This window comes from Ceratosolen solmsi, unplaced genomic scaffold (assembly GCF_000503995.2).
Source record: "Ceratosolen solmsi marchali unplaced genomic scaffold, CerSol_1.0 scaffold15, whole genome shotgun sequence".
NCBI lineage: Eukaryota > Metazoa > Arthropoda > Insecta > Hymenoptera > Agaonidae > Ceratosolen > Ceratosolen solmsi.
In genome coordinates this window covers 617885-679628 of record NW_011948434.1, presented here as the reverse complement: position 1 = coordinate 679628, position 61744 = coordinate 617885, and the positions used below count along the sequence as shown (strand labels likewise).

The window sequence follows — 61744 nt, the reverse complement described above, 5'->3', positions numbered from 1 at the left end:
TACTTATAATTCCGTTAATAAATAAAATTTTAATAAAAAATTTATAAAAGTTGATTTAGGTTAATTGTTATTAATTTTAACGTGTTTGTATTATTTAATCTATTATTATTTGAAATATAAAATATTTTTTTAAATCGGAGTTAAAAACGTTTCGATATAGAAATATCAGTTTAAATTATTTCAGAGTCAAATTTTCACTTTCGTTCTAAATAATTATTGTTTAACAATATAGTTTATTTACACCGAAAGAACCAACGTAAATAAAAATAAGTATAGTTTTAATTAATCATCTAAGTAATGAAAATATTTATATATATATATATTTAATGCACAAATATTATATGCAATGATCTATAGATCTATATATTAAATCCAATGATCTAAATCATACATTCAGACTTTTCTGAATTTACATTTAGACGTAGTTTTATAATAATGAAACATTTTATTAAATCGCTTATTTGATTAAAAATAATTAATTAATTGTTAAAGAAAAGTATTGAAAAACATATTTTAAATATTTTAACTAAATTGTCACAAATAAATAACTGAATAAATTATGATTATAAAATAAATTAAAATGTAAACTTTTTACAAATACTCATATTTATTCGTAATTTTTTAAATTATTGTTTTGCTAACACTTAACAATACTAGTAAGTGGAATCGGAAGGTCATTTGTTTGATATTTGGTTACGATATAAAAATTTTAATAACACGGATGATGCTGTGACAAATACAGAACACAACGTTTCTCAAATAAGCAACGAGAGAAGCATATATTTTCATACGTAACTGTAATCTATAAATTGACTACTGACATACATTTCATTATAATTTATTGTAATTATTAATAGAAAAAGAAGTAAGAAAATTAAATACTGTATATTAAAATTCAAATAATGGTATCTGAGAGTAAAGTAATCAATGATTATTTTTCAAAGTTTATAATGCAATTCTATAGTCAAAATCTATAAATTTGATGAATAATAAAACAAATTAATAAAAATTAAATTAAAAAACCATTGTTTATTGTGATTAACTTTATTAAAGCAGTATTTTAGTAATTAAATTAATTATTGACTTAAACTGTAAAAGTAAAGTAAATAGATTTCATAAAATGAAATAAGTTTTGTACACTTCAATTGAATAATAATTTACAAAATTTACTAAAAGCAAAATTTAATAAAATTTTTGGTTTCTCTGGGCTAAAATTAAATTATAAATAAGAATATGAACTGCAGGTATTAAGATAATAAAACCAAATGAATGAATCAAATCATATAATTGGAACTACAAATAATTCTTGCTATAATTGTAGTGGTAGCTATATATACCTTTTTATACTGGATCTAAGTCATAAAATATAAAAAAAATATTCAGGCAGTTCTTAATAATTTTTATAACATTTTTTATTAATTGTGGTATAAAATTAATAAATATTGCATTGAAAAAGAAATGACCACACAAAAAAACAAAATGAAAGTGTTATATTATACATAAATGATGTGTTAATAGGAGTTTCTAAAATATATATATCTTTTTTTATGACAAATAAGATAAGAATATTGATAAATATTTGGAATAATGTATTATAATTATTTTATAATATAATATTTAAATAATAAAGTTAATATTCACAAAGAAAATATTTTAAAGGAATGCCATCTCTTTAAAAAAAACTATATTACATAAAATATAAAAAGAATTTGAAACGAAATCAAGTACCCAACATCTATTTTAAAAGAATATCGTTAAGTTAATGAGTAACAATAAGAAAATATTATTATATTACAGAATTTATAATTATTATATAAGTAAAGTAAAGCAAAATATTAATTAATATAAATTATTAATCAATACAAACATAGCATGCAAAGTTTATTATATAATATTTTTTAACAACCTTTTATACCTTTTTATTTTTATGACAACTAATATAACGTAAAGTAATTAGGATTATTCGCTAGTATATTTTAACTAAAGCTTAATTAATTTTATAACACTACTGGATAAACCCTCAAAATGACATGAATGAATTTCTGCTAAATTTTAAATAACTGATCACCTATTTAAATAAATAATCGTTTTCACAAAATTGTTTATACTATTTAAAAAAATAATTTTTTATAAACAATTAAACTAAACCAATTTCTTCTTAACAGTTATATATTCAGCCTTTCATTAGAATATGTTTAAATGCTGTATGTTATAAATATATATTTTTACATCAATATTATTATTAATTCATTCATATCTAACATTTCATATAAATACGTTTTTTGTCATTTAAAAAATATTATTATTATTATTTTATTAGAACAAAGATAGAAGAAAGAAAATTCTCATGAAGTGTTTAGTATCTCATATAAATTTTTAAAATGAAATTTAGATTTGAAATCTTTTATCTCTAGTGGTTTATAATACAGTACGATGACCCAATATATACTGCAATGAATATATGCATATAACATTTTTTCAAATATAGAATGCCTACTTTTCTACAACTGATAAAATAAGTTGAAGTTTTTCAAATGTACAGGTACAGGTAGTTCGTTCTGAGATATAATCTAATGAAAACGTTTTTATTGTAAATTTTCAATAAGCACAAAGAAAAAGACTGTTAATTCAATAAAATTAATCAATCATCTCATGAAATCTAATACAATTACTAATCAGTAATTCACTTTAAATAAAAAATGGTGGTCTATATAATTCTCTATTCACAATCAACATTTTATGTTCATGTGTATAGGTATTATGTAAACACTGCTTAAATTATATATTATTATTAACAAATTTATATTATTAAGTAGTATAAAAAGTATAATTTTTTAATATTAGTATAATTAAATTCTATATTTAAAACGCCTACATTAAAAAAATTATATATGTATACATATTTTATTAATATAAATATATATTTAAATAAAATCATTATATGAGTATATCCTATTAAATTATATTCAAAATATGTTCAAGAGTAAAAAGTGTATTGAAAAATAAGATAAAAATAATGATAAATTTAAAAAACATAAGAATCTCCTAAAATATTTTCCCTTTCAAGAATAAAAAATGCTTTATTTATATTCTTTTTACAGATATAAAAATACATTTGTAGTTATATATATTTATTATTATTTTATATATAGTTATAGTTATTATATTTATCCGAATAACTTTAAATAATACTACTAAATTTATATTCAATAAACCTATAATATAATGTTTCGATGTCAAAAACGAATGAAAAATTCTCACCTATGTTAAACTTCAATTATGTATATATATAATTTATAATTTATATATAATTTATATATATAATATAATATATATGTAATATATATATATATATATATAATTTTTAATTAATAATTGATAAATAATTTTCCTAATTAGGCAATCTTATATAAAAATATGTAGTACAATATATTAAATTAACAATATATTAAACTCACATTCAGTAGATTATTATTTCTTATACATGTTTCACAATGATTTTATTGTCTACATTTAAATTTTACAGTATACTACAATTTGTAGTTTTTTCATTTATTACTATAAATATGAGATTTCAATATTTTATGATTTTTTTTATTATTTGATTTCAATATGTAACATATAGCTCTTAAAAATAAATATTATTATACAATCAATTTAATATCTATTTCAAATCTAACTTTCCTAATTATTGATAAATATATACATTATTATACATATATTTTCAATTTAGTTAAGTAAAAAGTTAAATATAAAAATAAAAAGATTAAAAGTATCAATAAATTGTGATTGTAAATCATGTATGAATATAAAAAATATTCAAATCTAAATAATTTAATATTACTATTTTTTATAACGAATAAGTATATTAATTAGTTGGCTGTATTAATATTTACTCAAAATTTGATTAAATAGAATATATATAATTCAACCTTTAATTAATTTTTAATCTATAAGTATAATATGTTATAGAGACTAATAATTAGAAGTAGTTAGAGTATTAATTATGATAATACATAATACATACAATATCATATACATAAAATATATTGTATTTTTATTAAATATCAATTTGTTAATTTAAATTATTAATTAAAAACTACTTTAATAAACTCAATTTATAATTTTTAAATATTTAGTCAATAATTCAGATTTATAATAAAAGCATGCAATATTTAGACAAATGAATGTCTAATAAAATTATAAAGAAAAATATAAATTATTTAAATATTGTTAAAAAATCTTATATTCTTTAACAATTTAAAATATTTAAACATTAATGAATAATACATTCATGTTAACTAAATTTGTTAAGAAACATACAGAATATTATGAATGCTTATAATTATTTAAAAATTTATTATTTTTTTTAAGTACTTGATATCATCAGATTTTTTCTACCTTTTTGAGATCTTATATAAATATATAAATATATAAATATATAAATATATAAAAATATATAAATTCTAATGAAATACAAAAGCATAAAATGTTATTTATTTACCTAATATATTAAAATTTTAACGTTGTTTAAAGCATTTAATAAATATAAACATTATAATTTATAAGAATTAACATATACTTACATATTGTGTTTCTAATTATTAAAATAATAATTAAAATAGTAGGTAGTATAACTATTATAGAGAAGTACAATTTAAGATAATTTAATTTAACTATAATGTTGCAAGAATATTAAATATGACCATTTTCAAAGTATTTGTTGGAAAAATACCATTAATTATATATCGAATATTTATGTAAATATTAACAAATTAATTAAAAAAATTAAATTAATTCCTTTTTTACAACATATGAGGTTAAAACAAAATAAGTCTGATCCTAAAACAAAAGTCTGTTATTTAATAGTCATCTGTAAAATTAAATTTTTTAATAAAGTGTATATGAATTATATAATTTTTAAATACTTGTAATTTATTAAATTATTGACCATTTGTTTTAACAACTTTCGAATAGAAAAATTATTGTTTAATTCACACTATTAAAAAAAACACTTTAATATTTATTTGAATAACATTTTTTATTGCTATAACAACTGTGCAGCATATGTAAAAAAAGATGTTGAACTTTAATCATTACAGCCACTAATTGGAAACAACTAAAACATTTTTTTTACTCTTAAATATATAAAATAAAACCTATTGATATTTATTATTTTATACCTATTATTTTATATTAACTCTTTTATTTTTAAAGTGTTTACAAACACATTTGAATGCTTTATTGATAATAAAATCTTAATTATTTACTAATAAAATAGTTTGAGCTATAAATCAATTTTTAATTTCAACAATAATATACAGTACGTATAGGCGTTGATAAATGCTGTTTATATGTCCTATATTTGAATTCAATACTTGGGAAAGCGTGTACGTAAAATTCGGTTTAAGGAAAAATTGAACAATTAATATTAACGAATAATATTATGCTATTGTCAGAATCAGCTTAAAATGTGGAATGTTTCATATTTGTTCATCAACATTTATATATTAAAATCTATTATATATTTATTCATTAAATAAAAAAAATCATTTGAGTAAAACGAATATAGATATTTAAAATATTACATCATCATCTTTTTACATTGTAAACAATTTATTATGACATATATTTCCCAAATGCTCTATTTTAAAAATGAATTAAATATTAATTTTCTTATCTCTTTTACTAATAACAATCAATCATGAACACTGAATTTGATCAATCAATCCATTAATAGTATAAAAACTTATCAATATCAGATTATACAATACGTTATATTTAATTTATGTTTTAGTATTTTTTCACAATTATATTAGATTAATAAATTTACTCTAATTCATGGCACAACTAGCATGATATAATTCCAAAAAATTATTATGCAATTTCTTTATTACACATTGTCCTTTGTATTTTTTCATAGCATTAGTAGAGTACTATATTTAAAAAGTATTATCGATTATGTAGTTGATTTAAACATTTGATAATCTATATAAAACCTTTAAAATGTAAATTTTTAACAAATTTATCAGTAATACGCTATTAATAATTGGGACCATTAAATTTCATTCTATCAATATTAAGTACTGTGCAAAAATGTACAACTTTTTATTTTCATGAAAATTTTTACGAAAAATTATTTTCAACAAAAGTTTCAACAATTTTTTAAAAAATATAAATTTGTAGTTTATAATTATACTTCTGTTTTCAAGTTATCACTTGCATTAATAATAAAATTATATAAACTTATGATAATAATTAAGATAAATAAAATCAAACAGTTTATTATAGATAAACTGAAACAATGGTTTTCTTACCTTAAACAATATATAAAATGAAAAACTACTTGTATGATATTGTATTAAATAGTACGTACTTTAGATATTGGAAAAATAAACTGTAAAAATTTTGTTTATAAATAACAAATAACGATGATTAACTTAATCATAATATTATAGTTACTAAAATTTATAAGAAAAATATAAGTAAAGACAAAATATAAATACTACTTATAAATATTATTTAAATTAGTTTTGAATTTTAAAAGAAAATAATGTACTAAACAAAATCTCTGTTGCATACAACTTAAAGTGCTTGAATTTAATATTTTGTACTTAAATCTGTTTATATTATATTAAAAACAATTAACGAAGTAATTTTAAAGATTCCAGGATAAAAATGTCTTACAGCCAATATTATTACAATGCATCAATAATCAAGCATTTTTTATTTTTTAATAAAATAAACTTTATTATTCAAAGAAAGAAAGCAAAAAAACGATGGGAGAATGAAGATGATGATGAGAAAGACGAAATTGGGTTTCATTAACTGATCTCTAATTGAGATCCAGAGATTGTTCCTTTTTGTTAATATTATCCGTTTAGTCAAACACGAATGAATCGTCGAAGTGTGTCGCGAGCGGTGCGAACCCAGCCCTTAGTAATAGGCTCAGATATGTCCAGCACTGGTCCACAGTTACTGCTATGTCATGCGATTTCAACATTATTGGCATGTCCCTGCCAATGCGCATCGTCGCTCTCGTGTGTCAGATAGCGGCAACCCACACGATTTTCAAGTTCGCGCAGATCACGCCATGTCTGGTAATCCTTTTATAATTGAAATAAAAAAAATTTCTCATTAATTCTTAATTGTTATCAATCAGCTTCTCATGCAAGTTCAAAAGGTGAGTATTATTTATCGTACAAAATTTTATACGATTTTGCTTTATTGTCTTTATTTTCTATCATTATATTTACGTTATTCAATTTATATTGCTATTTACATCTAAATTATTATAAACAAAATATTTTACTAATAATAATTTTGTATTACATGTATTTATAACAAAATTTTATTCAATTATATTATATCTATTTACATGAATATTGAAAACTATTCAAAATTTAAAAATACTTATTTATCTTTATAAATCAAAGACTAAATAAAAATAATTTTTTATAGTTTTTGCAATACTATTCAAATTAAATAATAAATTAGTTTCATTTATTCTTTTTATTCAAATACATATAATTTGAATTATAAATATATACACAATTATGAATTAATAAAAAATAAAAAATAAATTAAAAATGATTAATAATTAATCGTTTTAACGTTTTGTAATATATAGTTTTATATATTTATTGTTTTTTATTATTTTATTAACTTACTTGCAACCAAATGTGCATTAAACTTTTGTCAACTGAAAATCGCTTTCGCTGCTTAACTTGAAGTAAATTATTAATTAAATCTATAGCTGAAAATAAAAATTAATATAAAATTAATATAAAATATAAAATTAAAATAAAAATAAATATAATTTTTATAATTTATAGTCAAAATGTATATAACTAATTAACAGATATTAAATTGAATATATTTTTTAAAATTAAAACTAATATTTTTCTGTATTAAATATTAAATATGAAATTGCGAAAAAAAATTAATTTACCATTAGTTGAAATTTCTTTCCATGGATTTGGAGGATACATAAAGGCAGCATTTTTAATCTGTTCATTAATATCTTCGTCTTCATTGAATGGAAAAGTTCCACTTAAAGAAACATACACTATAACTCCAACACTCCACATGTCTAAGGAACGATTGTAACCTTTATTTCTTAAGACCTCTGGTGCTAAATATGCTGGTGTACCAACAACACTTCTACGAAAACTCTTTTCTCCAATAATTCTTGCAAAACCAAAATCACATAATTTTACTTGAGTGAACTCGCTATTGCTACTTAATAAAACATTTTCAGGTTTTAAATCACAATGCACTATATTCTTACTATGTAAATGTTTCAAGGCGATAAGAATTTGTGTTATCAAAAATTTTGTAACTCTCTCACTTAATCGACCTTTCTTAGAACTAAGTATCATTTCCAACATATCACCTTTTAATTTCTCCATTACGACAAAAATTCTCTCTGGAGTTTCAAACATTCTTTCCAAATTTACAACACCCATATGTGAAAGATTTTGCAAAATAGCCACTTCATTTTTTAGTTGAGCCTCTTGTTTTGTGGGAAATCGCAATTTATCTATGACTTTTATAGCAACCTTTCTTGAAGTTTTACGATGAACTCCACCATATACAATACCAAATTGTCCAGACCCTAAAACTTCATCTGGAAAAATCTGATAGAGCTGTGACATATCCATAACATTTTCTTCTAATTCTTTAGCTTCAGATTCATGATCTAATAAAATAATAATAATAATTAGATGCACTAAATATGAAGAAAACGAAAGAATAAACAAAGAATAATGATTACACATACTAGAAGAACCACTAGTAACAGGCATCAATGCCTGCCGAATATTTATTTCCCAAGATCTAGCTAAATGAACATCAATACCCTTGTCTAATAGTGGAAATTGTCCTCTTTCATTGCTATACGATAAATTTTCTCCAACATAATAGTCTACATTCCCTGTTTTTAATTCAAAACAATGCATTGTTTCTAAAATATAAATGAATATAAAGTGAATAAAAAGTAAAATAAGCTAATAAGATATAAATTAAAATAAGTATGATAGACTTACGAGCGTAGGGTGTTTTGGCACTTTCAATTGTTAAAATTTCAGATAATGGAATTTCTTTATAATATTTTGATCCAATATCATTTTGAAATAATGTAATTGCTTTTGTATCAAGTCTCCAATAATGCCTTTTACTCTGAACAATATATAGAAATTAATAGTTAATTATAGTTTAATAAATATTTTATATTGAAATAAAAACTTACAGTAGAATCTCGATTTGTAAAGTGTACCATCCAACCTTCTTTTAAAATTTTAGAACCTCGTTTTTTTGTATGTTTTACACTCTGAACAATTCTCATCAATGGAATATTATTGCTAGGAGTTGAACTGCAGAATATGCATTATTATTAAGAGTTTAGTTACCTAATATAATATGCTACATTTAATATTATTTAATTCACCTTGCTGGTCTAAATCTATCGAAGTTTTCAGAAAATTTATCTCCATTTGGTGTATGAACCTAAAAATCCAATAAATATACATATTTGCAGTTTCTACAATTCTACATTAATTCGAGAAGTAATTAATAAATATAAATAACTTACAATATAATCACCATTAATTTTATTATCATCTAGTATAATCGATATATGAGTACGTGGTGCAAGAGATTCTGTGTCACTATCATTATCTCCCTCTTCATTGCGACCATCACATCTACCCTCTGGCTCACTTCCAACTCCACTATCAGGGTATTCATTACCTAATAATATTAATAATAAGAAAGTTTAAATCAGAAATGCTTTGTAAACAACTAAACCATGATTTCACATACAGTCAAATTATAAAAATAAGAAACTCATAAATTTAATAATTTATTTTTATAATATATTTAAAAAACATTAAATATAAGTATTCTATTAGAATATATATTGTGTTTTGTAATAAATATAAATTATATTAAAGTTTATCGATTGTATTAAAATATAGCAACATTATTTTTACTTATTAAATAGATTTTGAATCATAAGACACATAATTTTCATAAAAATAACTTATTTTTAGGGATCAATTATCAGATTTTACAATTATATACAATAAAATATTTACCTGCAAAATCTATAGAATTTTCTCCTGTACAGTCTTTGGGAATATTTTCTATACATTTTTTATGAGAATTATATTGACAATCTTTACATTGTAGACCTTGTTTAAATAATCCTCGTAATAATTTTTTACAAAATCCACAGACTGTTGGGCGTGTATACGTATGCACTACAAAGGTATGTGGAATTTTTACACGTGTTGCCAATTCTCGTTCTACCCAAGCTGACCGTCCACTTAAAGAGGGTAAACGAGATTGTTTTGGAGTTATAATACTTGGTATACCCTAAAAATAATATCAATATTGAAAAATAATATTAAAATTAAATTATAGACAAAAAAATAATGTGCACATTATTAATAATATATTATTTTAGTTTTTTAAATATAATCTGTTATTAACAAAATGTTAAATAATACAATAATTAATTAGTATTATTCAATACCGATTTCTAGTATAATTATTGATTTCATTTTAAAATATATTATTATACTATAAAATTATAAAACTTTTAATACAGTAATGTCATTATTAGTTGCACATATATATGTACCAGAGTACTGTTATTTTGACTGGAACTTGGGGTTATTGTAACACTGTGATTATCGTCACTAACACTAGTTAAACTACTAGTAGAGCCTTGACTTGGTGATCTTGGAATATTTAAAAACGTGGAACTCTGTCGCCTTTGATTTATATCTTGTGAACAATTGTTTGCAGTTTTTATCACACATCTTTTATGAAAATTCATACCACATCCTATATTAAAATAGAAAAATATTGAAATAAAGTTTGAAGAAAACATATTTTTCTAGTTTTGCAACAAACAATTTACAATGGTTGCATATCATAAAATTTACAAAATCAAATAACCTTACACAATACCTAATAATAAACTCACCTTCACATTTGAGTCCTTGACGAACAAGGCCAAACAGCATTTCACCACAAAAATCGCAAAATGTAGGTGCTTTAAAGGAGTGTACCGATAAAGCATGAGGTCGAATTGGAATTTCTTCAATTAACATCTGACCTAAGGTATGAAAAACATTAGTATCAAATAAATTGATAAAATTTATATTATCAATGTACTAAATACAAATAATTTGCCTGATATTATAATTTCAACTAATGTTTCATCAACAACTTCAGTTGTATTTGTAATTAGTTGTAATACATTAACAGAATTATAGTCATGTTTAAAAAGCAGCAGTCTTTCAAAAAGTTGACTTAAGCCATGATCTGGGCATTTGCTATTTATAAAATCACAGGCAAATTCCTTTAGAGACTTTAATGTCAGACTACCAGATTCTACTGTAACAGTATCTCGAGTTAATCCAAATTGAAAAAGAAAGGTGATTTCTAATCCTTCCATCTTTATCTATATACTGAGAAAAAAAAATAGATGATTTATTTACTAAATATAAATTGTAATTTAGACAATTTAATATAATATAAAATATATTCAAACATTATTTTTATATTTAACATGATGAAATTTTAACATGATCTAATAAAATTATTTATCTTAACGTACTTAGGTTTTTTTTTAATTTAAGAAATGTTTCAAGAAATAAATGTAATGAAAATTTAAAAATATTTTTTATACAACTCTAAAATAAATTTATCAATTTAAATGTTACATATATAAAAATTAACATTTTTTATTTAAAAGATTAGTATTATAATAAAAAAAGCAGTTTTATTTATACATAAATTGTATTTTAGAAGGGTTAAATATTTTTATTGATTTCAGTAGTATATTATTGAAATATATATCAAGGATAAATAATTGATTAAAATTTATTTCTATATATATTTAAAATTTTTTACAAATAGCATAATCAAACATAAATATTTTGAAATTATTACTAAATTTAAAAAATAAATTAAAACAGAAACTGTAAAGTACCAACAGTCTTCAATATAATTAATATATTAATAAATGAATTTTATATAAATAAGACTGTGTACTTTGTATCTATTCAATATTAAATGTGATATAAATGTTACCGTTTATCCTGTAATAAAGAGCATCTAAATGAAAAGAACATAAACAATATAAACACTCATGAAATATAAACACAAATTAGGTGAGAATAAAAGTTTAATGGCTAAAATGTTTTTTTTTTAATCAGTTTATGAATACACTACACTAATTCATAGATAACTTAAAGAATGAGGATTGTATGGATAGAAAAATTAATTTTGGAAAAATGTGAACATAACGTATTAAAAACACATAAGAGATAGAAAATAAAGGTAAAAGGAGATATCAATGAAATCCGGTGATCGCAGAACGTCAGCTTTCAAAACTAGCTCACTGTGACACACATTCGTTGTCGATGACATTTACAGTTATCTTTCAAGCAGGAAAACAAGCTCCTCCCTCTCTCGCACTCTTACTCTGTCTCTTTCTTTATGTAGCCATATATCTGTCTTTCTTCATGTCTCTCTTTTTTTCACTTACAATTGACGATGGAGTAAATCAAGTGCTGCTTAAACTTTACCTTTTTTCTCTCTTGCTCAGATTAAACGTGGCTTTTTTGCAACATGTGTTACCGGCTCTTTCTATCCTATTTTTCTTTTTGTATATATTGATTTACGTATAAAGAACTTGGAAGCAATAGCGCTAGAGCGAGAGAATTCATGTATCGACATAATAATGTATCATAATCCTTTTTTATCACTTATTACTGTACTAAGAGAGGTAGTATAATAATCTTCCCTTCGTTCTCTCTACTTATTCTGGTCGTCATTCAAATGTAGTTGCTATTTTGAAACGGTACATAGAAGGTAAATATTGTTTAAAGTCTAAATTAAAATGACTCGCGCACGTGGATGTTGCAGTGCGTAATGCTGTATAGCTTTTCTGTTTCGCATACATAACGCACAAACAACATATTAATATTGTTATAACATAATATTAATCAGTTGTCATTAATAAATTTGTATATAATTATTTCTAGTTTGGTTAATGAAAATGAAACAATACATAACCTACATCGAATTATATTAACCTCCTTTTATTTCTGTCACCGTATTATTCAATTTCATTTTTTTAACTTCATTTGATAACTTTTTAAATTATATTAATGGTATATTTATATTATAAGATCAACAAGGGTATTATTTATATTATCACATAAACGGTATTGTAAATATGAATAGTCCGAATATATATTTTGTGTGCACATGTGTGCGCGCGCACCTTGCAGGTGTGTCAATTCATATATTATTTCTATTTATCTCATAAATTTTAACAAGATTTTTCTTAGATTTTTCATTGATTAAACTGCGTATTTATTGTGCATATATTTGTATAAAAAATTGTATGAAAAATATCAAGTAAAATACTTTGAATCCATTTGTTAAAATAATTACAGTATTTAATATTATTTTATATTATGTATTCAAATATATATTCAGAATAAAGAATATTTTTAATTTTTAAATTACAAATTCTAAGAAAAATTGACGATTATTAAATATATAGAATATCTAATCATAAATTGAATAATAATTCTCTATTAAATTTTCTGATTTTGACTGTGTTGTTTAAGATAAAAACTTTTAAAGAAAATATAATTGAAGATAGTGACAGTAAACTCTTAATTTCATATTAAGTGCAAATATTTCAACAATTTAAAGTAGTAAAAAATCATATAATTTATAATTTTAACAAAAGATTAAAATACCTAATACTTTTTATTTTTCTAAAAATACCACATTTTTCTCTTTTCATTAGAAAACAAATAATTTAAATAATTTTGAATTTAACAAAAACAATTATGCTTTTGTTATATTAAATATTTATATTTGAGTAATTTTTAAGGTTAATATACAATAATTGAAACCTTTATATTAAATTGAAACTTTTATATTAAATTCATATGACTAGGCTACATAAATCCCTGTCATAAATTTTAGCTTTTATCTTTAAATTAGTAACAATTTTATAAAATTGCCTTTAATATTTTAAATTAATCTAAAATATATTAAATATATTAAAATTGAAAAAGAATAAATTCATTTAATTTCTGAATATTTTTTTATTTTCTGTTAAGTTTCATTTGAAATTTAGAAAAAGCATAATTAATTATTAATGTGGTTAATAACATTATTTTCTAACTCAATTTTTTTATAACTTTAAAATATATATTCGTCTCAATTCAGTTATGAATAATTTAATTTTATCTATTTATTGATTGGCAATGCATACAAATGTTTGACAGTTAATCACAACTGTATATAAAACAATTGCAGTGTGGAAAATAGTCCATTAAATAATATAATATAAAAATGTAGAAAATAGAAAAATTACGAAAACTAGAGAAATGAGTAACACATATAGGTTATCACACTTTGTACAACCATGTTGATCAGGTACCATTCAGGTAGGTCAATCATGTATGCGTCTCCTTCTGCCTTCATCTCTAATTGGCAAGGGCACAGACCCAACAAACACCACTTCACAGGAGTTCACTGTAATAATTACCATTACTAAGGAATATTTACAATTTTTTCATTTATAAATCTAAATTTTACTTTGATGAAAGTATATATTTTTATATTTATCCTTGCCTTGTAGATTAACTATCGATGTACAGTAGTGTAACTAATTTAATATCAAAGTTTTATTTTCTTAATTGAATATTTTATAATAGACAGCATATATAATAGATAGATTTATAATAGATGTGCTGTATACATTTTAATACTTAAAACCAATTTTATTTTTATCTATAATATATTTAAGTTTTATCAAACATTTCAGAACTATTTTTTAAAAGGAATTACTAATAAATCTTCAAATTATTTGATAATTTTAGGGAAATAATTCTTCAACAGAATTATAGAGAAATATTGATTAAGTAAGTGTCATAATAAAAGTATGTAAGTATAAACGTAATAAACATAAAAGTAGAAGAATTAAACAAATATATACAATGAAATATTGATAATTTTAGCGTACAAATGCTATTTCAGGACTGTTTACATCTTAAAAATTTTTTAATTATTTGTGCAAACCTGAATTTTTTTTTAATCACAGCAATTTTTGCATTTCACCTATACACTTATTAATATTTTAACTCTGATAAAAGTTTTAAAATTCTATGTTGCCATTGTGTTCTGCAAAACATACGTAATATAGACTTTTATTATCATAATAAAACGAGCTATCTCAATAAACATCATAAGAAACTCAAGTTTTTTTTTATTGAATTGATATTAAGTCTGATTTAATATTATCATGTAAAGTGGATTAATGCTATCTTATGGTAATTAAACTTCCAACTTGTGGAATTATATATAGAATAATTTCTTTAGGATTATGATCTCATTTTATGATCTCATTTAATATACTTTGTAATTTTGTGTACATTTATGCGTGCATAAGTACAAAACTAATTAAACACTTCAAACTAAAATCTGCTTATACAGTCAATAAACTTTTAAAATAAATAAATCAATATATATTTATTTATAATATATATTTATTTAAATGTAATAGTTCATAAAAATTATAATTAATGAATTCAAGTTACTATATAATATTATCAAACTAATGATTAATTTTTAAAGTTAATGATATGAATAGTAATTTTTTGATAGTTGTGTTTAGTACATAAGTTACTTTGAATCTTGCTTCTTCGAAAATAATATTTTCTTGAAAGAAAAAATTATATTTCTTTCAAATATTTCAATAACAAAAATCAACATTATTTAGCTAAAGAAAAGTCCATGAATATACATAGTTTATGAAAAAAATTATAATGGTGATTACGTAATATAGAGTTCATTCAATTTTTTATCACATAAAATAGGACAGCTAAGTAAAGACTAAAAGAACTCTAGTGTAAAATATTGAGAAAACATAGGAAGCCTAGAAGCTAAAACAATATTTGTTCATTTCAGCATAATTAAGAAAAATACAATTATTGTTTATATATTGTCGTGAAGCTACTTTCAGAATTTTTTCTGAGTAAATAAGTTAAATAAATCAAATAAAAATAAAATCATGCAGTTGATGTAATACTTAATAGTATTCTTTAATTAGTATATCAAATATCCTTAATTAATAATTGTTATAAGTATATATTTAATCAATTTTCAAAATAATATTTGTACATAAAGTTCCAATAAAAATATTAATTTATCTAAATTTATCAAGTTTTTGCAGAACTTTATAAACATGAAAAAAATGAAAATTTTAAAAAAGTTTGCAATAAAATATACTGCCATATAACAATATTTAATAAATACAATTTTAAAAAATTATAAAATATTACGAATACTAAATTTGATATAAACATTTAAAAATTAGTATATTTTATTGTTTTCGAAGTCATTCCATAATCGGTCATTAAATATATATATCATCTATCTTTAATAAAAACTAATTATTTTATTAAAATATTATTTTATTCGTCTTTTTATTAGTGTTTAACATTTTCTTTTTGTATAGATTTTAAATGTCTGTATACTTAAGAATATAACGAATATCGAATTTTCTTAGCTTATAATTTTATTTGCTTCTACAAATCCTAGCATATGAAATGCTTGTATAATAATGAACTCATATTTAGATATAAAATTTTTATAAAAAGGAAGTTTTCTAAATGTTAACTTATAGAATAAACGCTCGATAGTAAACATTATAATAAATTTATTGTAAAAGTTCTTTTTAGGCTAAAGACTTGTTTGGTTTTTTACCTAATAGTTAAAAGAGTGAAATCTGAATTGATGGACCTATGTATTAAGTCAGATTTAAAAAATCTGAATAGCTGTCTTGATAAAAATTATAGAAATATATATAGATTATTAAACAAATATATTTTAGATAAAATATCTCGTAAAACGTGAATAATTGTTATTGAACAAATTAAGACATCTTAAAATAAAAGTTGAAATTATATAATAAACATATAGTTAATGTGTTCATATTAACAATATAATTTCGCCTTTAGAAAATATTAATTTCAACTATTCACTTGTCATTTATTTATTGATAAATTAATATAAAATACTTGCAAAAAATCTAATTTATAGACCATTTAATTAATACACTGAACTATCTAATTTATAGATACTTTATGAATGATTATTTAATTTTAATGTCAAAACGTATATTTTCTTTATTGTTATTTAAAATAATTTTAAACAATAATTAAAAAAATATTATTCATTATTCTAAAAAATTACATTTTGATTTTCTAATATATTATTTATTATTAATCCAATCATTCTGATATATTTTTTCAATTCATAACAATGCACATAAACATTTTAATTAGGTAAGTTGTGAAAAAGATTAGGAAAATAATTTTATTTATTAAATTTTTTATTTTTTGAATAAAATGGATATACTATTCTCATAAAGAAAGTAAAAGAAAAATCAATATAAATTACAGTTTTCACTATAATAGTTGATTATTCCATTAAAATTATATGTTGTCAGATTTAAGAATATTATCAATAAAAGTTGCAAGTTTGACATCTTTCATAGATAATCCATTTACATCATGAGTCGATAATGTTATGTTAACTCTATTATATACATTGCACCATTCGGGGTGATGATCCATTTTCTCAGCCTGCATTGCAATTCGCATCATAAAACCAAATGCCTGACAATAATGAATAATAATTCATATTAAACTGTATATAACATATTAAAATATATTGTTAACAAAATTTAGTTTTTTACATTACCTGATTGAAATTTTTAAAAGTAAATTCTTTATGAATGGCGTCTCTATCCTTTTGAACAATCCAACCATTAGTAAGTAGTGGATTTAAATTTTTTTGCCTTTCAACTTCTGTTAATTTGGTCTACAATATAATAGAATTCATCATTAAATTAAATTTAATACATTTTCATATATTTAATTATTACTCATATTATATCATTAATTATATTATAAATATTTAAAATATCATTTCTTATTTTGAAATAATTTTTGCAAGTACTTCAAATAAAACAATTAAATGTACCATTATTTATAAAATTTTAGTTTTTAATATTTATATATAAGACTATAATATTATGTAATGACAAAGGATAAGAATATATACATGAAAGTTCAAGACTTTTTACAAGTTTAATCATATAATTAATTATTTTCTAATTAATTAAAAATCAAAATTCAAATATCTATCAATGAACTTGGAAAATAAATTAAACTAACACAAAATTTAATAAATCTAATTAAGACACTTTTTTTTTAAAAGAATATATAAACTTATATTAACAAAAACTGAATAAAAATCATAACATTTTAATTCAAATTAAAAATAAATAAAGAATATATCCCAAACTATTTAAACAAATTAAAATTTATATTATTATAAATATATCTCAACAAACAAATTAAACTTTTAAATATGTAATACTTTTTAAACCATAATTTATTATAGTATTAAAACAAACATCACAAATTAATTTAAAATATTTATTTTTAATTTGAATTCAAATATTATGATTTTTATTCAGTTTTTGTTAATATGAGTTTACATATTCTTTTTAAAAAAAAAGTGTCTTTTGATTAGAATTATTAAATTTTATGTTAGTTTAATTTATTTTTCAAGTTAATTGATAGATATTTGAATTTTGATTTTTAATTAATTAGAAAATAATTAATTATATGATTAAACTTGTAAAAAATATATAAAAAAATATGGTAATGACTAGGAAAAAATATAATCAATAGTATTTTTATTCTCAAATTAGAAGTGTGAATTATCATTCGCTTTTTACCTGTTTTCGAACGAGGAACTGAAATAAAGTAATTGCGACCACTTGTTCAAAAATTGGAAAGTAAATATTACTATATACTTAATGTAAATTCAGAAATGAATATATTAATTAAAATATTTTAATCGTATTTTAAACATACTCAACCTCTAACATCATTTTAATAAATACAAAGAACTAACCATTTTTATTACAGTAATTGTTCGTTGAAATTCAGCTGTCTGATAAAAAAATAAGGAAAATCGACCGAATACTTCGATTCCTAATTTTTTAAATATGGCTGTCATGATCCTAACCTATATTGACTGTATTTTTTGCCCTTTTTTGAAATATGAATTGATTACTGATTAAAAATTATTTTTAAAAACTCAGACAGCCTTATATTCAAAAGTATGAATTAATTATTATACGTAAGGTATTAATGAAACGTTTATTTGCTTCTAATTGGTGAAAATAAGAAGATATCACACTATCCATAGTGAAATAACATAACTGAAAATACAATTTCTATTTTAGGATTTTAAAAATTTATTTGAAATACATATCATTTATAATTTAAAAAGAGTTTAATTTATTTTTTTTTGCTTTTAATTGAGTGCGAAGGTAGTGGTAATTTATAAATTACACATTTTTTATCATCTTTATGTTGCACTGCATGAGTCCATTTTGCAAGTTCAAATAATTTTTTAATACCTATTCGAATTTTGAACATACTAGAAAAGAGTTCCAAATCTAACTTAAAATTCCAAATTATAAGACCTAATATTATACAATGAATAATCCCTTTATCTTTCATTCTACCTGGGCGTTGTCTAAAAAAATAATTGAAAAGAATTTTAAAAAATTATTTGTAATACTTATTATATAATGATTAAAAAAACTCTTAACATTTTTAAAAATTTACCTTCCATTATTGCTCGCAATACTATAGGTATCAATTATATAATTATTAACTTCAGGTGAATAAGGACATACAACTATGTCGGATTTTTTACCAAATTTAATAGGATTATTTAACCACAAAATTACTCCTTCAATATATAACAATAATGCCATTTTCATAGTATATTGCTGATCATCTTTACAATATTTTACAGTTTTTGAAAAAAATTCTGCTTTGCTAAAGAAAAGAAAGATCTTTTTTAATTTTTGTTAAAATTATATTAAAAAAAAAAAAAGATTAAATATTTACTCTTCTATTTCATTTAAAGCTTCATTAATTTTACTGTACAATGTCTTTAAAATATTATCTGGCACAATATCATTAATATTATAAATTTCACATAATTGATTTGCATTTTTATTAATTGGTGGTAAAATTAAATTATCTTCCAAGTCATCCTTTATAGTAAATTCAAGCTCATCTCTCTGTATCTCAATGTCTGAAATGAAATAATGAATATTATTAAAATTATCCATTTAAGTAATATTAATTAATTTAATAAAGGTTAAAAAATATTTTTAATTTTAATTGCTATTAATTTTTGTTAATATAGTATATTCAAAATATAAATTAAATTTGTTCTTATAATTAAACTTACGTGACACTGTCTTTTCTAATTGATCTTTTACATTTTCAACATTTATTTTCATTTTTTCGTATTGCTCTGTTCTACGCTTTACTTTTTTAGAACCAAACTGCTTATTCAAAGCAACTACTTGATTTGTTTCATTATCAGTGGTAGTGTTAATGTATTTATTAAGTACAGGAGCAACATTCCATCTTTCAGCTTGTATTAATTTAATTTTGCCAGTTTTTTTATTACGAATGGCTAACATAGTATATGTTAAATCATTAGTAAAATCTGGCCTAAAACCTCTATAAATGGTTTGACCATTAGATAATGCTAAAATAATTTTATTTGTTTTATCGTTAAATAAGCCAATTTTGATTTTCTTTGATTCTTCTTCTTTAAGCTTACCATTTTGAAAGTTTACTATAAAAATTTAATGTTTGTTATTTTTTAAAAAGATTAATTTTTAAATACATATACATACCTAATATCGGCTGAATCTTTTGAGGATTAATTATCACCTCTTCTACAATTGCTTCTATCGATTTTTTCATTATAATTATTATTTAATTACAACCTACCTCTGTCAATATTATCTTTTGTTAAACAGACCTATTATTTTGAACGAATGATTATATTCATTTAGGTTATGTTATTCAATAGTATAAACCTTGGGTTAATTTTTGACCCAATTAAAAAAATTTATATTATTTTGAAGTTAGCTGAGAGTATAGTTCTTTCTATAAGTTAATAATGTTCTTAGTACTTAATTGAGTACATTAAGTAAATCATGAACTGTATTGAAATTTAAACTTGTACCAATATTTATTTAATTCATTTGGATATATACAATATTTCGATTAAATTAAAATTATAAAATTAATTATATATTTAGTATTTTTTAAAACAAAATGCCGCTATTTTAAATATAAAATAATTATAAATAAAAATTAATTTTTATGAACAATGCAAAAAATATAATTTATAGCTGGTTTTTTAAATTTTATTTTCGCGTAATATTTTCACTGTTTAATATTATCTAATTATTATATAATCACAACAAAATTAATTTTATCCTGAAATATTTGATAACTACAAAATTAACTATCTATATTTTAAAAATTAAATTCAACATTGTATCAATTAGAATTTTAATAAATCACTGATTGTAAAAATCGAAATGAGTTCATGAAGTATATGTTAATTAAATACTAATATAATCTTGATTTGCAAATAAATGATAGAATATGACTTTTTATAATTTATTATATTTTTTTAGGTACAATTTTATTATTATTTTTCTTATATATATATATATATATATATATATATATATATATATATATATATATATAAGATGTTATATATTTTTCTTCCTTGTTGAAATACAGATTTTTCTTGTAAATAATCCGCTTATAAATCAGCATTTTATATCAATTATAAATACTTCCTTATAGATGAAATTTCTTAATTATTTGGGAAGTATTGTAAGAATCACACCTTTACACCTTAAGATAGTCAGGATTTAGAGTTCATCTCAACTAGTGTCCCATGGTCATATTCATCCAGGTTGCCATCTATTACAAAAAGTTTTATGAGTAAATGGTATAAAAAATAAAAATTATTATTCTCTTACATGCTAATGTTATTTAATAATAAGGATATATTAAGAATTTTAAAGAGAAAAATAGATCTTAAAGTCTAAGACCAAAAAAGAAAAAGCATATATTAAGTGACTGATTAATAAAATTGTAATGTATACATCGCACAAGACAATTTTCATGAACAATTTCATAAATTCTATGAGAAAAACATGAATAATTACGCGATCGAAAACTGACCTGAATGATCAAATTACGCGAAATTTATTTACTTTTGTAATGAAATTTGTATGTATTTTATTAGTACCTTTTTATAATTAATTATTACAAAAATAAATTTTTTATGTAGTGGTAAAAATTGGTGTATTTACAATGATATAGCTTAAAATGTTAATGTTCATTAAATAAAATTGTAGTCGCGCACAATTATGAAATGTCGAGGACAGATTAAGAATTTTCTAAACTGTATGATCAAGTCCCCCAAGGCTTGATCAGTATACATGAATATGTAAAAACTGCATACATGCTATAAAACGTTTTATTTTATAAAGATAAACTGACATTCCCTTAATTTCATTGCAATCCTTAATATTTATAATTTACACATTTCAAAATTCATCTCGAATTATAAATTGAAATAAATTATATAAAAATTTTTCTAAAATGTGCAAATATCAACAAAAAAAAAAATTAAGTAAAAATAAATCTTGAAAATTTAAAATTGGAAGAAAATAAATTAAAATTTATAAGCATTTTTGTGTTCTAATCAAAAATTGAAATAAATTAAATTTATAAATGTTACCAGTAAGTTTCACTTCTGTAATGAAAATTAAAACAATTGTATATGTATTTTTTAATTGTATATTAAAACAATTGAAACATGATAACGAGTATTTTATATTTTTATCTAGTTATAAATGACTCCGAATAAAGATTGTGCAAATAAAACATTTCTGATAAGAACACTAAATTCAAATTGTACGACAAAAGCAATGATTAAAATGCTTTTTTACTATTCTTCGACAATAAATTACTGTCTAAAATAGATACGTCCAACAGGAAAATATCCACTCATGATACGATCATATTAACAGATAGAATTATAAAGGACGCACGCGTTCTTTTTGTTTGTAATAAACATACCTTCATAATCGCAAAGCCGCTGGGGGCGCAAAACGCATTCTCATCGCCGGCTTCACCTCTATTTCTTTCTTTTTTCTCTCTCTCTCTCTCTCTCTCTCAATCTCTCTTTCGTTAAAAAACGCCGCACGCATTGGCGGACATAGTTTTTTCAACGACTGTACTTTCTCTTTCTTCTCTATTATAAAAGTGGAGCTCGAATATGACGCCAAGATGATTAATTTGCGCTAGGTAGACGCTGATTTTCTCTCTCGCTTCGCATTTTCGCATTTTCAGGAGAGACGGAGCGCAGAATCTTCAAAAAGTCGTTACACGAAAGCGCAATTATGCATAACAGCGACGTTCGATATTCGGTCTCCAATGCGATGCTCTCTTGTCAATCACCTTCATTTTTATATTTTGAAAACGTTTGTCTTGGATTAATCCGAGAGAAAATTTCATGTTTAGATGAAAATACAAATATAACAAAACTTTTTAAAAATAATCATATAATTATGTTTAACCATTATTACGCAGCATAAAATAAATGAAATAATTTACCATTAATAATTCTACACTTTCCCAAAGCTTTTTATACAACCCAAGTTTTTTTATTACTATTATTTCGATATAGTTTGCTAGTGTTGAATAATAAAATAAGGAATTTAATAATAGGGATATAACTTGCAATGGGTTAAAAAAATTTCCAATTAATGTTCTTTTTTTTCTTTTTAATTTGTTTGATAAAAACTTTCTTTTATGTTACAAGGTGTAAATTTATTATGATAAGGATAAGGAATGATTAGTTACATTTATTGAAACAGAAAAAATACACGATTGTTTAATGAAAGCAGCTTTAAGCATTTCCTCTCGTTTTATTAATGAATATCCTCTAAAACACTTTTTCCAGATTCTTACATATATAAAAAAGGAAAGAAGAAAATTATACAGTAAGTCTAAACAAATCACTAGTGTGTCCATTATAATATCAAGTAACACTAAACTAGGAAGAAATAATTCACCTTTTTTATTTCTGTTTATAGCCTAAGTAAATTGGTGTGTCCTAAAATTGCAAGTCTTAATTCTTGCCCTTTACAATTCTTCAATCGTTAAGCTACGTTCATCGAAACGAATGCTCACTTTGCTTTCTTTTTTCAAATGTATGTAATATTTGTAAGTAGGTTTGTCAAGATTTTTTCGACAAAATCAACAGTATAAAAATGTTAAATTTCTATTACAATTTTTAGTTGTCGAATGGCTTCTGTGCTCGTCCAAATCTCGCTCCTGCGCAGACTCGAATTCTCTTTACAAAGTTTTGCATTTATCCTTTCGTATTACCTTTATATTCCACACTTAACCTTGATACATAGCTTTAATTCGATCGGCTTCGTTTACTTGTATTTGTTTTCAAATTTTATAATCTAGTAATTATGTAATTATGTTTACACGAATGAAACTGCATTTATAAGGTAAGTGGGTTGAGTTTGAGAGGGGCGTTGGTATGTAGACGTAAGTTTGCGCACTTAAACCGCTGTATTCTCATCGGCAATCAAACTTTTTTATTTGCCATTTTGCATGTTATTATTCGCTTTGATTCGTAGGTACTTTCGGTTAATTAGTACCTCGGTGGCATCGCGTCTGCCGGACCTGGGAAGCTAAAAGTTTAAAAAAAATAAGAAGTCGCAGGATTAATCGTTTAAAAAATTGTTTTTGTTATTGCTTTTTTTACAGCGCAGTTTAAAGTATAAGATGTAATTATCATTTATATAGTCATATACATTATCATGTCAATTAAAAGAGTGATTAGAATAGTTCTATTAAAATTAGAAGTATGTATCAATGATGTGACTATGCAGTAAAAGCTTAAAGAATAGATTAGAAATTTATATTTCAATATATTTTGGAATTAGTTTCATATTCAAGAAGAGCTTATATAAATTCGATGTTCAATTGAACAGAACGACATTTTTCTAATTTTATGTTTGAAAAAAAAGGTATTTCTTATATTACAATTTTCGTTTTATAATATCTATTTTTTTTAATTTAAACGAATTTTTTTAAATTAGAAAAATCAATTAAATATTAGTTTAATATGAAATTCTAGACAAATTCAAATTTAAAAAGTAAAGTTAAAAATGGAAATAAAACTAAAAACAATATTAAAGTTAAATTAAAATTTTACTTACGAATGCATAAATTTAAAGATTTTTAATTTAATGAAGTTACATTCTATGAATTTACTGCATAGCACATTAAAGATATGTAATTCGCAAGCACATGTAAATCGTTGAAATGAATAAAAAAGGAAAAAGCCATTTCGGTATAAAATGCAATTCGATTTGCAATTGTACGAAAATATCTTAGTTTTTTCGCTAAAAAAAGCAGCCAAAAATTACTCTAGAACACCGAAAACTGCTAAAATCGTATGCAGGATTTGTTTAAATATTTTGTTTTATTAAATGCAAAAAAAAACAAAACTTAAACATAGAAAACTAGCGAATCTGTAGTTCTTCTCTCGCTTTGCAGCATACTTTGTGGATCGCTTAAGTGGTCGCATTCGCAAGATACAAAGATTCGCGTATTTAAAGTCGCAGTTAATATTTTATTATTGAATGACGCGCGCTCGCGCTATACGCATGTCAGATTGTTAAAATTTATGAACAAATTGCAACAATAAACTGTTTTATTTTAGATGATCAATGTATATACATAAAATTTAAAGATTTATTAAATAAGTCCAACCGTAATATTAATACAGATATATCGTTTAGTGTTGCTATAAATAAATTTGAGTTTCATTACATCTTATACTTTTATACAGTATAACTTTTAGTGTCGCTCTGCGCATTTTGAATCTTTATTTTACGCTTATTCGGAGCAAAACAGTTCGTAGAAGCATAAAATGGACGAAACGCAAAAGAACGAGAGCGCAAGGTCATTTACTTAGCTCAATGTTCCTTTTATTATTCTTTTATTTCTTTAATTACTTAAAATATTCTGCAATATTCGTAAATCGCCAAATATTTTCAACGATGAATTAACGAAAATTTGTTACTTACCGACCACCTCCACGAGGAGGACCATAGGGATCTGCTCTGTCATATCCTTCTGTGTATCTGTAATGAAAAAAAAAAAAAAAAAATATTATTCGCGAATACTACAATTCTGAAATTATATTTAAATGAGTATACAAATTGTGTTCAGTAATAAGTTGACTTTTTAATAGATTTTGCTTATCTAAACTCCATTAAAAATTTAATTTATAAATTTTTCTCAAAAAATACTTAGATTTGATTATCATTTTAAAATGAGTGTTTTGATAAAATTTAAATTATAAGTAAATAAAATATCATTCATGGATTTATTCATATAAAAAACTCTACTGCATGAGATATATTTTTAATTCATAAAATATGTTGAAACAAATAGAAAACAAACAACAATATAGATACAAATTTGAATATTTATTTACATCACAGTTAATGTATTTCATTCTAAATATAATTAAAGTTAAATAACATTGTGTTTAAAATAAGCAGCAAAGATTTATCCTGTTAACACAAGCATTATAGAGTAATGCTAAAAAAAAACCGTTAAAATTCATACTTAAATTCTATCAACTTTTTAACACAAATCTTTTCATTAGTATTAAATATGTACTAAATTATTTGAAGTATATACAATCAATTTTTTTGAATGACAAAAATAAAGGAAATAATTATAATGAAGAGCTAAGCAGAAGGGCAATAATAATTTCTAAAATTAACGCACCCTCCAACTTGATATCCACCACTGGGAACAGTTCCTCCAGCTCTTCGGCTGAACATGTCTGCTTGTGGTCCAGGACCAGTGTTGTAGCTAGGTCCACCAGTACTGTAGCTAGGTGCTCCACTGATTGGTCTATTTAACATTAAATTTGATTTTTTTAATTTAAAATGCATTGACAAGATTTAAATGAAATTTAGCTAGTTTCAAAAGACCAGTAACATCTATTAAAACAAATTATTATTCTTCAAAAGTATCAATAATACTCTATTGTAAATAAATAAATAAATAATAAATAAATTGATACTTATCAATTTATTGAATCTAGCCTGGGAGTACCAAGCTACAAACTGTTTTAAAATTGCCTTATTATTTTAGCAGATTTATACAAACATTAGAATATGAAGGAAGTGTAGCTTACAAAGTAATAAAATAAATTGTGAAAGTATAAAAAAAATATATATATACATCAAAGAAAAGCAGAATAGAATATAAATACTTATTAAAAAAAATATATGAATCAACAGAATATATATAAAAAAAGAAAACGATACATGATAGCACAATATTTTCAAGAAAAATATGGAATTAAGTATTTACAGTTTGAAGAATTACATAAAAATATTTTTATTGAAATATTATGTATTTATTAAAATAACAAAATCATGCCATTCAAAATTATTCACTATAACTGGATATATAACATGAATCAAATTATAAATTAATAATTGAAATTCAATAAAATTTAAAATAATCTTAAGCATTCTTTTATTTATGAATATGTTAAAGAAAATAATTCAAGTTTGATCAGATAAGGATATAATCATAATATAAGGACTTACCCAACATCACCATATCCAGCCCCGTAGCCACCTGCAGCAACACCACCACTTCCATTTCTCATCGGCCCAGCCGCCGTGCGGTCGTACTCCGCACGTGGAGCATACGCGTCAGCCCTACCGGCAGCAAAGTTATCTGTTCGGCCATAGTCGACAGGTCCTGGTGCTGCTCTGTTAAAGTCACCTGCCATGCCGCCACCTGCCACCGAGTAGTCGCACACTGTTTGCCAAGAATACTCCGCTTTAGTACACACAAGGAATACAATTCAATAACTGGCGATGAATTTCTTGAAACTGGGAGATCTAAATCTTAGAAACTGCAAATCATTCAACACGTACTAACTTATTTATAAAAGTTTTATTTCAAGATCAAATTGACGCCATCCATCAATATAACATTAAACTCGTATTTATTAAAAAAAATAATTCTAACAATACTATCAAAGTATTATTTTATGTACTTGTTGAATAATTTGTAAATTTGTTGAATATCAGAACATGCTTTAATATAACAAGTAATTTATTTATTGCTTAATTTAAAAATGTGTAAATATGAAAGAAGAAATACGTGGTTATTGATTTAAATTTTTCAAATGATATTGTTGCATGCATATTTTATATTTCAATATTTTTTATCTAAATACCATAAATACTAAATTATATTGATAGTTAATTAAAAAATTTGTCATATGTACATGAACGAAGTAGTATTTAACTTAAAAATATTAAAAATAAATTCTGTATTGATAGATCCATTGACAATTCTAAAACTATTTTGCAAAAAAAAAAGTAATTAAACATTATAACTTTCAATTTTTCAAAAATTAAAACCATTGTTTTTCATACATATTTAGTACTTAATAACATTTATCGTTAAACAAATTATAAGATTATATTTAATAAATGATATATTATTTGAAAATTCAATATCTTATATCTTACAACTACAGTAAGTGGTAATCTTTTCATTGTATTTTAAAATTTCATCAAGATATAATATATGTATTATATCAAACAAAATATATATAATCTTGTAATTTTCAAAAATAATGACTTGAGTTTTACTATTTTTTTGGTAGATAAAAAGTAAATTTACAGGAAAGTATCAGAAAATAGAAATTTAGAATTTACAGGTTAAGGATTCTTCATGCTTCAAGACTTCAAAATCTAACATTTGAGTGATATACACTTACATTGTAATTTATATTGCAATACTGTAATAACATTAAATAAAAATTTTATATTTCATTCCAAACCTTAAAAGAAACTAATATCGATGTAAATGTTTTAATTTTAAATCGAATGAAACTATACAGATACTGATACAATATTATATTTACATATAAAATAAAAATAAAAACCTGTAAATATCAAGTGGTATCTTTCTAATTTATTTCTATATATTTAAAATTAATTTATATTCTAAAAATATTATATATAAATAAATATAATGGTTTTTAACAGTTCTATAAATTTAAAATACATATATTACAAGTATTATATTTTTACTGAATAATAAACTGTTTCATTAAATATATAAATGCCTTAAAAACTGTTACAGATTCTTAACTAAGATTTGAATACAATTTTATACAAATAATTTGTAGAATCATTTGAAATATAATTACAATTTTAATATTTACAATATTTAACAAATATTATTTCTAATATTTTAAAAATAAATATTTAATGTAATTACTGCAAAATTACAAAATTGTAATTCAAATTATATTTACGTACTTATGAAATAAATGATAAATAAAAATAAAAATTTCAGAATACCATCTTAATAAATGTGCATTTTACAAAAAATATAGAGTAAGGTTCACAAGCACATTTCTAGTCTTGAAGAATAAAAAATGTGGAAATAGAGATACGGTACTTGGAAAATCTCCTTGATTTTCATAGTCTGTTCGCGCACCGAAATCAGCCGTTCTGCCGTAGTCGGTCCTGCCGTAATCTACAGCACCTGTGGGTCCATAGCCTCCAACTGCACCACCAGCTGGTCCATATCCACCCATTGGTGCTGTTGATGTATATCCCATTGCGGCGCCGCCAACATTTTGTCCGTAACCTCCTCGATCATTGTATCCCCCGCTGAAATCACCCCGACCGCTGAAGTCACCACCGCCTCTATTATAATCTGTATATCCGCCGCCACCAGCGGCCGACCCATCATAGCCAACGTTATGTATTGGGAGTACTGCAGTTGCAAATATGAACCATCCGAGAAACAAAAAAAAAGAGGGAATTCTTCATTGCTTTTTGATTATCAATAGGAGAGATGCAGTTAGGTTTTCGAATTACATTGAAGCCCCTAACTATCTATCGTCTCGCTTTTACTTTTATTTCGTCGCTCATTGTGTTTTCTATTTTTTTTTAAGTTTTGCTTTAATGAGATTTTTATTTACTGGTTTACGGACAACGAACAGTTTTTATTTATTTCGAGTTAATTAACTGAAAGATAGATTATTACTTGAGTCTAAACGTTTGTAAATTAAATGTTAATATTTTCTATAAACTGTCATAAAATTGGATTATTTACATTTTACATAAAATGAGGGAAAAAGAAATAAATTTTATGTTAGTGATCAATTTCTTAAAATAAAATCCTTAATTTACATTTAAAATTAATATAATATAATAAATTTTTATCTAAGTTTTGAAAGATGTGAGTAGTAAATCAAGTATTAGGTTGAAAGTTATTGAGGTTAAATTTTCTTTCTATTAATAAAAGAAATCACTATATAAAAATTTGAAAATTAGTCATTACCAAGAGCCATACAAGTTAATTTATTATATTAGGTTATCAAAAAATTGTACATTACACCTTTTTTATACGAGTGTACATCAATCTAATTTGTATGCACTATATACCATTTTTACTTATTTTTCATTATTTATCGTAAGTTAGTAATATTAGTAATAAAATTATAATACATGAAGAGAAAAAGACAGATAAAGTTATAAGCAAAACTGATGCATGTTAAAAAGCAATATTAAGCAATACTTGATAACTGTAGAAAAAAAAATTAATTGAAATACAAAATATACATAATCAAGTACATCAGAATTAAAATTAATATTACAACTATTAATTTGTTATATATCAAATTTTTTCAAATTAAAATTGGTTCTCAAATATACTCTAACTACTGTAGTGATTAATATGGGTAAATTTAGTGTATGAATCAATATTTTTATTTGTATTTCATATGCATCAAATATAGATATACGTATCAAAATATAGATATGCTTCACTTCTCACAAATATACTACAAATATAATAAAATGTATCATAATCAAATTTTGTAAATATTATATAATTCAAATCTATTTAATTAAATTAGTATATTATATATATATATATATATATATAGTTTATATACTATTCTAGTATATAAATAATTTATATCAAGAAACAAATATTTAATTAAAATTTTAGATTTTATAAAATTATTTCAGAAATTAATGATAAAATGAGATATTCTGTTTGAAGGGTTAAACAACAATAATAATTTAATTAATATTTTTAAATTGTAAAAAATAAGTTTTTCCATATATTCATAGTAAATAATATTTCTTCCTTTTTGTATAAATTCATCCGGTTACTACACATTCCATTAGCTTATTTAAAACGTTTCAATACTATTTACACACACATACACAAATTGTTTTAGTTGCATAATATTAGTTTCATAAGTACAAACGCTTAAACACAAGGTAATAATCGTAATTATGACGCGTTGTACAATTCTATTTTCGAAATACGCGATAAGGCTCGTCAAAAATTACGGTAAACGACTTTATATTCGATTCGATTTTCGTAAAAATATTTATTTTTTCTTTCAGAAGTTACGAACGACGCGGTGTATTTCAACAAACCTCTCCTGTCGTTATACGGACCGGGACGAGTATCGCGGCCTCCATCTCGTCCTCCTCTGCCACCGCGCATAGGGCCGCCGCGCCTGTCATCTCGACGCCCTCGCGATTTGCCGGTAGACTGCTCAACGTTAATGGTAGCCCCTTTGAACACTGTGTTGTGGAGAGATCTGATCGCTTCTGCAGCATCCTCCTCACGAGCCATGTGTACAAAGCCGTAGCGGTTCATCACATCGCACTCGGTCACTTCGCCGAAACGGAGAAATAGGTGGCGCAGTTCCTCACTCTTACAATTCTCTGGTAATCTGCCAACGAAGATCTTTGTTTTCCTCTAAACAATAACAAGACAAAAATTTATAAGTTACCAATTTTTAAGAATAATTTTACTTTTCCTATCTTAGTGTAATTTGTTTCTTTTAAAATTGATCATGCTTACAAGGTTGCCAAAGCATGGTGTCTGTTCAAGATGCTTAATCTTGCTCAACTGTTCTTATTTATTTATGTCATCCATAATGGAAAAGATAAATAAAAAATATTGAGCTAAAACTTATTTAATTATTTAAAAGTAATTATCATTAATAATGCAAACAATTATTTTTATTACTATCTTGCAAAAAATTGAATTTACAATTATAAATTATAAATATAATATTTATATTCTTTATATAATGTTCAACATATACTATATTATGTAAATATATTGTTACTATTTTAATATATTTTAAGAGTTATTATTAATCAATTCATTTTATAATATTTGTTGTATCAGATTGAGAAAATCTACTACTTTTAAAATTAATTTAATTTAAATTAAATTAAATTGTTTGCTTTTAATATTAAAAACAAGATAGAAAATCTTTATTTGTATTTAAAAACAATTCATTATAATTGTAGTTTATAAATTTAATGAATTATAAAAAATATAAATCTCAAAATCTTTGAATACAATTTCATTATATAAAATAATTACCATTAAGAACTTACAGAGTATGATTATGTTAATAACAAAACTCTAACTCAAATTGTAACCAAAACCTTAAAAACTATAAATTTACACTTAGTTAATTTTCGACAAAAATTTTTATAGATTTAATTCCTTCAAAATTCTCTAATGGACTAATTCATTTCCTATAAAACTTATTGATCTTTTAATATCAAAACACAAATTATACTTGAATTAAAAATATATAAAACTAATAAATTTTTAATTAACAACTTAACTTTAAACTTACCTTTATATATTTTAAAACAATTTACTTAAATTAACTTATCAGAACAAAATTATTATATATAGAAAATATAAATAATTAAAACATGTTTATCTGAACTCTTACCGGTGAACTTGGTGATACCATTTTCTGTAAAAAAAAAAATAAAAAAAAATAAACAAATTAATTAGTAATCGAAATTACAAATATTGTATTTATTTACAATTAATCATAAAATTTACATAAATAGTATTTTATGAAAAATAATTTTACATTGTATAAATATATCTATTACTTTCATGTGATTTTAAAAATAATAATTATCATTTACATATTTACAAATCATAATCTTTGGTTTGAACTGTCCTGTGCATTCATATTATTAGAGCATTCCTAAATTAATTTTTGTAAATAATTTAAATTTTTAAAATTTAATTTTTTCACAGGCAATTTTATATTCAAAACTTAAAAATCTATATCGTGCATGCATGGTTAATCATTTTTAGTTGTAATGTTTGTTTAAGGGATCAATTTCCCAAATTATTTTTATTTATTTTTAAACAAAATATACTTTTTATAAATGTCTATAATTTACATCTAAATACATGAATGGTTAAATTTCTTCTTCGGTAATACTTTTCGTTATCATCTTATACTAATTAGTTATTTAGGTATAAAGTTTTTATACTTTATATTTATAATTTAACAGAATATTTCAATCCATTTTAAAAACAGTTCATGTAGGGAAAAAGCAATTATGAGATTTATTATAACTATACAATAACAATTTATCAATAAAATAGCTGATTTAAATTCATAATTCAATTCAAATCTTGTTTTATTATATATAAACTTTAAAATTATAGTATGTTGTATTTTATGAAATACGTAAATCAAATTCATATTGCAAAATTTGCATAGAGCGCTTAAATTTAAATGAATTTCTTCAAAAATTCATGCATCCTTACAAATGCATCTAAAGATATACAAACATGAATTCGGATTGATATTCTATGTATCACATATTTAAACAAAACAGAAAACTTGGAAAATTAAAATATTCGATATTTATTTATGTGTAATCAGATTAAAAACAATCAGTCAAAAAATTTTTTTTTACTATAAAATAGACTGATATATTAACCGATTTTAAAATACAATTTTATGTTAGGTTAGAACTGTGTGACGCGTTGTCGAGTTTATTATAGAGCTGTTGTATAAAGTTTTTTTCTCATCTAAAATTATTAAAAATTTTCTAAATTCCAAAAACGATATATATAAAATTTGTTGTTATATTATGAAAATTTTTCTTCAAAAACTTATATTTTGTACGAAACCTTTAAACATGGTACTGTATAGATAAAAGACAATATATCTATCTTACTTAAGATACTAATTTTTAATAAAATAGTATAAACCATTTAAAAACAATTATAATTTTCTAATCCAATTATTATAAGCAATAGAATGTAAGATTTTATTTTTAAATTATGTAGCCCATCATTATATTGATTGGTATCAATACAATAATTTTAAAAGGTATATACTTTCAAATTAATAATTGTGATATATCGATCAAGAATAGAATATAAAAAGTATATGTACTAACCAGATTATTCATTTTCGAGTGGATCGAAAACAAAATATGCTTGAAATTCTCACACGAATAATTAAGTCGGGTAAATCCAGGCGGATGATTTTCCTTTACGGTGAATGAGGCCTTGAGATACGAGACAGAGAACAAGACTTTGAGAGCGACGCGACGCTAACGCATACGTAGAAAGACGAGTGGACGAGAGGAGTGGGGAAAAAAGAGCGTTGCACGACGCGTCGATAGTTATCACCATTTCTTAATGAAACTTTACCTTAATTTTTGTTAATTATATGAAATATAGAAAAGTTGTATCTTATTTTATCTTAAAATAATTTATAATAATAAAATTAAAATAACTTTATAAACAAAATTAGAATTATACGATTTTGAGTCATAACAATTGGATCACTTTCTTTTCCTCTTAACCCTCCCCCACTCGACTAAAATTTGGCACAATTGACCGCTGACAAAGTGCCACCAGAAAATTAACATCTACTTACATTAATATACATTTCTTGTAAATGCATTAATAATAATCAATTATAAAAAGAAATGTACTTACGTATTGATTTAATGTTAAGGAACAATTACCCTTATGCCCAATATAATATTCTATGAACAAAAGATTCCGGTGAAGCATACACAATCTTACGTAGAAAAGAGAACCGAACCGCAACCGCCGGAGAAATAGACAAATGGCGTTACCGGAAGTCTACCTAACTTTGTCTCGCTCTTTAGTATATTCTCCGATATTCCTATTCCTTTTCATTGTATTTCCTAAAGGTATAAGAGAGGGAGTAAAAAGAGGCAACGTATCCAAACGTTTATTGACCAAACATGACAATCATAACAATTACCTTATGAATAAGTATTGATTATAATCGAATATAAATAATATATAGCAATATAATTTTATATAAAATATAAAATGTAAATATAAAATTGAAACAAATATTTATTTTACCATACATTCTTTCTCTCTGCACTTATTTTGAAAATCTGTGACAGTCAAATACATTATTGAGAATGTTCAAGCCAATGGCTATTTTATATTCCTGCGCATATCGGAAATAGTAAAATTAAATTCAAATTAAGATAGATGTATTTAATCAATATAAAAGTTAAATAATTCTTAGTTATAGTTTTTTCAGATTGTTTTAAAATACAATTTTTCATATTTACTTTGTTCAATTTTTATTTTAAGACAGTTTTTAGATTTTAGAATTATACTAGCGAAACTAGCGCCGGAACGCCGCTCGAGAAACGACTGGAATGATAAATCTATAAGCTACCGTTGTCATGTTAATTTTTTATATTGAAGAAACGTTTAGATATTTTATTTATTTGTATATATTTTCGTATTAATGAATATAGATTAATGTTGCTTTTAGTATGGTAAATTATTGTTATATTAAAAACTCAGAAATTTATTTGTTTTATGAGCTATTTTAAATTTAAAAATACGATGCATTGGTTCTGATTTTATTTAGAATAGCTGGCAATATTAAAATATCGCGTTTCTGTTTTTAAAATTTAGTTGAATGAAATATTTACGTTTATAAATATATTGATATTTGTATTTATTTGAGACGTATTTAAAAAACTGCAATTACTGGTTTTTATTCTATATTCTAAATTAAATGTTAATAGATATTTTTATATATTTATAGAAATATAAACTTATATATTTTATTTATTGCTAAATTATTGCTAATCTTTTTATAAATTATTTTTATTTAAAAAATATAATCTTCATTAAAAACTTCAAATATATCATTTTTTATATTATAAATAACTTGCCATCTCATAATATATTATTAAATTTATATTTAAAAAAATAATTCCTATAAATTTGACATATTTAAATGTAAATTTTGAATAATTTTTTAATACTATTGATTATAAAACAATTGAGTAATTTTTCTTTTCTTATTTACAGATTTATAAACAATGACTTCAATTATTAAATTACATGCTATATCGGGAGCATTAGATGAATCACCTCCTTGCTATATTTTACAAGTCGATGAATTACATATTTTATTAGATTGTGGTTGGAATGAAAATTTTGATCAGGATTTTATTAAAGAATTAAAAAGGTATATTTTCATTTAAGTTACTTATTTATGTTTTAATTGGAATAACTTATTATTAATTCATATGTTAATTTATAGACATGTTAATCAAATTGATGCTGTATTATTATCTTATCCAGATCCATCACACTTAGGAGCTTTACCTTATTTAGTTGGAAAATGTGGCTTAAGTTGTCCTATATATGCAACAATACCTGTTTATAAAATGGGTCAAATGTTTATGTATGACATTTATCAGGTGTATTTATTGTTATCTACTTTAAATCTTGAAAAATGGTACATGGTTTTGATTTTTAATTGTTTTGTAGTCTCGCCATAATATGGAAGATTTTACCTTATTTACATTGGATGACGTTGATGCAGCTTTTGACAAAATTGTTCAGTTAAAATATAATCAAAGCATATCAATGAAAGGTAAAGGTTATGGTGTAACATTAACTCCGTTACCAGCTGGTCATATGATAGGTGGAACAATATGGAAAATTGTCAAAGTTGGTGAAGAAGACATTATATATGCAGTTGATTTTAATCACAAAAAAGAGAGGCATTTAAATGGTTGTGAATTAGAAAGATTACAAAGACCATCATTGTTGATAACAGATAGCTTTAATGCTACATATCAACAGGCCAGACGTCGAACGAGGGATGAAAAATTAATGAGTCAGTATAATTAAATAATATTTACAGTCTTATTAGTTAAATAATAATTTTTAGTATATAAAGTGTAGAATATATTATTCATGTATTTATTTATATAATAAAAATAATACTATTGACTTAAAATAGTTTCTAGTTAATTAATTATTTTAGTTTCTAACAATAAAGAAAATTCTGACTAAATTGAACCTTGAAAAAATAGTATTGGAAAGATAAATCACAACATTATTTATATTTAATTAAATAAGTATAATTTATTTATATTTTTAGCAAACATTCTTCAAACTCTTCGTGGTGGTGGAAATGTTCTTGTAGGTGTTGATACTGCTGGTCGAGTTTTAGAATTAGCTCATATGCTGGATCAACTGTGGCGCAATAAAGAATCTGGTTTACTTGCTTATTCATTAGCATTATTAAATAATGTTAGTTATAATGTTGTTGAATTTGCAAAATCTCAAATTGAATGGATGAGTGATAAATTAATGAAGAGTTTTGAAGGTGCAAGAAATAATCCTTTTCAATTTAAACATTTACAATTGTGTCATAGTATGGCTGAATTAAATCAAGTTCCTAGTCCAAAGGTAAAAATTTAATAAAATTTGATTCTACAATTTCTAATAAAATTCAATTATTAATAATACTACTAATGATTATTATAATTACGTAAAAATAAAAATATATGTATAATAATTATTACAGTTTTTTAACTTTTTATATATCAATATCAATGTTCAATTATGTAAATTTTTTTTTTATTTCATATTTAATATATTAAAAAATAAGTTGAATTTCAGGCATAATATATTTAATAAGATTTTTAACCAATTATTTATATCTAAATAGGTTGTATTAGCTAGTACTCCAGATATGGAATGTGGTTTTTCTCGTGACCTCTTTTTACAATGGTGCAGTAATCCACAAAATAGTATTATAATAACATGTAGAACATCCCCAGGTACACTTGCCAGAGATCTTGTAGAAAATGGTGGAAATAGAAATATTACTTTAGAAATAAAAAAAAAAGTGAGGTTAGAAGGAACTGAATTAGAAGAATATCAGAAAAGAGAAAAATTGAAACAAGAACAAATAAAACAAGAAAAAATGTAAGATTAAACTATAAATTAAGTTGATGTTTAAGAAACTAATTTGATCATTAGTAAAATATTTATTACAGGGAAACTGCGGATATAAGTTCAGAATCTGAAGATGAGATAGAAGTAGGTGGTACAAGAGGAAAACATGATTTATTAGTTAAACAAGAACATAAACCAGGTTTCTTTAAACAAAGTAAAAAACAACATCCAATGTTTCCTTTTTTAGAAGATAAGATAAAAGTAGATGAATATGGAGAAATAATTAGGTAAGTTTCAATTAACAAAAAATTAAACAGTATTTATTATAAAAATTATATTTATTATAAAAAAAAAGATTCTTTGATTAATGCAATTTAGATCTGAGGACTATAAAATAGCAGAAGTATTACCAGAAACTGAAGACAATAAAGAGAATATTGAAGTGAAAACTGAAGAACAAATTCAACATCCAGAAAATACTAGTGATGTTCCAACTAAATGTATTCAATCTACACGTACTATTGCCGTAAATGCATCAGTAACTTATATAGACTTTGAGGGAAGGTCTGATGGTGAATCTTTACAAAAAATTCTGGCACAATTACGACCCAGAAGAATTGTTTTAGTCAGGGGTTCTCCTAAGGATACAGAATTACTCGCTCAACAGGCTCAAAATGTTGGTGCACGCGTATTTATTCCAGCTAGAGGTGAAACTTTGGATGCTACAACTGAAACACATATTTATCAAGTAATCAATATGATTAACAGATACAAAATTACTTATTGTACATCACTCAAAAAAATTATTAACACTTTAAATATAGGTTCGTTTAACAGATGCTTTAGTAACTGGATTAAATTTTTCTCGAGGAAAAGGTGACTCAGAAGTAGCATGGGTAGATGCTTTAGTAACAGCGCGTGAACAAGTATGCCGTGATGTTTTTATGAATAAGGAAAATGAAGATTTTATTAGCAGAGCAGAAAAAATACTTACTTTAGAACCATTACCACTTAATGAAGTAATTTGATTTTTAAATAGTTTTAATGAATTTTTTTTAATTAATAAATTTAATGTATTTTATACATAGATTCCAAGCCATCAAACCGCATTTATTAATGAGTTAAAATTATCGGATTTTAAACAAATTTTAAATAAATCTAATATTCCATCCGAGTTTAGTGGTGGCGTTTTATGGTGTTGTAATAATACAATTGCAGTAAGAAGAGTATGTAATTTTTTAAACCTTTTTATTAGAATAAATATGTTATTAATATATCTAAATATTATATTTTAGCACGAAGCAGGTAAAATTATTTTAGAAGGCTGTCTTTCTGAAGACTATTACAGAGTACGAGAATTATTATATGAACAGTATGCAATAGTGTAAGGAAATAAGTTTAATCAACTTGCGTAAGCGTATGAGTGTGTATATGTTTATGAATTATTTGAATTAAATTTGTTTGGACACAAGTCATGTTAAATGTTAATTTTAATTTTATTTTACATTAAATTTATGCAATATAAAAAATCGTAAATAAAAAAATGGCTTACAATGATTGATAAAAAATTATAAGTTAATTATAATATCTTGTATTAATAATAAAATAAAATTATATATTCATTGATAGTGACATAATCTTTAAACAAATTTCTAAAATAGTTAAGGTATAAGTTAAGGAATGATAGAGGTAATTTTTGTAATGCAAGATTTTTTGCATACTCTATAAATAGGCTAATATTTTAATTGATATATTTATTTTAATTTAATATTCTAAATGAGATGTTACTGTAGTAAGTAAAAGTTATTACCTTGATAATATTTTGTACAGTAATTTAATCAGTTTAAAATTATACATTTATTAATAATAGCAATTAAGTAATTGTTATATTGTGTATAATACAAGGTTTATTAAAATTAATAATATTTCAAATATAATCCAAATTCAAATTTCTTAATTTGTCTCATTAAAACTATGATTACCTAACATAAGAATTCTATAAGCAAAAAATGGACTGTACTAGATAATATATTTAAAAATTATATTACTATAATGAATATTACCATTTTGTCATTTATTTGTCATATATTTATATATATATATATATATATATATATATATATATATATATATATATATATATATAAATATATGACAAATAAATGACAAAATGGTAATATTCATTATAGTAATATAATTTTTAAATATATTATCTAGTACAGTCCATTTTTTGCTTATAGAATTCTTATGTTAGGTAATCATAGTTTTAATGAGACAAATTAAGAAATTTGAATTTGGATTATATTTGAAATATTATTAATTTTAATAAACCTTGTATTATACACAATATAACAATTACTTAATTGCTATTATTAATAAATGTATAATTTTAAACTGATTAAATTACTGTACAAATTTTCATTTATTTGTCATATATATATATATATATATATATATATATATATATATATATATATATATATATATATATATATAATACAAATTCCACAGTTTATAAAAATTTAATGTATTCAAAATATGAAAAACATTTTGAGAAGTTATTGAAATATTAAAATTTTTTGTAATTAAAAATTTTTACAAGAATAAAATTGGATTTATTCCATAAGACAATGAATGTGTTATTTATTGAATATTTGAAATAAAAATGAACTTTTTATTTATTTACACAAGAATCATAAACCTTGAATGTCTTTTTTAAAAGCATATTCAGCTTTATTCAATACGTCAATTTGTTGAATTAACAAAATTACATTTATATAATATGACTGAGTAATAAAAATAGATTAAAAGTTTGGAAAAGAATTATGAATTAGAATTGATGATAAAGAAACCATCTGTTGTAGATCGCCTTTGTATATTTTCATTAGACAAGAGTATAAACTTTATTTTGAATAATTGAAATTACTTTTGCAGTACATTGCATGACATCAACAAAAAATTAAAAGTTAATTTTACATAATAAAAATAATAAAACATTTTAACTATTAATTTATAAAAATAAAAAAAATTAATATTTTTAAACTATGTTATATAAATTAATTATATGTAGCATATTCGTATTGATAATGTCATTATTGAAAGTGAAATGAATATAGTACATACAAAAACTTCGTAGAAATTTAAAGAGCAGATCAAAGAGCAGACAGTAGAGCAAAGAGCAGAGCAGAGCAAAACAGAGCAGAGCAGAGCAGAATAGAGCAGAGAAGAACAGAGCAGAGCAAAGCAAAACTGAATAAAACAGAGCGCTATTGTGGTTGTACTTATTCCATCTTTACTTTTTTCCTTCGTTCTTTGGCGCTTTAGTACGCGGACTCGCTTATCTTTCCTTACTTCTTTGACAATCTAGTTGTGAACGAAACGGAAGATTCCTAATCGTCCTCATTATTATTTCAGACGTATTTCTTTATTTGTACTTTAATAATAAGTAAAGAAAAATATAAGGTTGTAAGAATTTATAATTAAGACTTGAAACTTCAGACATTCATTACACATTTAACCAAGAGTGAAGAGATAGTGCGCTTAAATATGGCTGGTGAGAAGCGCAGTGCTACACAGGCCGTGGATCTGGCGCTTAAGGAGTCTGCGATCATTCTGGATATCGAGGGTACTACATCCAGCATCAGTTTTGTCCAGGTAAATGGGTGATTATTTTTTATATTGATGAACGATAAAGTAAGAGATGGACGTTTTCGTATTTGCTTCATGGCGCCTCACTACGCCCTATCACACTCTTAATGACGGCTTTAAAGCGAAAAGAGCCGCCCGGTTTTACCTTGTTTTTCGCAAAATACTCTGATAGTATGATATAAGAACAGATTTAACCTTGTAAGAATTTTAAAAGGGAAAGTCAGGAAAATGTCGCCACTTTTCTAATATTTTCTTTTAAACATTTTCACGGACAAGTGTGGTTTTCTGCAAGCGCGCAGCATTGATGCCGGTTGATGACGGGATCGACCGTTGTGCTCTGTTTATTACGAACAAACTGCATATCATTACAGCAATATTGCTATGCCATTTCTGAATTTTAACTCTGTCTTATTCATATTACAGTGTAACTTTGTAACTAAAGTATAAAAGTAAAAAAATCGAGAAGCCATTTCTGCATCTAACGGTTTCAATACATAAGCCGTTCCTGTACTTCATCTCATTCTCTCTCCCTCTCTCTCTCTCTCTCTCCTTATATATATATATATATATAATAATAATGTGGGGGTATACCTATATTTACCTATAGTTTATATTCTGTAATTCAACATTTTAATTTTGACTTTTACCTTTTATTTTGCTTATGTTGAAACGGTTGATTAAATTTGATTGATTTTGATAAAGCCATCTTTTGATTCCCTATAATTCCATTTCATTGTTCGTACGTAGAACAAAGAGTAATTTTGAGCCATGATGGCGTTCATTCGTAAGAATAAAATGTAATTGGTTTTCAATGTTCAGTAAAATTTAATGGTCACATGTTTGTAATACACTATTTTGCCTATGAACATCAAAAATCGAATAGTTATATCTTTCGTATTCTGAGGAGGAATGAAAGAATTCAAAAAGGGCTGCTCGCTTCTAGATCAATTTAGATTTGTATTGAATTTCATTTGTATAATTCTATATACTTTCATTTTTGACACATCCATATTAAAACTTGCCAAAATAAACAATTATTATTTTTTATATATAATTTTCATTATTAGCGAAATAATATTAATACATCGATTAATTGTAATATTTTAAATTGAAAAATAAAAAGTATATTAATTAAGTTTTTTATATTACAAGATTAGTTAATTTTATTGCAATATATTGAATTTGCAGGATACACTTTTCCCATACGTGCGAGAGTTCTTAAAAAAACATGTCGACGAAAAATGGAATGACGAAGAATTCAAAGCAGATTTTTCTAAATTGAAAGAACAGGTAACCAAAAATTTGTATAATTTTAGCAGTGTTAAAGTTACTGTCACAACAAGAGTAAATAAATAATATAAATATATTCGAATTTTTCAAAATAAATCTCAAAAACATGCGCTCAAAATTCCATGAAAACTATGCTTGAAAAACGCACACACACACATACACAATGAAATATAAAAAACAGATATGAGTCTAAAATTAATGTAAAATATTCATAATTTAGATCCCACATATTACAATATTTTTTAATGGTATACCTAATTGCAAACACTGTTCAATATAAAACAAAGTTAGCTGTATTGTTAATCTCAATGTTTATTTTACTTAATACAAATGTTTTCAATATGAGAAAATTTAAAATAAATTTTATAGTAATTTTAAGTCTATATACAAAATATATTTATATTGTATAATAATTATATGAATAACAGTTGCTGATAATATTCTCAGATTTTCAATAAATGTAATATTAAATTAAAAATAACATTTTTATAAATCATAAACTATATTTGCTATTAAAATTGTTGTAATTTCTTTATGTGTTATACAAAATTATTAAATTATTTAAAAATAATATACATATTACAACAAAATATTCTGCTGTCAGTATTTATGTTTTGTAAATAATATCTGTTTACAGCTTTCAATCAGACTATATTATAAAAAAATATTTATTTGTGAAAATTTCATGGTTTGATATTTTTAAAACTATAATATTCCTTTCAATTCTTTATAATTATGTAAGCATTCAATGTTTTACTACTTTTAAATATTGTTAAATATTTAGAATATAATAATAAAAAAAAATTTATCTAAGATAAAATGATGTTGGTTACTTGCAATAATATAATTAAATATTATATCGTATTGTTAAATGCAATATTTAACTCTGAATAAACTATTAATTTTTTAAATTATTATTCTTATTAGGCTAAAGAAGATGAGAAGCAGAAAGTTGATGGATTTATACCAATTAAAGAAGGTACAGAACACGAAACAAAAGAATCTATTGTACAATATGTTCTTTGGCAAATGAATAATGATCGTAAAACTGATGCATTGAAGCAATTACAAGGACATATATGGAAAGCAGCATACAAGCCAATTAAGGGACAGTAAGTTGAAACATATTAAAGACCATATATTTAATTAATTTGATTAATTAATTAAATAAAATGAAATATCATTATATATTCTAATAAAGTATTTCTGGAATAAAAAGTAACGAATTTATGATATTTATTTAACAGTAGGTTAGATGCATTTTCAGTGAACAATTATTGGATATATTATTTTGTTAATTCTATATAATGAATCTAATAATAGTCATATACTATTTTCCAAAATACTATTGCTCAAGAATTATGGTCTATTTATTATAATAACATTCAAAACATGAAAATTTCATAACAATATTTTAACAAAATGTTTAAAATAATATAAATAAATGCAATACTTGATTCTACATTATAAAATGAAAAGCAGACATTTAATATTATTAATATTTTCATTTATGTCGCAAATTTACAGGAAATAAATTAATTGAAATCAAACAAAATAAGATTTCTAAATAAGTAAAATATTGTTGCTAAAAAATTGAAATTGAAATATATATTTTAAACTAAACTGTAGTTATAATGCATAAGGAAAAATCGTTATATTTTTAATGTAAGTAAAGTTTAAAATTATATATTGAAACTTTGTAATGCTACACATAGGAATGTACTAGTATGTGTATTTTTTCATGATATTTCATTTCTCAGTTTTGTGTAAAAAATAAATATTTTTAAACATTTTTAAAAACAATTTTTTTAACAATACAATGTTAATATTTTATAAAAGTTAACTACAACTGTAATATGATATATAAAAATTGTTCACTATTTAATAAAGATTTTATATTATTGTTTATTTTTAGTACAATAATTATCATTATAATCTTTGTTTTAATAAATTTGTTTTCTTTATTGTATTTATCATCTATTATCATATTCTGTATTTTCTAGAGCACTTTTTGTATTTTGTTTAAAAGTTTCTTTTTAATAAAATTATTTTTGATTAATTGATACATATATTGGAAAGTCAAGATAAATAAGAATTTTTTACTTTGTTTATAGGTTTCACAACGTAATAAATTTTTCTTGAACAACTTATTTTTAATTGTATCAACTAAAAACACTTATTCTTAAATTGTTTAATTCTTTTTGTAAATAGCATCTTAGAATATTATTACTATTTTTTAATTTTTGTAATATTTTTTAAAAATATATAATTGTTTATTTAATTTCTTTTGTTTGAAAGTTAAGGATAATGGAAAACAGGTTTGAAAATACTAAGTACATAAATAATATTAAATAAGTATAGGATACTGTATGTGCTTATATTTCTCTATATATATATAATTATTTATATTATATGTATATTATATATATTCTTTGATGTGCAAAGAGAATATTTTTTTAAGCGCCTCACTTCATTATCATTTATAAAAATATTTATTTTTATTTAAATAATATTAATAATCATTATAAACTTTTTATAATCTTAATAAATTATAGTTTATAAATACTATTAAATATATTTAGGAAAATTGGAGAAAATTTATTTGATTGTAAAAATTAAAAATAGCATTAAAAAATAATATACTTTGGTGATATATTTTTAAAATGTTTATGTTCGTAATAAAATAGTTTAACATAAATAATTCATCATATTCAATAATTTATAAGTGCATAAGGTTATTTGTAGATAATTTATTAATTATTCCTAATAATATAGGTTTTATACTGACCATTGGAAATAATAGTATCAAATAATTAATATATTAATATATTAAATTATAATATTTAATAAAGCTTTATATACCCAATGATCTAATTTAAAACTAAAAGAATTAATAATAATAACCTTCTTATTTTAATGAACAAAAGAAAATTATTCATGAGAATTATATATTTAAAAAATGTATTATGTCAATTTTACTAATTTAAGAAAATTGTATCATATTAAAAACTTATTTAAAAGAATAATTACATTTAGTATGTTTATAATATAAAGCAAAAACTGCAGAAACTGGATTACAGTAAACTCTAAACTAAATAATGATAATTAATGTACGAATATTAATAACATATTCCTTTTTCTTGTTTCCTATGATTTTAAAATACACAATTTTTATTAGTTTAGTTATTGGTATTGGAATATAAGAGACAATAATAAAATATTTATAACTTCAAAATTTCAACAATAAAATAATTGTTTGAAAATGTATTTTTCATAAAATAAAATAAAGTACTGTTAATAGTTCAACTACGTTTTTATAAAAATGTTAATTTATTAATTTGAATGAATATATAGCAAATTTTATCAATCATTTTTCAATAAATATGCAATTGTATATAAGTAACTTTTGACAAAAAATTAGAGGTAAATTGTTTTTAAATTATTAGTTTTATGAAATAATTTTAATAAGTGTTTCTGTTTAATGAGTTTGCTGTATAAAGAAGATTGCTACATATAGTTTTTAAATAATTTATTATTTCTATTTAACTCTGTTAAATTCAGTTAAGTTAAGACTAATTCGTTTATTTAATAAATATTTATATCAAAAACACAATAAATATTAGTATTTTTCCTTTGAAAAAATATCTTTTCTTCTAATATTTAAATTTAATACCTTGTATTGTTTAAAGTGTTTATGACGATGTTCCAAAAGCATTTGAAGAATGGACAAATAATGGTAAAAAACTTTATATATACTCGAGTGGAAGTGTGGAGGCACAAAAACTATTATTTGAAAATTCAATACATGGAAATTTATTAAAGGTATTAAAGACTTTCTAAAATATTAGATAAATATATTTTATTGTAAACAAAAAATCATTTTTCTTTCAGTATATTAGTGGTCATTTTGATACTAATATAGGCTCAAAACAAGATATAGAAAGTTACAAAAATATTTTTAAAAGCATTGGTCTTGAATCGTCAGATATACTATTTCTTACCGATGTTATAAAAGGTAATATAAATTTTATTAATTTATCACTGATTAATAAAGTTGACAATTACATATAAATTCCATATTTTTAATATTATATTTAAAATTTAAACAGTAAATATAATAATCACTAAGAATATAGTTTTTATTGCAAATTTTTATAAATTTATATTTAATTTTAATATATATGCAAACTAATATTAAATTTTGTTTTTATTTTATTATTTTTATTATTTTATTTTACTCATAATAAATTTGATTAGTTTTTAAATTATAAATAAGAATACTGTTATGTTTAATTTTATCTTAAATGTCTTAAATTACAAAAATTTATATCACATAAGTATCACTATTAAAATTTATGAATATAATCTAATTATAAACAAAATTTATAAAAAAGAAAACTTGAATACTTGAATATATGATCTTTGTAATAATAATGGTACATTTAATAATTAGTATTTATTTGCAAATATTCATACACATATATATATATAATTACGATGGAGAATAATTTGTATAATTATACCATTTGAGGAAAATATATAACTATTTTTATATCCTGACTCTTGTAAATTTTCCATTTATTTATTAATTTTTATTAATATCAATAATTTGTTCTAAGGATTTAAATATTTTATTTTGATTTAGATAAATTGACATTTTTGTGGATATTAAATTTACAGAAGCTGAAGCCGCAAAGGGGGCAGGTCTTTCCACCATCATTGTTATAAGAAAAGAAAATGCAGAATTAAGTACTTTGGAAAAAGGTTCATTTAAAACAATTGAATCGTTTTCAGAATTAACCTTTCAAACCTCCAGCAAGCGTCAAAAAGTAGAAGATGCTAATAATATAACAGAAAAAAAAGATAGTAATTCCTTGGAGGGAAAGTTAGCTTTCAGTGAATTTGGAAACGAACCTATGGACACAACGGACAATTTAAAAACGCCTATTAAAGAAATAAAAAATGATTCGCAAATCGAAGTAAAATTAGATAATGTAACAGAAGAAAAAAAGGTACTTAAAGAGTTAGAAAAAACTATAGAAAATGAGAACAAATTGGTACAAGAAGCAATATCAGAGGAAAAGACTGTTACAGATATGAAGATGGAATCTGATAAATCAAAAGAAATTGTAGAAAAAGATATAAATAAACGAGTGGAAAAGACAGAAACGGAGATTTTTAAAGACAAATCAAAAATTGATATTTTTATTGTAGACAATAAATCAGCAGAAATAGAGAACAAATTATATGACACAGAACATAAATCTGCAAAATTAGAAAAAGTAACAGAAAAGACATTGGAAGAAATTAATATCGTGATTAAAAATAAAATTGAAGATTCTACAACAAAAGAAAATATATTAGAAAAAGAAAAGATGTGTGAAACAGTAATGGTAAAAGTTATTGAATCTATGATAGAAAAAAGCACAGAAATTCCAATAAAAAAAATTACAGAAAAGATAGTTCAAACGGTTACTGAAGAAATATCAGAAAAAGCAGTTGAAGAAATTACCGACAAAACATTAGAAGTTACGAAAATCGAAGAAGAACCAGAGTTAGAGGAAAAACAAGCTAATACAGTAGAGAAGAAATCTACAGAAAACATAAAAGAAAATGGTGAAGCTAAGATTTTTAAATCCATAGAAAATAAAAGCGATGAAAGCGAAAATAAAGAAAATGTACAACGCATTGAAGAAGCAGCAAAGATAGAAACAAAAATTGAAACAGATATTGAAAAAGTTAATGAGTTACATGATAATAAAGAACTAGAAAATGCAGGAAAAGATAAAATAATTGATAATGAAAAAGAGGCGGACAATAAAGTAAATCTTGAAGATGAGGTACCAAAAGATGTAGAGAGTACAAAATTGAACGGAACAACGACAAATAGCGACTCTATAAAAAATGTTATAGATGAGAAATTACATAGTAATGGAGTTAGCAAGGAATCAGAAAAAACGAAAGCGAATAGAGATGCTGAAGAGTCTACTAAAATGAAGAAGGCAGTAGCGGATGGCGCTGGTGAACCTGACGTCATTAATTCTCCAGTGCTTACAGCAATGTCCTAATCTCGATAGGAGATCTTCATCGTTCATTTTTTAAGAAGTTCTTCACACATAATCCCACTGCTCCCTTAATCCTTGACAATTATCTTAAAAGTATGATAGGAAGATCTGGTGTTTCCCTCAAACCCTTTGTATTATAGCCGGGTAAATATGTTATTTTCGACGATAAACATACTTTAGTTTATCTGCGCTGCATCATTGTTAATGTATACGTTATTGTTTAATTTTATTTACTTTTTTGTTAAATTATACAAAAAAATGTATGTTTATAAAAACATATCTTTTATAATTTTATAGAAAAGGTAAATGTTTTTAGATAAGATGAATTGATTTAAGTTAGTAAAATTTACGATATGAATTTTAAAAATATTGCCCGGCTTGAAATAATTATAATTGCCCGCCATTAAACTCTCTCGTAGGATTCCATTTTCATTTTACAGTTTAATTTATAAAACGTTTTTTACAAAACGATAATAGCTTTTACGTGACACTTTTTAAATAGAATTATTGTTCCTTTGACAAAGATATAGTGATGAACAGAGAGAAAGAGAGAGAGAGAGAGAGAGAGCATACAGCGTGTTTCAGATTCGGTTGTCCTTTGGATTTGTAAAGCATTGGTTGTGCGGTAGCAATTGCCAATTTAAAATGTTTCTACCATCAAACAAAAGTGCATGTATTTTTTATTATACAATAATTTCAAAGCAGTAGTTCGTAAAATCCTATATTCAAGACAAAATATTTCTTATAAATATTTTTGTTCAGTTATACTATTTATAAATTTACAATATTGATAATTTTAATTTTCATATCTTAATTTAAAGCGATTATTAATCTCTTTATAGGAGCATATATCCTAAATTCAGCAATAAATTATTTACTAGACTTTATGTTTGATTAGATACAGCCATTATTATAATTGACTTATTGATTATGTTTAATAATATTATGAATGAATAATTATTATTAAGAAATAATCCTATAAAGTAAATACAGTAGCAATCTTATATGAATTAATATTTGCTTTGTAAAATTATCCTGTCTAAGATATATCATTAATGGTGTTTATCGATTCATCTCTGTGATTATTTGCACTCTACTATTTATTATCGGTAATGGTAACTCAGTTAGGTTTCACACATATCGGTTTTTATATTTATATTCTTAAAGTCTTCCGGTTTCTTATCTAATAACATGTTGTGCCTACCTCAATAAATAGCATTAATTAATATCATAAAATGTATTGCTATCGGTAAATATAAAATAGAGTCAACTACCAAGTCATTTTTTTCTGACCCATTATCAGTATATTTTTACCACTAAACAAGAGAAATTGAGAAATTAGGTTTTTTCTATGCAGCTCAATAATATACAAGTATTTTAAATTGACAGAAAATTGATATTTCCATTCGTTAGTATCAGTGTTTTAGTATTCTTTCACGCATTGTCAATGTGAGTCTAATTTGTTGACACTACGTTTACATTAAAAGTCAGCTTTGAACGTCTATTTTAAATGCGAATATAAATTTAATCTACATATTATTTTTGACAATAATGCTGAAATTTGAAACTAAAAATCAAATAGGAGAATGGCGGTAGAGTGTAATTTCCTGAGTATTTAATAAAAAAAATTTTTTTCCTAATATGACATACATTCTATAATTAGCCTAGCTTAAATAACATTACTAAATAAATCAGAATACGATATGAAATGACTTGATAGTTTTCTACAAATTACATACTTATAAAATTTTCATATTCTCGTTTTGCCTTACCAAGGTTTTTAAACAAACTAGAAATTGGAGCTACTATTTTAACATATATAACATTATCGATACAAAATAAAAATAAAGTTAAGTGAATTAACATTAAAGAAAGGATTGAAATAATCAGTAATTCTGAATAATACTGTAGAATTTATGATATTCTAAAGGTGCTTCTTAAAATAATATATTCCATTAAAATTCCTAACTATTAGTACAATAGATTGATCGAAACCATCTGGAATACTATTCGGTTTTTATAAAATACTCATTTAACAAAATTGAAATGGTTTTTAATTTAGTAATCAAACTATACTTATTTATTGTATGGAAAATTAACGTATTTTTTATTATTTATTCTAATGTTCGGTACATTAGATAATTAATAGAAGTTGTTGATATTTATATTTTAATTGAGCTTGTATTTTTTGTTTGACAACCAAAGTATGAGGTCAAATTATAATTAAGAAATAAGGAATGTTTTTTAAAATGTTGAGTGGCTAAGTTAATCCGAATATATTTTTTTTAGCTTGTAAGAGACTAGTAGTAATCTTCGGGATGATCGAACTTGTCATTCGCTGTAAATTATTTGTCCATATTTTTTAACTTCGAGTATCGCATGTTAGTGTGGGTTTGAAAATTTTCCCCAACTTCATTTTGTTTTGATAATAAATATGAGCAAGACGAAAATTTAAAAATAGGCTAAGGAATCTCAGAGTTGGAGTATACTATAATCAATGTACTCTGTGCCAAATAAATTTAATTTTTCTTCATATGTATTTACAACAAATTTCTTTACTCAGCATATGTTTCTCATCATTATTTTATATGCTTTTCTTTTTTTACATTTTCTAACAATTTTTAGTGAAAGTAATTTAAGACTGAATCGGTAGTATGGTGTAGAGTCGCTAGCTGTAGATTGTAGAGGATATTTTTTAATTCTTTGTACTTAAGAGGCAGTGATATTCTTGGTTTGTATTCCGTAAATCATTTTAAAGTGCGTGTAACTAACGAAGATTTGTTTTTGTGCCGAATAACGGAACAATTGCATGGTATAATCATTCTGATTAATATAAAATATTTTTAATTAGCTTCATACATATAAATAGTAATTATTAATTAGAGATATTCATGTTTTAAGACACCTAATTTCTAAATTATATAAAAGTAGATAACAAAATTTCTAAACTTTAAGGCATGTACATAACTCTAAAATTCGTTTTTTACACGCACTTATGATTTTTATTTAAGAAATGAATGCGATCTATCGTCGTTTTAATATTATTCAATTTTCCATGTTTTAATTTTTATTTATTTCACGAATTTCATAAAATAATTCGTAAATTCTGTGTAAATGTATATTTATTTTCAAGCCTTGTAGAATTTTTTAATTTGTATACACAAATATTTAATGAATAGAGCAGAGTAATAAAATTGTAAAATCCGTCGCTGCTACTTCATGTGACACGTCGAACTGAGCTACCATATAAAAGATTCCCTTAACAAGAATCAACTAATCGTTCAAGACTTGCTATGGACTCCCATTTACTAATCTTAATAATATTGAATTCTAGCGTCTAATAACGATGGAATGGCCTCTTTCTCCGGCTGACTTTCACGACATCATATGGCATCATCACCTTCATATCATCCATTTAATGTTTTCGTCAATAGTTGGGGATTGATGTTTGAAAATCGTTATTTTGTACGAAGATACTAAACTGCTCGATGTATGGAATACCTATTTTTATCATAGTTTTTCTTGATCTTGTATCTATTCATTCATTTAACGAAAAATTAAACAGACTTGTAAAAATTATTTAGTTATTAAATATGATTACAAAATGGTATACAAATATGATTAAAATCATTTTTAAATCTAAGAACTATTCTTAAAGAAAATAATTAACAGTAAAAATAAAGATTATCATGATGATTACAATTAATTTTTTATAACTGAATTTTCATTTTCCAATTGAAAAATAAAACGTTCTATTGCCATTTTTAATTCAAATTTCAGACTTTCAATAAATGACCCGATATTTATTTAAATTATGAACTCAAAAATTTGTATATGATGTTATATAAAACAAAATTATTTTTATTTCTATTTTATAACTAAGTTTATTTTTTGTACCGCTGTTATTGTGTATAGATTAAATGACTAAATTTTCTTTGCTCGTATTTAGGATAGAAAAATAAACAAAATTCTTCAAAATATAAGTATTTCATTTAATGCCTTTACAAAATATCGAATTAAATGTATATAGTTGAACTATAACATTTATAGTATTACATTAGTTTATTTTTTAAATTATTTTATTTTATTAGTTTATTTAATAAATGTTAAAAAATAAATAAAGTTATACCCAAAAAAATAGTTATGACAGTTATTAATGTATATTGATAATTATAGATATTTATATAATTTAATTCATTTAATTATATTCTATTTCATTTAGAACATAAATATGGTTTTCAAATAGTGTTAAAATAATTATTTGTTCATGTATATGAGCTAACATAAAAACTATTTTAATAATTTGATAAATCAATTTTATTTTATTTAATTTAGGAATATATCTATCTTTATTAAATATAATTTTATATATCTTAATTTATACTTGGTATATATATACAAAGAATTTTTAATTATAAAATAGTAAAATTATCTATCATCTTAATGTATTAATGAAGCTTGCAATATTATTAATTAACCAATCTATAACTTACTAGAAGTGAACACTTATTTTTATTAATATAAATTATCTTTAATATATACAAAAACAATTCTATATAATTTAAGTTTATACCATATAACAGAATATATATATCAAACATATACGAGATAATACAAGTGTATATTTTAATGTTTTTATTACCGTCGGTAAAAAAGAAAATTATTTATTTTTATATTATCTTCTGAAGCTATCATCTTAAACACTTATTTAATTGACCTTTTTTTTCTATTTTTAAGATGTTAAATGTCTATTTATATCTATACAAATTAATTCAATTTAAATGAGTTACGAATATAATGCTTTTCAATTTGTAAACTTGTCAAATTGCATGTCTATGCATTTTCATTTAATTTATAAATATCTAATTTTAGTTTAATTCTATAAAATCATGATGAAATATTTAAGTCGTAATTATAAAAATAATCCATAGTTTACTTCAATAACGTTATATACAATCGGATAAAAATAAATCATATAAATAATATATATATTGAATATACATTTTTTGCATTGTAAAAATCTATAACTAACTATGCTTTTTTCTATATTTTTTATAAATTTTTGTTTAGAAAATGTAATCTTGGAACTACAGTTGGTCAACATAGTATAAGTTAATTAAATTGTATAATATATCAATATTCTTAATAATAATATGAAAACATTGTATAAATATTCAATAAGATGATAAATCATACATTATTATAAAATAAATTCACGAGTGCTGATTTTTAAATTAAAAACTTTCAAATATTTTTATATTCGGATAGTGTAAATTGCTTTAAATTTGTATAACAAGTTAGCAATATATTGTTTTAATTGTATGAAATTTAAAAAAAAAAATATTTTTATCAATAAACGCGCCTTTCTTCATTCTTATATTAATTGAAAATATATCTATAATAATTGTTTCTATATTTGATTTATTACTTTATTATTTTTATTTATAACGTTCATTTTATCTCAATTAAATTATAATAATATTTTAATTGAAAGCATTAATTTGATTTATTTAATTATTGTAGAAAGTTTTTCAAATTACTGCAATATAACTTATTAATAATTATATAAGCGAATAATACATTATACAGAATATTGATAATATATAGTGTACAAATCGAATTTCAAAATGTGAAGTAAGCCCTTAAACATTCAAATAATTTAAAATAATATTTTTTCATTTTTCATTTTGTTTTAAAATTCACTTAATTTTTTTGCCAAATATTATTCAATTTTAACTATTTTGAATGTTTTTTACATAATATTTTATTTTATTATAATGATTAAATTTATAATTACAGCTATAATTATTATGTTTTAATTTAGAATTCATTGTACAATAAAAACATGTATACTTACTTTTTATTTGTATACGTATCGTTATATAATATGCAAAATATATAAAAGAACATTTATTATAATGCAAAGCCAAATTATTGACAAAAAATTCTATATGAATAGAATTAATTTTTGATGAAGATAATTTTAATAATTTTAAAAAATTTATTGTAAAAAATAAGTTTAAACAAAAACTATTTATTTTGAAACTATTTGATTATAGATTAAATATATTGAAATAATTTATTACAGTGCAAAAATGTTTAGTATATAAGAACTACATAGTATAAAACTATTGGATCTAAAATATTTTTATTTTCTTAATTTATCAAAATATATCAATTTGTAATTTATTTACACATACAAATAGAATGTATTTCATATTACAACAAAATTATAAATTATTTTAAAAACGAAAATTTATTAAAATATGATTTATTCTATAAACGATGAAATTTTTATAGAAGAAAACTTGATTTAAAAAAAAAGTTTTAAATCGTCATCGAATATATTAAATGACTTAGAAATTAGAGTTTAATATGCTTAGACATAGTTTTTATGTTTATAATAATTCATAATATTTTAATTAATTATAGAAATTTTTTATAGAAAAAATATTCTAATCTCAATAAAATGATGAAATAATATTAATTTTGTTTTAATTTAATGTAAACATAAATAACCTTTTTACTAAATGTAAATAATTAAGTAGATTTTTTACGCTTTTCAAAATTTAAATTATATAGATTGTATGAATTTTTTCTTAGAATACTTTACAAATTTCTACTGGAATATAAGCGTAATACCAAATGTACACGATAATTAATTTTTCCAATATTCATCTTTTAAACATATATAATTTTTACTGTTATTATTATTTAAATAAATGTAATAAAAAATTCTATAATAAGTACAAAAAGAAATAAAAGTGTTCATAGATAAATGACTTTTTGTAATAAAGTCATTATTTCTCTTTAAGTTGCCAGCTATTATCTATACGGTGTTTACTGAGCAAAGAATAAAATTGAGTTATATTACTACATTTATCATATATTCTTTCCGCGAACTTAATGAATACTTAATAATTATTTTGTAAATTACTTAAGTAAAGATTATTATTGTTAATTATAATTAAAAAGAATTATATAATATTTTGATACTAATTCAACATATTTTTTATGATTAAGTAGTTTTTATATTCAAGACATTTAAATAAAAAGTGAGTACAAAAATTTTGTTCACAATTATACAAATAAAAATTTTGAAATAGCTTATGTTTTTGGATAAAATTATGTATATAATAATAATGTTCTTACTATTCTTTTCACTATAACTGATTATTTAATACTTTTCAAGAGTCAAATATTCATTTTATAAATCACTTTAATTACTCATACTTTGTTATTTCTCAGTATTTATTAAAACTAACAAAAATGTGTGTAACACGACTGATTATTCTTATAAAATATTTTTTTCTTAATACTATTTATGTCAATTTATTTTTTAATTTTTTTTACTGTAAAATAACCCATTATCAATTATTACAATTACAATAGATATTAAAATAAATTATATTTCATTAAAATAAATTATAGTACAATTTTAAATTATTAAAACATAGAATAATAAATTACTCATATTTTTACTTTTATCTAATGGTAGTATTCATTTTGTGAGATCATTTTCTCATGCCAAATTAATCAAAATCAAAATCATGGCTCTTTAATGTAACAAATAAGTTGTTAATCTTACAATATTAAATAAAATGATTACCCTTTGTAGTTTAGTAGTTTTTTTAATTTATTATTTTCATTTCTATATTAACAATAGTTAAATAAGGAATATTTTATTGAAAATTGATCTTGACAGCACTTTTAATGTAAAGTGAGTAAATTAAGTTAATATTGTTCAAACTACATCTGTATTGATTTGAATTCGAGAACTAATAGACAAGTCAAATTTAGTTTTCAAGTATCAGATGCTATACACATCAACTTGTATATAAAATTTAAAAAATGTAGTGATTTATTTACAATATTTTGTTGAGATCATTTTCTGATTCTGTAATGAATAATGTGTATAAATAAATAAATAAATAAATAAATATTTTAATATTATATAAAAGATACTTGAAAATATATTCTTCAAGTAAGTACTAAAATACATTATTGGTAAAGTAAAAGTAAAGGAAAAGTAAAACAAATAAAAAAACTTTTAATTTTAAAATGTTATGAAAAAGAGTTTAAATAATAATGCCTAAATGTCACTACATAGATAAATTTATACGTAATATAAAAATATTAAATAGTTATATAAAAAAATTAAATGGGTACAATAACAATATCATATGCCACAAATATGTAATAAAAATATTCATCAAAAAAGCGAACGTTTAATTATCTTTTTTATAAAGAAAAATATACACATAATCGTCTAATTTAACAAAATTATATTTCGAAATTCAGCTTTTATATTAAAAATGTAGTTTTTAATTTTATACTTCTTTTATAAATTTTAATATAGTCAAATATATGAAAATTATAAGTTTTATTTCATTTCATATTTAATAGAAATAACATTTGTGTATTTATAAATACACAAATCAATTAAACTGCCTAAAAGTAGAATTAAATATTATAAATTTAATTTTAATCATTTTCTCGATGAGTATATCTGTATTTTAATATTTGGATTAAATCACAAAAATATTATTCTGAAAACTTGGAAGAATTAAACTCTTCCTAAATTGAATATAGATAGGTCTTTTAAATTTATACAAAAACAATTAATGCTAAAATAAAATAAAAATTTTTTATAAAAATAACTCTAATTTTCTCTGAAGAACTTACTCAGCCAATCGTTTTTGTAATATATAGTAATTAAATTGGATTAAATTTTATAAAATTATCTAATGTTTCTCAAACTTCTATAGTAGAATTAAAAACTCATATTTATATATTAAAAATTCGTAAAAAAATTAATTTTTCTTTTAAATTAAGTTAATATTAAATTATTATAACTATATTGTTAAGTTTTAATAGTTATTTTTAGTAAGAAAAGAAAAGTTAAACTTAAAAAAATTTTTCAATAGGTGTTAATATTTTTATAGTAAATGAAAACATGCTTTTATTAAATTATGTTTGATATTGTTTGCTTTTCTGTAGATTCCTGAAAACAGAATTTTATGAAAATAATTGGATCTTGTTTAATATATGTATTATGTGTAATAAAACAGATTATGTCGTGCAACTTTTAATAATATAAAAATAATAATATATAAAAAACATACATTTTATCATGACACTGAATACTGTTTATACTATAATGTAAAATTATTCATGTATTTAAAGTTGTATTTTCACAAGAAATTGTAAATTAACAATTATAGTAATATACGATTTAAACAAAATTATTTATATACTTTATATACTTTTTGAATCTCAATTATAAAGTCTATAATTCTCCGATAATAGATATTTATTTCAAATCGTATATTTTTTTCAACGAAAAATATGTAATTGCAAAAATATCCTCAAAATTAATTTTTTATTAAGTATATCTGTGAAATTACATCAGTGAATTTACAAAGCTATCTGGGAAATTAGAATATCTAGGAAATTGGAATCTTTAAGAACTTACGCCTTTATACTTAATTTATAAATAAAATTATATATTAAAAATAACATTTAAATTATTAAACATTTTTTTTGTGTTTATGTATTTTTTTTCTAATTCTTTATAAAGCGTAGTTCAAAAAATGAAATAAATATTTCAAAATACTAATCTTTGAAACCATAAAAGTCAATTTTTTAAATGATAATAATAATCAAATGTATCATAATTTGGTAGTAAATTGAAAGTATAAGATAAAAATTTTAATTTTCGGTAAAGACAATAATAAATAAAGTCATTCGTAAAATTTGATATTTACTAATTCTTAGAAATATTTTTTATATTTAATAATTTTAAAAATATTTTTTTCTAAATTTTTATTTATAGATTATTGAACATTCAATTTATACATAATTGATTTATTCTATAAGAACATAATAAATTATATGAAAGATTATATTTCTCTAAATTTTGGAAGCAATACACATATTTCCAGAGATCGTTCTAATATATTTTCATGGTTAAATGAAAGTATTTTTATTTTAAAAAGTAATTATTTATAAGCATTACTTAATTTTCTAAATATTGATTTGAAATATATTTATATATATAATCTAATAGATTTTTTTATAATTAACTAAAATAATATTAATGCATGTTAGCATACTTTTTCCTAGCATATTTTTCAGGCCAAGGTAACATTGTCCGTATATTTTAATTACTTTGTTCCAAACAGATATTATAATGTAAATATCTTTATAATTTCCAAAACTCTAGTTAGAAGTTATAAGGAAAAACATTTTATTAAAATATATTATATCATTATCGATTCATGTTGAATTAATTTATTAATAACTAAGAATTTAATTCTTAAGAATAATATTTATATTTTTATTTCATAAACTTTTTAAATACCAAATAAAATACTACTTTAACATTTTATGTAATATTATAAAATTTAAGAATAATTATCTATTATCATTACTTTGAAAATTTTCAGAATTATTGATATATTTTGTTTAAATGAATATAAAAATTACTTTCTAAAATATTTATACAATTTATGGAAATAATAGAGTACTATAAAAATTATAAAAAGTCTAAAAAAAATTATAAAGTTTATAAATATAAATCTTCAAAATTATCATGTTTAACAATAATAAATTAAACAAAATAAATTTAAGTAGAAAAGTCCAAATATATAATTTATGTAATTTCATTTAAACATATGCTAATTATATCTACGAATAAAGTATTTTAATTTATTCATTATGCGTGTCATCTACTTACACATTAGTCTGTATAATAAAAATGAGATGATGATATGATTTTGTTAAAAAATTTATAAACTATAAAGTCTTTTTTTAAAGTATTTACAGTATATTGTTATAAAATAAAAAGTAGAATTGGTCAATTTTCATAATAGAATAGTTTAAATTTGATTATTTAATTATTCTTGATTATTCAGGATGAAATTGTAATCATATGTAATTTTTTATAAACTTTGTTTTTAAATATAAAAACTATAAAATTTAGTAATAATATTAATAACTATTTTATAAAATAAGATTTTTTAAAAATATTAAATACCTTTAATCTGATAAACCAAAAATAATTTGGGAGTATTATGCTTTCACTTAGTAAATAATGCCTAAAGATATAATTTAATAAATAAGAAATTATCAATAGTTAATTAATCTTTATTATTAAAAATTGTGTGTATAGCTATATAAAAGCATACACTATCAAATGCTATTTGATGGGATGGGTGGGGGAAGCAAGGATCGTCATAATTTCTTGAATTGAATGGCGGGTTATTTGCAACCAAGGTTAGCGAGACCAAAAGAGCACGCTCATTTTCTTTTTCATTCTTTCTGTTGGGGTGGTAGAAAGAAAGAAGAGAAATAGTGTTAGAAGGTAGAATGGGGAATCGATTTGACGACAAAGACAGTCTAATCTGGTAATAGTCTATCGCATTCTTTCATGAGTGCCGCGTACATATAGTTATAAGCTAAAATGGTTTATGTATGGGCATATTGAGTGAGAGTGCATAGGGCGTATGTCCATATACATGCATATGAATGTATATGGACAGCGTCATGGCAGTCAAGTTTCTCTTCTCATTCGCTCGACATTGGGGTCGTGGCATGGGATTGTACGCGCATACAGCGTAGCTACGATTCATAAGTAAAAGAGTGAGTGACTTGAAGGCGTCCCTACTGGTGGCGCCACCATCGGCGATACGTAAAGAGAATGACAGAGTGAGCGTGTAAATGAAGGAACCAAAAAAGGTAGTGGGGGTTAGGTGTTATACGACTGTTGCCTGAGAGAGCGAATGAGCGAGAGAGGGGATGGGCATGGGTAGAAGCAACTCGACAAGCAGGGGAAGGGGCCAGTAGTGGAAAAGCGAGAGAAAGCGAGACAGACTAGCAAGGAGAGTCGACTTTATGCAGCTGCGGGACGATAACAACGATGGGCTACAGGAACCTGCTATAGCTGGGGAAATGCCAAATGGGCTATAGGATCCAGCCTGCCTAGCTCTACGTACCTACATACGTACGCTGGAACTCGTAGTGGGGTATGGCAGACGAGCAGCAACACAAGGAGAGAGAGAGAGAAGGAAAGCCAGCGCGGTTGGAAAGGCTGGAAGAGAAGAGAGATTTCAAGCGGTCCTTTCTCGATCCACGTTTTCTCTGCCTCGACGACGAGAACTGGGATATTTCGAACTTGTCTCTCTTGCTTTCGTTTACTGATAGCCTAGACTTATGAATTCTTTGCTTTTTCTTTCTTCGTACGGTTCTCTTCTCTTTTATTCTTTGGAAGTTCCATGGCTCCTCATTTCGTGCGTGTTTTATACCCGGTATGTTTTAGTTCAAGCTACTTATTCCTAACCTTACTCTTTTTACTACCTTTGCAGTAAGAGGCGAATTGTATTTAAGTCCGTAGCATTGTATTAAAAATACGCTTCTTTGATAATGTAATATTAAAATAATAATAGCATATACAATATATCAATAGCTTGACCCAATGGCCAGTTGAATCGTAATCTAAATCTAAAAAATACATATATATTTTATTTTTCTACCTTTTGTAAT

General features: G+C 22.8%; 6 protein-coding genes and 1 long non-coding RNA gene across 7 annotated transcripts; 2 read left to right on the top strand and 5 right to left on the bottom strand.

Annotated features, from left to right (window-relative positions):
* Positions 1-6744: 6744 nt before the first annotated feature.
* Positions 6745-12181, bottom strand: PKD (serine/threonine-protein kinase D3). The gene is made up of 13 exons (XM_011502680.1): positions 12106-12181; positions 11203-11480; positions 10994-11125; positions 10646-10851; positions 10098-10377; positions 9593-9750; positions 9449-9507; positions 9251-9374; positions 9048-9180; positions 8783-8965; positions 7952-8701; positions 7671-7756; positions 6745-7106 (listed from the first exon to the last, which is right to left on the bottom strand). The coding sequence occupies exons 2-13, from the start codon at positions 11465-11467 to the stop codon at positions 6987-6989; spliced, it is 2496 nt and encodes an 831-aa protein (XP_011500982.1). The 5' UTR covers positions 11468-11480; positions 12106-12181; the 3' UTR covers positions 6745-6986.
* A 5331-nt stretch (positions 12182-17512) lies between these two features.
* On the bottom strand, positions 17513-19197 carry Pcd (pterin-4a-carbinolamine dehydratase). Its single transcript, XM_011502679.1, has 3 exons — positions 19033-19197; positions 17809-17928; positions 17513-17723 (listed from the first exon to the last, which is right to left on the bottom strand). Exons 1-3 carry the CDS (start codon positions 19135-19137, stop codon positions 17541-17543), a joined length of 408 nt encoding a protein of 135 aa, XP_011500981.1. The 5' UTR covers positions 19138-19197; the 3' UTR covers positions 17513-17540.
* A 224-nt stretch (positions 19198-19421) lies between these two features.
* Positions 19422-20925, bottom strand: LOC105364835 (uncharacterized). Its single transcript, XM_011502865.1, has 5 exons — positions 20849-20925; positions 20392-20787; positions 20043-20232; positions 19755-19970; positions 19422-19662 (listed from the first exon to the last, which is right to left on the bottom strand). The coding sequence occupies exons 1-5, from the start codon at positions 20916-20918 to the stop codon at positions 19422-19424; spliced, it is 1113 nt and encodes a 370-aa protein (XP_011501167.1). The 5' UTR covers positions 20919-20925.
* Positions 20926-23924: 2999 nt separating this feature from the next.
* On the bottom strand, positions 23925-32022 carry LOC105364834 (RNA-binding protein 4.1). The gene is made up of 7 exons (XM_011502864.1): positions 32015-32022; positions 31574-31899; positions 29571-29891; positions 27692-27908; positions 26856-26984; positions 26144-26200; positions 23925-24739 (listed from the first exon to the last, which is right to left on the bottom strand). The coding sequence occupies exons 1-7, from the start codon at positions 32020-32022 to the stop codon at positions 24700-24702; spliced, it is 1098 nt and encodes a 365-aa protein (XP_011501166.1). The 3' UTR covers positions 23925-24699.
* Positions 32023-32903: 881 nt separating this feature from the next.
* Positions 32904-35131, bottom strand: LOC105364687 (uncharacterized). Its single transcript, XR_912958.1, has 3 exons — positions 34935-35131; positions 34388-34498; positions 32904-32928 (listed from the first exon to the last, which is right to left on the bottom strand). It is a non-coding gene; the product is annotated as an uncharacterized LOC105364687 (long non-coding RNA).
* A 560-nt stretch (positions 35132-35691) lies between these two features.
* CPSF2 (cleavage and polyadenylation specificity factor subunit 2) lies at positions 35692-39673 on the top strand. Its single transcript, XM_011502678.1, has 11 exons — positions 35692-35767; positions 36312-36471; positions 36547-36706; positions 36777-37128; positions 37396-37706; positions 37969-38228; positions 38300-38485; positions 38577-38946; positions 39023-39217; positions 39287-39424; positions 39494-39673. The coding sequence occupies exons 2-11, from the start codon at positions 36323-36325 to the stop codon at positions 39584-39586; spliced, it is 2214 nt and encodes a 737-aa protein (XP_011500980.1). The 5' UTR covers positions 35692-35767; positions 36312-36322; the 3' UTR covers positions 39587-39673.
* Positions 39674-41504: 1831 nt separating this feature from the next.
* Enoph (enolase-phosphatase E1) lies at positions 41505-50121 on the top strand. Its single transcript, XM_011502677.1, has 6 exons — positions 41505-41852; positions 43035-43136; positions 44064-44248; positions 46826-46958; positions 47028-47151; positions 47817-50121. Exons 1-6 carry the CDS (start codon positions 41745-41747, stop codon positions 49202-49204), a joined length of 2040 nt encoding a protein of 679 aa, XP_011500979.1. The 5' UTR covers positions 41505-41744; the 3' UTR covers positions 49205-50121.
* The last annotated feature ends 11623 nt before the right edge of the window (positions 50122-61744 follow it).

Bases quoted from the DNA above. Each gene is read 5' to 3' on its own strand.
- PKD (XM_011502680.1), bottom strand. From the start codon at position 11,467: ATGGAAGGATTAGAAATCACCTTTCTTTTTCAATTTGGATTAACTCGA. The intron at 10,852-10,993 runs GTGAGTTTATTA...ATTTTAATATAG, and splicing joins TCAAGGACTCAAATGTGAAG to GATGTGGTATGAATTTTCAT. The intron at 10,378-10,645 runs GTACATATATAT...TATTATTTTTAG, and splicing joins GTCAAAATAACAGTACTCTG to GGTATACCAAGTATTATAAC.
- Pcd (XM_011502679.1), bottom strand. From the start codon at position 19,137: ATGACAGCCATATTTAAAAAATTAGGAATCGAAGTATTCGGTCGATTT. The intron at 17,929-19,032 runs GTTAGTTCTTTG...ATTATATTGTAG, and splicing joins CAATTACTGTAATAAAAATG to ACCAAATTAACAGAAGTTGA. The intron at 17,724-17,808 runs GTAATGTAAAAA...CATTATTGTCAG, and splicing joins CTTTTAAAAATTTCAATCAG to GCATTTGGTTTTATGATGCG.
- LOC105364835 (XM_011502865.1), bottom strand. From the start codon at position 20,918: ATGAAAAAATCGATAGAAGCAATTGTAGAAGAGGTGATAATTAATCCT. The intron at 20,233-20,391 runs GTAAGTTTAATT...ATTTCATTTCAG, and splicing joins ATTAGAAAAGACAGTGTCAC to ACATTGAGATACAGAGAGAT. The intron at 19,663-19,754 runs GTAAATTTTTAA...TTATTTTTTTAG, and splicing joins ATTGCGAGCAATAATGGAAG to ACAACGCCCAGGTAGAATGA.
- LOC105364834 (XM_011502864.1), bottom strand. The intron at 29,892-31,573 runs GTTTGTTGAAAT...TTGCAACTGCAG, and splicing joins TCCGTATAACGACAGGAGAG to TACTCCCAATACATAACGTT. The intron at 27,909-29,570 runs GTACCGTATCTC...CTTGGCAAACAG, and splicing joins AAATCAAGGAGATTTTCCAA to TGTGCGACTACTCGGTGGCA.
- CPSF2 (XM_011502678.1), top strand. From the start codon at position 36,323: ATGACTTCAATTATTAAATTACATGCTATATCGGGAGCATTAGATGAA. The intron at 37,129-37,395 runs GTCAGTATAATT...TTATATTTTTAG, and splicing joins GAGGGATGAAAAATTAATGA to CAAACATTCTTCAAACTCTT. The intron at 39,218-39,286 runs GTAATTTGATTT...TTTTATACATAG, and splicing joins AACCATTACCACTTAATGAA to ATTCCAAGCCATCAAACCGC.
- Enoph (XM_011502677.1), top strand. From the start codon at position 41,745: ATGGCTGGTGAGAAGCGCAGTGCTACACAGGCCGTGGATCTGGCGCTT. The intron at 41,853-43,034 runs GTAAATGGGTGA...TTGAATTTGCAG, and splicing joins CCAGCATCAGTTTTGTCCAG to GATACACTTTTCCCATACGT. The intron at 44,249-46,825 runs GTAAGTTGAAAC...TATTGTTTAAAG, and splicing joins TACAAGCCAATTAAGGGACA to TGTTTATGACGATGTTCCAA.